This window comes from Vicia villosa, unplaced genomic scaffold, assembly GCF_029867415.1.
Source record: "Vicia villosa cultivar HV-30 ecotype Madison, WI unplaced genomic scaffold, Vvil1.0 ctg.000108F_1_1, whole genome shotgun sequence".
NCBI lineage: Eukaryota > Viridiplantae > Streptophyta > Magnoliopsida > Fabales > Fabaceae > Vicia > Vicia villosa.
The window spans coordinates 1348636-1420724 of NW_026705019.1; the positions used below are offsets into that span (position 1 = coordinate 1348636).

The 72089-nt window shown below is 35.3% G+C and overlaps 1 protein-coding gene and 1 pseudogene across 1 annotated transcript; one reads left to right on the forward strand and one right to left on the reverse strand.

Annotated features, from left to right (window-relative positions):
• Window positions 1-40859: 40859 nt before the first annotated feature.
• Window positions 40860-54411, reverse strand: LOC131624220 (uncharacterized). The gene is made up of 17 exons (XM_058895179.1): window positions 51289-54411; window positions 47982-48053; window positions 47849-47894; window positions 47661-47716; window positions 47369-47448; window positions 45067-45121; window positions 44916-44987; window positions 44783-44828; window positions 44589-44650; window positions 44440-44500; window positions 44293-44354; window positions 44095-44190; window positions 41726-41797; window positions 41594-41638; window positions 41399-41506; window positions 41103-41183; window positions 40860-41000 (listed from the first exon to the last, which is right to left on the reverse strand). Exons 1-17 carry the CDS (start codon window positions 54409-54411, stop codon window positions 40860-40862), a joined length of 4278 nt encoding a protein of 1425 aa, XP_058751162.1.
• A 17253-nt stretch (window positions 54412-71664) lies between these two features.
• Window positions 71665-72089, forward strand: part of LOC131624221 (calcium-dependent mitochondrial ATP-magnesium/phosphate carrier protein 3-like) — a 1408-nt pseudogene continuing 983 nt past the window's right edge.

A 72089-nucleotide genomic window follows, 5' to 3' on the forward strand; every position in this document is an offset into this window, starting at 1 on the left:
AGCTAGAAGATTATCAAATATATGAGAGTAACATTCCTATCTTCTGTGATAATACTTCTGCTATTTGTTTATCTAAGAATCCTATCTTACATTCCAAAGCTAAACATATTGAGATCAAACATCATTTCATTAGGGACTATGTTCAGAAGGGTGTTCTCTCTTTAAACTTTGTTGATACAGACCATCAATGGGCTGATATCTTTACAAAACTCTTTGTTGAAGATAGGTTTAAGTTCATTCTGAAGAATATCAGTATGGATTTATGCCCAGAATGAGAAGATGAGAAGTTCTAATGTATGGATTAGTTCTGAAATGATCTTGTTTTATCTTCTTATAAGAAGTTCTGATGATGATCAATTAGAAGTTTTGATTCTGTTATCACTGACGTTTCATTATCTAAGTTGATTCACAAGTTCTTTTAAAGCAAAACAGCTGTCACTAGCTTTCCAGATGTTGAACACGTGTTCACTCTATTTAGACAAGCACGCGTGCAGTTGATGAGACGCCGCCCTAGGTAACTGTGTAAATTACTTCAAATGTTACACTATCTCTCCTAACGTCATTTCTCATTAAATGCAATTGATTTTGTTTTTTCTTTAGTCATATTCATTCAAACACACATTGCATTTCATTTCAAATCCGTCCCTATATAAACTCATCTTCACAACAATTCATCTCTTTACATTCTCTCTCTTCATTCATAGTCTTTTTCGTTCATCCCTCTCTCTCTTTCTTTGTTGCATAAACCCTAGTTCTAAACCATTTCTCAGAATCTCTTCATGCTTTCATCTTCAAGTTCACAATCTGAAATGACTTCAGCACATCTTGTTCATCTCAAATTTGGGTATTGTCCTCTGAAGACCTGTTCCATTCCAAATGGAGAACTAGAAGTTTTGACTGAAACAATGGTAGACTTTGAAAGTATGATGGAACATGGTTTCAATCTTAAAGGTACAATGATGGTTCAAGGATGGACAAACTACTTTGAGAGACTGGTTGGACCAGTTTATCCTCACTTGATGTTAGATTTCTGGACACATGCAACCGTTACTCCAACTGCTATCATCTCTTTTATGCTAGGGCGTGAAGTTGTTATAACGGAGAAGTTGATTAGAAAACTATATGATCTTGATGATTCAGAAGGAATCACTTGTGCTCAACCTGGTAGATTTGCTTGGGAAAAAGTTGATGAAGAATTGTCTGCTTTCAAAGCTTCACCAAATCAAACTACATTGCTGAAGCCGTTCTACAGAGTATGGGCTGAAATTCTTCTGGAAACCTTTTGTCATAGAAAGAGATCTATTGCTTCTAAACATGTGAGTCAGGATCACAAGTATGCTCTCTTCTGCATTGGGAAAGGTACTAAGGTCTCTCTCTCAACTATTCTATTTCAACATTTGAAAATGAATATTGAAGAATCAAGAGATGAGGAGCGCAAGAAATTTCCTGATTTCAAGAAGAACACTATTCCTCTTGCTAGAATGATCTCAGATATTCTGGTAGAGAGTGAGTTGATGGATACTCTAAGAACTGTTGGCAAGCCAAAGTTCTTTACTGTCCTTCAAGGACATGTTTTGAATGCGTTTGATCTTCAAAGGATGCTTCTGATTCCGGAGGTAACTTCTGCTCCAAGAATAATTCCAAATATTTTGACCAGAAGATCTCCTGTTGAGAACTTCTCACAACTGTTCATAGAGGAGTTGCACAAGTCTGTTAAGCGCTACTTGAAGACATGTGTCATTGCTCAATCTTCTGTTGATCCTGCATGGATTCGCGGAAGAGTTCTTACTTCTCTAGCTGAGTTGAAGAAGAAGGAACAGAAGAAGAAAGAAAAGAGGTTAAAAAGAAAAGCTTCAGAAGCAGAATCAAAGGAAGCCAAGAAGCCAAAGTTGTCCTATGATCCTGTCAAGGTTAATTCCAAAGAATATCAAGAGAAGCGTATTAGGGATTCCTTCCGTGCTCTGAGAGCTGCTCATTCCTCTCAGAATAAGTCTCCATCTTTTGAACCCCATAACACCTTCTCCATCCCAACGAATTTCCAACCACCTCCTTCTACACAAGTTCTGAACCCTGAACCACTAAATATAATTCCCCCAACACCTTCTGATATTCCATCTTCCTCCACCTTAACCACAGAAAATACACCTTCTCTATCCCATCCATTACCCTCCAGAAAATCCAAACCTTATTGTCTTCTGTACCCTGACTACAAATTCACTTTCAATCCTCCTGAACCACCTATTGACATAGACTTTGAGCTTTTTAAGCTGAGCTTCAGAAAGAGGATGGAAACTCTAAGAGCTACTTTTGACTCCAAGCTGGATCAATCTTCTACTAGGAGACTTTGGAGACTCTTTAGAAGGGATTTTCAGTTAGATGCTATGAACATCCAGAGAAGATGCGTTGCTGAAGCATCTGGATCTTCTAGTTACTGCTTGGATCTTGATGATGGTAAGTACTATCATCCAATCCGGAATTGGAAATCTCTTGAGGAGAAGAAGTTTGTGGATGAGTTAGAAGATGAACCATGTCTGACCATGGTTGTTTGGAAGCCAAAATATCCTGTTCTGGCTGGAGACTTCCAGTGGTTGTTCAACTTTCTAAGGGCGTATCCTTCTGAGAAGGCCCCAAATATGGTAATTCCTGAAGTTGTTTACCCTCCAGAAGTTGCTGCTCCCATTCCTCCAAAGAATCTGGCTGAGATTCTTCAAGCTCTGGAGAATGAAGATTTTGTGATCCCTGATCCAGAATATGCTGAAGATGCTTCAGAGTCAGACTCTGATGTTGAGATGGAAGATGCTGAAGAGAATCATCCTGCTGAGACTATTCCTGTTGAGGAAAATCAAGATGATGTTCTCACTTTAGATGATTCTGTCGGACATGCTATCCCACTGAATGCTGGTGGTGAAACTTATGGTGAATCCTCTCGTCTGGAGAAGACTTTGGAGGCTCTTCAACAGAATCAAGCTGACCTAGCTTCTCGCTTGGATAAGCATGAAGACACTCATGAAGAGTTTAGGACTTTCATGAAGAAGCAAATTGAAAGCACTTCTGGGATTCACGACCTTCTGGCCAAGATTATGTCTAAGCTAGGCTAGTCGTAGTCTTTTGAGTCTTAGTTGTCTCTTGTTCTTGCATCTGTTTTCTTGCATTGTTTCTTGTATCTTCTGATAGCTTCTTATGATCAATGAAATCTTCTTTTCTCTCATATTGTCTTGTTTTTCATCTGAATCTTTTATGTTTTTTGATGTTATGACAAAAAGGGGGAGAAAATGTGATAATTGATTTGATTAACTATATCAGTTTCTGGGAATAAGTCTCCATATTTCTAACAAAATGTGCAAGTTCTATGTCTTTGAGTTTTTTGCATGATTGAAGACATTCTAAAAAGCTCAACATGAGAAGCAAAGACATGGGGAAAAGCAATTCTATATAGAAACAAGCTCATGGAAATTGAAGCAAGCTTAGTATTGTGAAGCTTCAAGATCAGAAGCAAGAAGGAAGAATGTTTTGATATTCTTGTGATAGAATATGCTCTAACACATTCTTATCCCTTATATGTTCTGATACATGTTTTTTTTTGTGCTCTGATACATACTATATGATCTGAAACATATGTTATGTTCTGATTCATTCATGCCTTGACTCTTGTTGTCTAGTTTGTTTCTGAAACATTTCAGGATGTAGAGATGCTCTGACGACGCTCTGGTACATTCAAGAATGTTCTAATACAATCAAGCATGCAATGATTCTAGAGGAAATTCAAAGCTCTGAAGCTGTCCTATGGAAGCAAGAAGCAGAAGCTCTGAATGTTCTGAAGTTCTAGGCTTATGTGAACGTCTCAACTGAAATGGAAAATACTCAGGGAAGTCCTTTATTTATAAATTTCTTCCAGTATTTATTTCAGGGGGAGATTATTCATCTCAGGGGGAGATTGTTAATCTCAGGGGGAGACATATTCACACACTATTTTTATATGCTTATGCTATAACTGTGTATTTGTCTTTAGCCATCTGATATTCTGATTGCAAATTCATATCAATTATATATGTTTTTGTCATCATCAAAAAAGGGGAGATTGTTAGAACAAGAATTGTTCTGATCAATATTCTTAGTTTTGATGATAACAATGTATATGAATTTTGTATAAGATAATGTAGTACTCTAATTCTATGCAATTTCCATTTCAGGAATCATATAAAGAGTATGCACAAAATCAGCGCAAGAAGCACTGACTCAGAAGGTTCAGCATGCAACAACAGAACATGCTCTGGCAAGACATCAGAAGATGGTCAAGCAGAATCAGAACATGATCTATTGAAGCATCAGAAGAACTTGAGATCAGAAGCAAAAGCACTGAAGTTCTCATGGTATCACGCTAGAAGCACTTCAAGGTTAGAAGACAAGAAGATGCTCTGCACCAACCTATTTGACTCTGATGAAATTCAAACGTTGTTTATACAAACATCAGATCAGAAGCAAGTACAGCATAGCAGGCCACGCTGACTGACAAAAGGAACGTTAGAAGCTATTAACGGCAAAGTCAGTAAAAGCAACAAAAGCAAGGCTCGAGGTAGTTGACAAAAGAGTGAAACATTAAATGCAATGTTGTACGGATCACGCAATGCATTAAATGCTCCCAACGGTCATCTTCTCAAACGCCTATAAATAGTGAAGTTCTGATAAGAAGCAAGGTTACCAATTTATGAACAATCTTTAAAACTTGCTGAAACTCTGCTGAAATCAAAAGCTATCAAACTTCATCTTCAACCTCACTTCATTGTAATATCTTAGTGAGATTTACATCTTAGAACTTAAGAGAAATATCACAGTTGTGATTATAGCTTATTAAGAAGCATTGTAATACTCTTGTAAGAATTTGTTTACATTCATTTGTAAAGAACTAGAGGAGATCAAGTTGTGATCGGATTCTCTAGAAAGTCTTAGAAGGTATCTAAGCATTGTGTTCCTAGAGTGATCAGGTTGTGATCAGAATACTCTAGAAGACTTAGAGGGTATCTAAGTGGAAAACTGTCATACCCCAAAATTCGCCCAACATATTTATGCATATTTCAGTCCATCTGACTTTCAAATGCTCAAAGATATACAAGAATGAAGCATGCAGTGTCTCTCCTATGCAACAGCCTCTAAATTAGGGTTTCTAATTTAATTAAGAAATTTGAACTTCTGATACCTCAAGGGGATTCTATGATCTCTCATATGATTCAAAGCATCCTCATGTCAAGTTTCAAACCCTGATTCAAAAGATTGCTCACTCAATGACCCAAATAATCAACAATCGGCTGGTTGACAAAAAAGTCAAACTATGGTCAAATCACAGTCAAAGTTCCTAATTTTTGGTCGACATCCTCATTTTGAAATGTCATTCATCATTTGATCAAACATTGATCATGATTCATCAAGAAAAGATAAAAAATCCACAAAAGTCCAAGTTTCTAATTTAGGGTTTTCACTTAAAAGTCAACCCAACTTTGACTGATCATATCTCTTTCATATTTTATCAGAAATTCCTAAATCAAAGCTCATTCTCAAGGAAATTCAATTCTCTACAACTTTGATGTTGGGTCCAAGATCTAGAAATGCCTCCGCATAAGAGATATAGGCCAAAACATTACAGGTCCTTCTAGAAGATCGCAAAAAGCTATTTTTTGTCAGGAGAAATATCATCAAGATAAAATCTCCAAATGAAAAATATGTTCCAAAGTGGCTTGTAGAAGACATCTCGGGCTTTCCAAAAAGTCCTAGAAACCTTCCATACGATAAAAATTGAAAGAGTTATGATTGATAGAAGTTAGCCAAAAATCAAGAAAAGTGTGAAGCCCTAACTGATGATTCTTGAACTTTTGAGTATTGGGCCTATATATTTGAACTTCTCACGTGGATACAAGGTCACAAGAGGCCCGTGAATCAATTTTTATGTATTTTATGATTTTTATTTCATTTATCTTTAAATTTATTCATTTAAATTTAAAATAAATCAAATTAAATCATGATTAAAAATTAAAAGATTATATATTTGATTTGCCAAATCATGATCAACTTCAAGACCAATCCAAAGGCCAAGAATCAATAGGAAAAAGGCTGAAATTAGAGTGAAGCTAAAATTGGGAAGATTCCATACAAAAATCAAGTCAAATTTTCACCATCATCAAACATGTGATTCCATTGGATTCTTTCCATATTAGTTGACCTAATGCCCCCTCCATATATATACCACAAGTCAGACACGTTAGGGCCACAAAAAACTTGCATCCAAGAACCCTAACTATTCACTTAGGAATTCCATAAACGTAGGGCACAAAAAAAAACAAAGTTTCGGGCTACTTTCAACGTTAACAAGCTCTCCCATTCAACTCTTGTGAGTGCAGAAGGTAAGTCCAGGTATCCCTGAAACGTGGATCACGCATAGAATGCTCATGCCATGATAAATAACTTTGTTCATACATCCAATTTTTGGTATTTCATGTATTAATATGTTTTAAAAGAATTTGATGATGCTAACGTACTCCTAAGGTCCTTTAGAACAGGTTTGGACTCTTACACAAGTGATTGCGTGTACCGTTTCTTAAAAGCCATGGTTAGGGCACGAGTTGTTTCTTGATTCGTATCCGTATTTGTAGCGGTTTTCAGGACCTAATAATGGCACCATTGAATCTATAGTCCCTTAATTAACAGATCTGGGCTCTTTGTATATGGTAAGTCCAGGACCTAATAATGGACCTAATAATGGACCTAATAATGGCACCATTGTTTCTTTCTCAAAGTATCATTGCATGATATGTATGTATCATGTTCGAGGGTGCTTTAGAAGGACTGACCATTCTGAGTAACTTTGTAGAACATGTTGTTAATTTCATCCTTATCTTTAGAAGTACCTATTAGGGAAGGGTAGTTACCTAGTCAGACTTCATGCAATCCATTAAACTTAAGGACACTTGTATGACTTGTGTGTTATCTAACCACTTGATTTCCTTGCAGGTTTCTTTGTAGGACTTACTTGTCCATACTACCTTATGCTTTTACATAACCTGTTGACTAACCTTTTTCAAGGATCTTAGGGATTTAGGACGCATAATTTCCAGGTACTATTATGGAAGGATTATCAAGAGCCAAAATTTCTATCAAGGGGAAAGAGGATTTATTTTCCTCTAGCCAGATGCCTTCAAACTCAAAGGTACAGTTCCTATCAATGGGTAAGAGGATTTATTTTCCTCTAGCCATATGCCTTCAAACTCAAAGGTACATTTCCTATCAAGGGGCAAGAGGATTTATTTTCCTCTAGCCAGATGCCTTCAAACTTAAAGGTACAGTTCCTATCAAGGGGTAAGAGGACTTATTTTCCTCTAGCCATATGCCTTCAAACTCAAAGGTACATTTCCTATCAAGGGGAACGAGGATTTATTTTCCTTTAGCCATATGTATTCAAACTCAAAAGTACCGTACCCCGAATCAGAGGTGTCATACCCCAAAACTTGCCCATTACATTTCAAGATAATTAAGCTCAGTTAGTCTCCACAGGCTCATATGATCCCTGACTGAAAACATGTTCATTCTCCTCCTAAGCAATGAAGGTCAGAACTAGGGTTTGAATTTTCTAAAGGTTAATCAAATTCTGAGACCCCAAATAGGATCCATGGCCTCTCATATGCCTCAAAGGACCCTCATGACAAATTTCAAGCCTTGATCCACAGGATTGCTCATTCAATCGCTTAAACGATCAACAGTCGACTATTTTGACTTAAAAGTCAACTATGGTCAAAATACAGTCAAAACTCCCGATTTTTGGGCAACAACAACATTTCTATGTTATGTTCATCATTTGATCAAAATTTGATCATGATTCATCAGGAAAAAGGTCCAAAATCATCAAAGGAAGAAGTTACTAAGTTAGGGTTTTAAGGGGAAAGTCAACTGAACTTTGACTGATCATAACTCTCACATGGTTCATCAAAAATTGCCCAACCAAAGCCTATTCTCAAATAAATTCAATTCTCTACAACTTTTATGTTGGTCCCTAGGTCAAGAAATGCTTCCGCATAAGAGATATAAGCCAAAACATTACAGGTCCTTCTAGAGACTCGCAAAAAGTAGTTTTCTCGCACAAGCCATATCATCAAGATAAAATCTCCAAATGGAAAAAAGCTTCCAAAGTAACTTGTAGAGGACATCTTGGGCTTTCCAAAAAGTCCTAGAACACTTTCATAGGTTAAAAATTGAACGAGATATGATCGTCAGAAGTTGGAGAAATTTGTGAAATGGCCTAAAAACCTAAGTGAAGAATTTTGCATTTTTAAGTAATGGGCCAATGTTTTCATGATATCCACGAAATTCCAAGCTTGTTAAAGGCCCATATGTCATTTGGATATTTATTTTATGATTTTATTTATTTATTTTTGGATTTATTCATGTAAATTCATTATAAATCAAATAAAATCAAATAAAATCCAAATAATTGCAAATAAAATCGTGGAAAAAACTCATTGATCAAAATAAGTCCAGGTTCATCCAAATTAAATCATGAAATTTGCAAAAAATAGAAATCAATCCAAAAAAAGAAAGATTTCATGTGAAAATAAAATCAAATTTTTTTGGAGTAAAAGCATGATTTCTTTCCAAAACTTTTCAACCCTAATTCCATGCCATATATATTCATAACATTGCAGCCCTCCAAGACACGAAAACCTAGCCTCCAAATACCATTCTCATACTTGAAAAAATCTTAAAAAAAGTGAAGGTCGTACAACCAAGTGCAGTTAGTTTTAGTGCCAATCATCCATCCTAATATTCTCCTGAGACATCTAAGAGTAAGAATTAATCAAGAGATATGCATTGAAACATCTGAAACGAGCATCCCATATTCATCATGTTCATTCTTTTGGTTTTTTCGTATTTTTACTATTGCCTTATTTTAATCGAAACTAGTGCTTCTAATGTGTTCATGGGATGATTAAGTGCAGGATTAACGTAAAAAATTCGAGCTTTTAGCCCTAAACCGAAACATGCCATGGTTATGGTTTTAACTTGCAAGCTTTCGTATTATATGTTACAAGCCAAATTAGCCAAAACCGACCTCACCTTTGGATTCAGGGCGTCATTTTACGTAGATCTGGGTCCTGTTTATTTTTGTTTGCATTGATTTTTGTAGGTTTTAAGCTTCGAAGGATTTTCCGCAAGAAAATCCGCAGCTGATTCCATAGAGAAATCCGCAGGAAAAAGGAAGGAGATGATGAATAGTTATCTTGACTGGTTGACCGTTGTGTGGCGCTATCCCATTCGCTGGTCAACAATCTCCTACCTCTCTCCAGCTTTGATTGGTTCGACGCAATGATAGTGGACCCCATTTTGACTTCAACCATTCAAAGCACAGGTTTATTATTTTATTTATTGATTTCCGTTTATTTTCGACTTACCTGGGTTCGATCCTAGCGGCCCTCTTTAATTTTTTTGTCCAATTTTCTTGCTGTTTTCATGCTTTTCACCACTTTTTTCTCAATAAAAAAATTAAATAAATAACCACTAACTAACCATTATCATTTAGGATTAGGGTCTTAAAATTAAGTATTTTTATTAAGTAATTTAGTTTAGTTTGGTTATATTATTTTGTTAAAATTGTCAAAAATACAAAAAACATTAAAAAAAAACAATCATTTTCTTTGTTAGATTTTAATTAATATAATTACTAGGTTTAGGAATTAAAATTAAACATTTTAATCAATTTTGGTTAATGATACAAATTTAAATTAATTAACTTAGAATTAGTTTCTTTTTAAAATAAATAATTTATTTTAGGGTGCAATTAGCTATTAAAATACCTCTTTTTTAACCTTTTTTTTTTTTACTAATCTCCAATTTTCTCCCGATTTCTTCTCTCATCTCGTAATCCCTTGTATGACGCGTGTTGTTTATTTTGTTGATTTTATTTTGTTATTAGAATGTATATAGGTAAAAAATGTAAATATTATAGTGAACCTATTTACTTTCCCGCACTTTTAATTTCCGTATTTATATTATGTTAGATGTATGCTTAAATTAGGGTATGTATGGAAAACTCGAATCAAACGCTAGTTAACTAAAAATACAAGACAAAATATAATCGAATCTAACACACTTGCACGCACTCACCCTTAGGGTACCCCTCTTGGTTGCCTTCGATATAAAGGTCGTGTCCCTCGAATATATAGGTATCTAAAGCAAATGTCCCTCGATTAAAAAATCATCACAAAGGTCATAAGTCCCTCGATGCCCCTCGATGTTGCCTACGAATATATGATCTTGTCCCTCGATTGTTGCCTACGGAAAGTGATGATCGTCTCTTTGAATATTGCTAAAGGTACCTCTACTTGTTTCCTTCAAACGACCTCGATGACCCTTCGATGACCCACACGTCCAATATAACAAGGATTTCCTACTTCTATATAGTATGGATAATCTTGGGAATCGTAAAAAGTATAGAAAAGGACCAATTAGTTACGGTAGTGCTCTAACCTGCCTAGCTCAATAAAAAATATCTTTTCACTACTTTTTCGAAAAACTAAGGCTACGCATTTACGCTAAAGTCCTTATGCCCCTTTTCAACTCAAAACAAACAAACATGAGCTAAGCAAATTAAGAGCCCGTAGAAAACTACGGATGAAAAGGGTGCTTACACCTTCCCTTTTTATAACTTACCCCCCGAGCCCGTTTTCTTTTTCAAAAGGTCTTTTTCTGTACTTTCTACCTTTCCTAAAATTCGACAAAATAAAAGTCGATGGCGACTCATGCTCACCGCAACATTGTTGCATATTAAAAATAAAAGTCAGTTCACCGAGTTACAAGAGGCTATGACCCACTAGACATGGTGAGCTTGATTCTTATAGAAGGACACTCGAAGATGAAATTCAAAGGTCTTCAGACGAAGCTGCAACCAAATTCATTTCTAATGTTGCAAGCTAGACAACGAGTTTCTCATCTTTTTCCTCAAATCCCTAAAGCTGGATACCTACGACTCTTATGTGACTTCGTCGGAATCTTATTCCTAGAAGTAATTAATCTAAAGTGTCCTGCATGTTCATACGCTAATGCTAAGTTTGTTTTCCACTCTGGGGCACTTGGCCACTCGGTTGATGATTGTCATCCATTCAGAGACAAGATTCAAGACCTAATAGATGCAAAGGTTATCACATTCACACCTACAAGCCAGATTTGAAGTTCTCCTTCGACTCAATGGATCTTCTGAAGCAATAAGTCCATACGGAGAAAATCTCCTCAACATTGACAATATCTATATCATCATGCATGTTCATGCGTAGTCTTTCTTGTTTTGATTCAACACTATTTATATGCAATACTTGTTTGTTTTTGAACTATAAAAATAATGCATTGTATATGTTGGTCTTGAAAAAATTCATTCGCTCTCGCTCTAACATGTTTTCTTTTCTTGTGATGCCAAACTCTCGGCGATAAAGCATGACAACTCCTAAGGGAAAATGACGAACATGTAATACCCATAATCTCAAATGGTGTGCTTTCGAGTAAGACCCTGTTGATGATGTACAGGCATTGTTTCAAATCCTCAAACACTGGAGATATAAGGAAGTTAATCCCTTGTTAACCCCTTTGAGCCTTGAAGTAGGAGTTTCTTTTCCATACGAAAAACCCTCATATTTAACCCAGGGGCAGGGTAGTGTTCAGTTAACCTGGTTGAGCATTCAAAATTCATCTGGAGCACGCATCTAAGGATACGACAATGGATATCCTTCAAAAGGTTGAGGAAAAGTCAATAACACAATAGTCATCCCTCGTCAATCAAAAAATGAGGCAATCACAATGTTTCCAACCGGTCGAAGACATCTCAGGGTCACATGATTTGTTCAAAAAAAATAAAAAAATGAATCAAAAAAGAAAAAAGAAAAGAAAGCCCGCTAAGTCAACAAACTTGAAAGCAAGTGACTTAGGCAAAAAATCAGGGCATCCCGCTGGACATCAAAATCAGAATTCAAAAGAATTTGTCTCGATAAAGGTTAGGGAAATAAAAAAAAGATCCTCAACAAAAGCGCAAAGTCAAGATCGTGTGATCAGACACCAAGAATAGAAGGTAAATGACTGCCATGTCCAAAAACCTCATCAATTCCTCAATCGTCTCAAACTCCTCTTGAAGGATGAATGCTCGCATCAAGTTTACTGAACTTAGGTTGGAGAACATCACGAAGAGGGTGGGCACCAACAAAATTTTGAGCCTAAATTTTTTTTAAAAAAAAAAACCGTGAATCTAGCCATGTTACAACCTTTAAAAGTCCTAATTGAGGCAGGGTTAATTCGAAAGCATACTGTAACGAGAATACGGTAAACTAACTCCTAGGAGTTTTGCTAAACGCTTGAGTTGATATCACGCCACCTTTCATAAAAAAAATCGATGTTTCGACATTCTTTCAAAAATTTCCTTTTTAAACTTCAAGACAAACATGAACTTTGCATTAGAATTATGTTTCTCATAATAAACATTCTTTGCATATGAACAAGTACTTGACACCAGGAAAGCTTCCATCATGAACTGCAGATGAAAAGTTTAATCCTCTCAAGGGGCAAGTTGTCTTCAGAACTCCGTTGAGTTCGAGCAAGAATATCTTAAATTTTGATCACCCTAAAAAAAAAGCAAGCAGTCGAAATACTCTGTTGAGTAAGCGCTCAGATATCTGGGGCAATCAGGTCAAGATTCGAAGAATCTCTCAGAAGCGTTGGGCAATCAGGGGCATTAACCCAAGCATAGTTGAAATTACTTCCAACCCTGATCAACCAGGGGCATGTTGCTTATGATAGCACGAATCTCAGAAAGTCCCACCGACAGATAAAGCTGCAGAGATGTCTCGTACGCCTGACTCAGCCAGTCAAAAGATTATATATACAAAGGGCATGAAATGTTATTATCTCATTCATCTGGGACAATCAAGTCAAGATTCAGAGAATCTATCAAAGGCACAAAACAGTCAGAGAGGCAAGCCTATCACTTGGGGCATGTTGCATTAGTCACAAATCTCGGCAAAAGCTATTTAGCTACTAGCAGCAGGATCAATATCCCCTTCGAAGTTCTAATTCCAGTAATCTCAAGAATCAAGTATACTAGGTTACCGACTCTAGGGGAAGATTGGCTTCCCCATGCAAAGGACCATATATGGTTAAAAAGTATTTCCCAACAGCAAGTACTCAAAGACATGGGGGCAATGAAAATTGAAATCTCAAGGGATCTTACCCACAAAGTTGTTTTCAAAACAATATCCCCACAGAGTAATCCTCGAGGAGTTATCTTCAAGTAATCTCTTCCCAACAGAGACTTGGCTCCCCAATACTACAGGCTCTCCGATACAATCTTCTTCTCCAACAGGGTTTATTCAAACTCACTGTTCCCAGTAAAGTTGGCACTCACAGTGGAAACTTGGTCAGTTATCCATCTCTCTTATCCCCAATCAGGGCACATCAGGATCAAATTACTCAAGCTACTTTCATCCCCAGGCGGTAATAAAAATCCCCGGCTTGATATCCTCGAACGGAAGACAGGAATTCTCAACACAATCACTTTGTCATCATTTCCATCAACATATAGAGATTTATTTTCTCAACCAGCAATTGTTATACAAAGTTACCAATATGCTTCGACTATATAGTCCATCCATGCATCATTCACAATACATACATAACATATAACATTCTCATTTATTTCGAGAACCTCATTCACAATACATACATAACATACAGCATTCTCGTTTATTTCGAGAACCTCATCACACAATACATGCATCATGACATTGCATAAAACTAATTTTGCCTTTTCTGGTCATTTCACCATCAAAAGAACATTATCATCCAGATACAGTGCAAAATCGTATCAACGATTCAATCTTAACGCTCATTCAAGACACAAATACAATTTTGATGCTTCATCTCGGGTCTTTCTTCAAAGATAATTCAGAAACAATCAAAGAACATTTCTTATCCTTTCTAGGAGCCTTTGTAGATAGTCTTTTCTAAGACATTTCTTATCCATTCTAGGAACCTTTCTAGGTAGTCTTTTCTAAGACATTTCTTATCCTTTCTAGGAGCCTTTCTAGGTAGTCTTTTCTAAGACATTTCTTATCCTTTCTAGGAACCTTACTAGGTAGTCTTTTCTAAGACATTTCTTATCCTTTCTAGGAGCCTTTCTAGGTAATCTTTTCTAAGATATTTCTTATCCTTTCTAGGAACCTTTCTAGGTAGTCTTCTTTAAGACGTTTCATATCCTTTCTAGGAGCCTTTCTAGGCAGTCTTTTCTAAGACATATCCCAACCTCTTTAGGAAATCTTCTTCAAAATATTTATCCAATCTTTTCTAATACATCTCTTGCCATTTCAAGGAGATTTTTAGTTAGCCTTCTCTAAAGACAATTCTTCTCGAGCTTCGTTTAAAGCACAGTCTTCTTTAAACCAGTTTTCTATCCTTTATAAGAACCTTTTTCAGGTTGTCTTCTTTAAGACGTCTCTTCTTGAGCTTTGTTTAAAGCACGGCCTTGTTTAAGACAATTTTCTATCTGTTATAGGAACCTTTTTAGGTAGTCTCTTTTAAGACATTTCTTCTGAGCCTTCTTCAAGACATTATTTAAACCTCTCCTTCAGATACAGTTTAGCGCACGACTCATTCTAAATACTCAAAAAGGTATTATCCATCAGATACAATCAAGATATATGATTCATCCTGAAAAGCATCTGCTTCACACAGTCATTCTGAAAAAGCGTCTGCTTTAGACAAACATCTTGTCAAACACCTGGATGGCATCTTCAAGCCCATCTCCGTTAAAAGTCCCTGCATCAGCAAGGGCAAATTTCTTGGTATTCTAGCGTTCAATCCTCTTCCACCTTCAGATTTCGACTAGCACACAAGCCAATCTACATCCTCAGATTTAAGAAGATTGAACAGGGGCAACTGTCATACCCCAAAATTTTCCCAACATATTTATGCATATTTCAGTCCATCTGACTTTCAAATGCTCAAAGATATACAAGAAGGAAGCATGCAGTCTCTCTCCTATGCAATAGCCTCTAAATTAGGGTTTCTTATTTAATCAAGGAGTTTGAACTTCTGATACCTCAAGGGGATTCTATGATCTCTCATATGATTCAAAGCATCCTCATGCCAAGTTTCAAAACCTGATTCAAAAGATTGCTCACTCAATGACCCAAATAATCAACAATCGGCTGGTTGACCTAAAAGTCAAACTATGGTCAAATCATAGTCAAAGTTCCTGATTTTTGTTCAACATCCTCATTTTGAAATGTCATTCATCATTTGATCAAACATTGATCATGAGTCATCAAGAAAAGATCAAAAATCCACAAAAGTCCAAGTTTCTAATTTAGGGTTTTCAACTAAAAGTCAACCCAACTTTGACTGATCATATCTCTTTCATATTTTATCATAAATTCCTAATTAAAATCTCATTCTCAAGGAAATTCAATTCTCTACAAATTTGATGTTGGGTCCAAGATCTAGAAATGCCTCCGCATAAGAGATATAGGCCAAAACATTATAGGTCCCTCTAGAAGATCGCAAAAAGCTGTTTTTTGTCAGGAGAAATATCATCAAGATAAAGTCTCCAAATGAAAAATATGTTCCAAAGTGGCTTGTAGAAGACATCTTGGGCTTTCCAAAAAGTCCTAGAAACCTTCCATACGATAAAAATTGAAAGAGTTATGATTGATAGAAGTTAGCCAAAAATCAAGAAAAGTGTGAAGCCCTAACTGATGATTCTTGAACTTTTGAGTATTGGGCCTATATATTTGAACTTCTCACGTGGATACAAGGTCACAAGAGGCCCATGAATCAATTTTTATGTATTTTATGATTTTTATTTCATTTATCTTTAAATTTATTCATTTAAATTTAAAATAAATCAAATTAAATCATGATTAAAAATTAAAAGATTATATATTTGATTTGCCAAATCATGATCAACTTCAAGACCAATCCAAAGGCCAAGAATCAATAGGAAAAAGGCTGAAATTAGAGTGAAGCTAAAATTGGGAAGATTCCATACAAAAATCAAGTCAAATTTTCACCATCATCAAACATGTGATTCCATTGGATTCTTTCCATATTAGTTGACCTAATGCCCCCTCCATATATATACCACAAGTCAGACACGTTAGGGCCACGAAAAACTTGCATCCAAGATCCCTAACTATTCACTTAGGAATTCCATAAACGTAGGGCACAAAAAAAAAAGTTTCGGGCCACTTTCAACGTTAACAAGCTCTCCCATTCAACTCTTGTGAGTGCAGAAGGTAAGTCCAGGTATCCCTGAAACCTGGATCACGCATAGAATGCTAATGCCATGATAAATAACTTTGTTCATACATCCAATTTTTGGTATTTTATGTATTAATGTGTTTTAAAAGAATTTGATGATGCTAACGTATTTCTAAGGTCCTTTAGAACAGGTTTGGACTCTTACACAAGTGATTGAGTGTACCGTTTCTTAAAAGCCATGGTTAGGGCACGAGTTGTTTCTTGATTCGTATCCGTATTTGTAGCGTTTTTCAGGACCTAATAATGGCACCATTGAATATATAGTCCCTTAATTAACAGATTTGGGCTCTTTGTATGTGGTTTTTGATCTTTTTTTCGCAGGTTTAAGAATCAAGACTTTAGCTTCGAACATGGGAAGAAAAACCGTAGCAGGGTCGTGGCTCTTTTGTAGCAAGGGGACGACTTCTCTACCCATCTCAAAATGTTGGGTAGTGTACTTCAGCCAATCAGAAGATCCCATTTAATTTTAACATATTTAATTAATTATAAAATAATACAATTATTTCATGTTTCCAAGACATTTTACATTGGAGGTAACTTTACCCAACTTTTTGAGTTGGGTAGATAAGAATTCACCTTGTAGCAAATATAGGCCGATTGGAGGTAGAGGATGATGAATAGTGACCATGCACAACGGACCCCACGCGCTGCTCATGTATTGGCTGGTCAACTCAGCCCAATCCCCTCTCTGTCTCTCATAGGTGTTAAATTAATTTTTAGAATTAGATAATTAATTAAATATTAGGTTTAGTTAATTATTTTGATTAATTAGGATTAACTTTAATTTAATAAATTAATTAGTAATAGGGTTTTAACTCCTAATTTCCACCCTAATTCTTAAACTCTTACTTCTATCGCGATTCTCCTCTCATCTCTAATTCCACTGAATGGCGCATGTTTGTTTAAATTCGGCCCTTTATTTAATTATTCACCTTTTTTTAAAAAAAAATTCTAGAAATCGATGTATAGGTCGCAAATGGGCATTTTTGTAATATATTAGATTTAATTTCTGCAATTTACTTTCCGCACACTATAAACTGTTGATGTTATCTGTTTAGATGTATGGATAATAGGATTGTATGGGAAGATAAAATCAACTGTTAGATCACTAATTCCAAGTATAAATAATTGAATACAACACACTCACACACACACTCACTTTTAGGGTTTCCCCTCTACGTTGCCTTTCGGAAAATAATAGTCAAGTCCCTCGAAGCGTAGGGATGCCTTAGCACATGCTGCCTTAGATTCAAAATCACCATGTCCCTCCGATTTAAAAGATCATAGTCCCTTCGATGTCGCCTTCGGTATAAATGATCTTGTCCCTCGATTAAAAGGTGATCGTCCCTTTGAATGCTAAGGTATCTCTACTGGTTGCCTTTATGACTATTCACATCTCATTGGACTTCCTACCCTCTTTATGGTATGGATAGTTCCTTTGACGATCCGATGACCCTTCGATGACCCGCACATCCAATGTATAGGACTACCTACCTTCAAATGGTATGGATAGTACTATCGCCCAAGGAAAACTTTAAAGTATGGGAAGGACCTTTCGAACTTAGGATAGGAACTCTTAAGTGCTTGCTCACAATCAATTCAAACAAAAACAGATACTTTTCACACCATGTTTTTTAACATTGTCTTTTTAGACATTTTCAAAACAAAAGTGTTTTTTCTAAACACACAATACTCTTTCAAACAAATCAAACATTTCAAACAAAAGTGAGCCAAGCAACTAAGAGCCCGAAGATAACTACGGATGAAAAGGGTGCTTACACCTTCCCTTTTCATAACCTACCCCCCGAACTCAATCTCTTTTCAAAGAAGGTCGTTCCTGTTCTTTTATGCCTTTCCTAATTGGATAAAATAAAAGTCGGTGGCGACTCTTGCTCACCGCAACATTTGTGTGCGAAATAAAATAAAAGTCATTTCTCCCACCGAGTTACAAAAACCATTGTAACCAATATTGATTAGTGGATTAAATCCTCAGGTGAGGTAAATCACTCCAAGGGGGTGGACTGGAGTAGTTTAGTTAACAACGAACCAGGATAAAAATCATTGTGCAAATTGTTTTTATCTTAAGAGTTTTAAAACTACACTTATTCAAACCCCCCTTTCTAAGTGTTTTTCTATCCTTCAACTTACTCTCTCTTCTTGTACAGGACATAAGCATTTTTATACACTGTCAGTTTTTTGCTTAGTTCTCCATTTAGTAGACACACCTTAGAGTATCCACCAGCAAGTTCATCACTAGTGAGTTTTTCAATATAAGACTCATCATCAGACTCATCCACTTCTTCTATTTGGTTCTTTGTTCTGAGAATAGGAAACTCTAACCTGATAGCTCTTTCTTGATGCTTACCCTCAATTTTTTTCTTTGGCCAGGGGACAAGTAGAGGGAAAGTTGGAGTTTTTAGGCTCTCATAGGTAACAGTTATTCTCAGATCTGACTCCCTTCATGATTTCTTCATTAGTAACAATACCCTCTTCTTTAGTGAACCTGACATAGAATCCTTCATCACATAGTTGATTGATGCTTATAAGATTTGCAGCCAGTCCTTGTACAAGTAGGACATTATTTAGATTAGGAACACCCTGTCCTTCTGTCTTGCCAACACCTTTGACTTCTCTTATTTCTCCATCACCAAGAGTCACATAGTTGTTTCCCTCCAGTTTGAGGTCTCCTAGTGAGTTCTTCCTCCCAGTCATATGGTTTGAGCAACCACTATCAAGGTACCAATCTTCTTTGGCAGGCATTCTTAGAGAAGTGTGTGCTACCAGAGCAACATTCTTAGCTACCCACTGTTGCTTTCTGTTACAGGTATCATATTCAGGTTTGACTTGATGAGTTTGGTTTGGATATCCAACTAGTCTGAAATAGAATGGATTTATGTGACCAAATCTTCCACAGTGATGACACCTCCATCTTTGGAATTTATTCTTTGAATGGTTCCTTCTTCTGTTTCCTTGATGTTATGACATTGGTGCTGGAATCTAGTTAGTTACATAAGTTTAAGGCTTTGATCTCCTGAACCCAAAGGCGAACTCATCTTTAGCCACAAGTCCTACTCCAGACATATCTCCTGTTCTTTATCCAGACTCCAGAATTTTCTCCAGAGTATCAGTTCCATTATTCAGAATTTTGAAGGATTTGGTCATTTGATCAGGTTTGCAGTTCAACATGCTTACCTCACTACTGAGAGAATATATGGTTGCAAGATGTCTATTCTTCTCTGTTTCTATCTCTCTTATGATTATCTCTTGCTCCTCCACTTGTTTGTAGACTCTAGCATTCTTGATACTCAACTTCTTGTATGAGGCAACAAGTTCATCAAAGGTTAGATCTTCATCACTGGAATCATCATCAGAGGCATAGACTCTTGTTGGAACTGTGACATGTTTTGCAGTTTCTTCTTCAGACTCAGAGTCCTCGTCAGACCAAGTGACAGACAATCCTTTCTTTTGTTCCTTGAGGTAGGTAGAAGATTCAGCTTTAATGTGTCCATATCCTTCACATCCATGACACTGGACCCCTTTTCCTTGATTGGGCTTCTCCTTAGCTCTAAATCTTCTGCTTGGATCATAGGTATTGCTGATGTCATTGGAAGTGTTCTTGACATTGGATCTGGACTTCTGATCAACCCTTTTAATAAATCTGTTGAATTGTTTTCCAAGCATGGCTATGGCTTCTGATAGATTTTCATCACTTTCACCATTGCTTTCACTTGAATTATCTTATGCGTTGGAAACAAAAGCTATGCTTTTGTTCTTCTTTTCAACAGACTCGTATATGCTTAACTCAAAGGTTTATAGAGAACCGATGAGTTCGTCCAGCTTCATGTTGCTAATGTCTTGGGCCTCTTCTATGGCAGTCACCTTCATATCAAATATCTTAGGCAGTGATCTGAGGATCTTTCTTACCAGATTTTCTTCAGACATTTTTTCTCCTAAGGCTCTTGAGTTATTTGCAATCTCAAGGACATTCATGTAAAATTCATAAATGGTTTCATCCTCTTTCATCTTGAGATTTTCAAACTTAGTGGTAAGCATTTGAAGTTTAGATATATTTACCTTGGATGTGCCTTCATGAGATGTTTTGAGAATATCCCAAACCTCTTTAGCTAGTTCACAGTGTTGCACAAGCTTGAAGATGTTCTTGCCAATTCCTTTGAACAAGGCATTTAGGGCCTTGGAATTGCCCAGAGCTAGCTCTTCTTCAGTTTTGTTCCATTGTGCTTCAGGATTTAGAGCAGTGGTTCTATCATCCATAACCTTCTCAGGATGTTTCCATCCACTTTCCACAGCTCTCCAGGCCTTTCTTTCCACAGACTTTATGACAGCTATCATACGAGGTTTCCAGTAGTCATAGTTAGAGCCATCTAGGATGGGTGGTCTATTTCCAAACACTAACCATTCTTTCTCCATAGTACCAGAATTTTGATGTCCCTAGATCTCACCCAGATGTAAACAGACAGGGTGCCTGCTCTGATGCCAATTGAAAATTCTAGTAACTCGCGCTTGATGTCGTACTGGATGTTATGACATCCATAATTAAACAGCACAATCGTTAAAACATAAACACATAAAAACAATAGAGAACACACAGAATTGTTTACCTAGTTTGATTCAAACAACCTACTATGGGGGCTACCAAGCCATGGAAGGAATCCAATATAAGCAGAATTAATTCGGAGTTAAACTCCCCCGTTTACAACTCCTCGCATAAAACCTACCCAATGAAATTCCAATCTATTCCTAGACCTGAGTATCTCCACTCACTCCCTCTCAATCACATCAGTAATTACAAACAAACATTAAACAAATTCAGAGAGAAGACACACTTCAAAAACACACCTTGATCTGCTTAAAAGCTTCAATCAAGAGACACACACTCGTGCTTAAAAGCTTAGAGTGAAAATTAACAAAACAACCTATTCCATTACAATCATCAAAAGACAATTGCTTGGAGTACAAGAGACAGCTACAAAACTACGGTTCTTCACAATTAACAAATACTCTCCCTGTGTTCCAAATTAGGATTGCATTCTTCTTATATGCAGCTCTTGGGCCTTGGGCTTTTCATGAATCAAATTAGGGTTAACCAATTTAACCTAATTTACACGCCATCTTGTTGTTACAGAATGTGTTGTCAGCGAAATCTTCTAGACAAAATATTCAGCACACAATATAAGGTTTCCTAAATTGTAGATTGAGAGAAATCAGGAAACACATTAATAAAATATAACAGCCTCTGCTGTCAGACAAGGATGTCATGACATCGGTCATGACATTCACTAACAGAACCTACATTAGCTAAACACAAATGCAACTTATATTACACAATATAAATCATGTCATGACATCAGTCAAGACATTAAACACCTAGGTATGTTTTACCACAAATGCAGCCAACATGAAAACATCTACAATAACTCTAAAATTTATGTGTTCACTATTTGGTAGTGATTATTGAAAGTAATTTGTAGAGTGAATGATAATGTTGGCTTTATGGTTTTGGCTTTCTTTGTGTGCTTCAACAATTCGGTAGTGAGAGCATAGAATGTGTCCTCTATTTATAGAGCCAAAGCTTGAGTGCAAGTACCAGAATAACCCTTGAAATTTTTGTATGAGAAGTACCCAGAATTACTTGAGTAATGTAGGGAGCTTTGTCTTATTCTGGCAGGATTTAGCCTTTATGCTAGCAAAACTTGGTCTTTATTATGAGTAATGCTAACATCTGGTAATTCTGCCCTTTGACTCTGTAATACGGTGGGAGAAATGACTTTTTAAAATGTTGCGGATAGCACGAGTCGCCACCGACTTTTATTTTATACAATATATAGAAAGGCTAAAAAACAAAAAAAAAACCTTTTTAAAAGACTTTGAGTTCGGCGGCTAAGTTATACAAAGGGAATGTGTAAGCACCCTTTGTATCCATGGTTATCCATGGATAGAAAGGCTAAAAAACAAAAAAAAAACCTTTTTAAAAGACTTTGAGTTCGGCGGCTAAGTTATACAAAGGGAATGTGTAAGCACCCTTTGTATCCATGGTTATCCATGGGCTCTTAATTGCTTAGCTCACTTTTGTTTTCAAAATGTTTGAAGTGTAGTGTGTGAATAAGAAAAAAAAAGAATTTGAATAAGAACTTTTGCTTGTAAATAAGCGTAGTTTTTTTGAAAAGATTCTTTGAAAAGAAGTGGGAAAAGATTTTGAAATTTGAATTTGAATAGAGCAAGCAATTAAGAACAATTACCCTTAAGTTTAAAATTTCTGTTCTTTTAGACTTTAATGGGAAAGGGTTATCCATACCATAAAGAGGGCATGTAGTCCTTTCATTGGATTTAAAAAGGGTCCTCGAAATTATCGTTCGCCACAAGACTGCCCATGCCATAAAGAGGGCAGGTAGTCTTAGGGAAAGATATAATAGTCATTTTAGGCAACAGGCGAGGATACCTTAGAAATTGGGACAATCATCATGTACAAGGCAACTTTGAGGGACAAAATCATTTGATGATGAACTGAGAGTAACATTTGTTTTGCTTAGGTATCCTCGGAATCGAGGGACTTGACTATTTCAGAATCGTAATTAAAAGGCAAACAGGCAACAAAGAAACAAGAGAGGTTACTCCAAAGGTGTGTGTGTGGCACAATCAAGTGATTCAGTTCGGATATTTTATCTTGTAATTAGTTATTCTAAATTAATTCAAGGTTTGCACTCCCTAGGATTACTAACCACAACAATTAATATTATACAGAAATTAAAGGCAGAAAATATAAATTCCTACGCTATTACAATAAACACCTGTGGGCAGAAAAATAAAAGCAAAAGGAAAAAAGAAAAATAATTGATTCAAACATATTTAAATAGCTTGAACCTTCAATCGAACCTTCGATCAATCCTGAAAAATTAAGAATGGAAAGGGGGAGAATTAGTGTATGAAAGATCTAAAACCCTAATTTAAAATAATTGATTTAAAAAAATTATGTAAAACAATTCATTTAATATTTTAAATAACCATTAAAAGTTAAGAAAGTCGAATGTTTGATTAAATATAATAATTAAATAATTAATGGATTAATCCTAATTAATTAATTGATTAAAAGCATATGCAAAAATTTGAATTTTTAGTATTTAAAAACAATTATCGATAGAATTATGGAAAAAGTCGAGTTTTCGATAAAAAATAAATAATTGTCAAAATATAACATTATTTAGTTAATATGAAATTTTTTGAAAGAATAATTAATAAGAAAAAATAAAAGCAAATAAATAAATAAGAGTTATGTAATTAAAACTAAAAAAAATAAAGAAAACATAGCTTTGATCAAGTGTGGCTGGCTTCTGAGGGTGTATGATGCGTCTGCGCGTTGTGGGATGTTGGATCTGCTAGGAGATTCATCCAAAGGCTGATGTGCTGAGGGAGCATCTTACCTGCGTGCGTCTTAAAGCAATGGATCCGTATGATTCAAACCAAAACGCGTGCACGCAGTCTAGCCAATAGGAGGGTGACACCTCTTCATCTTCAACCTCTGGCCGTCGTTTTAGGTCCTGCAACAACCTATACTGACGGTCTCTTCCATGGCTAAAACCTGTCCTTTACGAATCCGAGCAAATATACATATAAATTTTTCGCGAGGCCATGAGAGTGTATGTCTGGACCTCACAAATACAACCATGGCCTTAATTTGGCTCAAATGTACCTATAACAAAAAGCCCTAAAACAAAACCCTAACTTTCTACGATGGCATAATTCGATACAGGCACGCAATCAAACAATTAATCACCCAGAAACGATCCTTACATCATAATAAACCATATAATGCAATCAAAACATGTTTATATGCCATGAACCGAAGCAACCAAGTTTGAAAATTTCACGACATACCTTGGCTTAGAGGAGACAATTTTGGGGGTGTTGATGTCGTGCAGTGATCAAAATTGCTTCAAGGACCTTCAAGGGTTGTATTGCGACCTTCAGAAAGCTTTGAATCCCTTCCAAACTTTGAAACTGATTTCAAGATTTTTGTGAAAAAAATGCACTTGAATAAAGTTCTCTTTTTCCATAATTTTTCGTCCATGAGGGTTTTGTTATGTTATGCACTTATAGGAGAAGAGTTTAGGTCAACAAAATTGAAGTGAATCTTGATGAATCAAAGATTGGAGTTTTTGGAAAATTTGATTTTCAAATGTTTCTAATTTTGACCGTAATTGATCCAATCTCTTTCAATTAAATTATGCACAAAATTTGATTGGTATTGAGGTATAAATGGTGATTATATTTGATACTTATGAGATCTCTAACAAATATTTGATTTTTACTTGATTAAAATCACTTTTAAATGATTAAAAACTCATATAAAATCAAATAAATGTTAAACAATTCGTGGCAATCAGATTTGAGGCCTTGGATAACTTGAGGATAAAGCTTGGGCCAAAAGGATTAGGTTCCTTTGCAAAGAAATCCATTTTGAACCACTTTTACTTCACATATTTTCTCTCAAAATTATCCAACTTTGACAAGGCATATCTCCCTCAATTTTTAAAATATGGAGGAGTTCTATGACTTTTTGGAAATATCAAGATGTCCTCTACAAGCCACTTTGGAACCTTTTTTGCATTTGAGAATTTTATCTTGATGATATTAACTTTGACAAAAAACTGCTTTTGGTTGATTTTCAAAAAGGACCAGTAATCTTTTGGACCATAACTCTTAAATGAAGCATTTTTAGCCTTGGCATGTGAGAGACAAAGTTGTAGAGATCCAATTTCCTTCAAAATGAGCTTTGAATGGAAAATTTCTGATGTTCCATGTGAAAGTTATGGCTGGTCAAAGTTTAGTTGACTTTTAGTCCAAAAACCCTAATTTAGAAACTTTGAATTTTGTTGATTTCTGAACTTTCCTTCATGAATCATGATCAACCCTTGATCAAATGATGAATGATACATCAAAATGAGGATGTTGACTAAAAATCAGGAATTTTGACTGTACTTTGACCACAGTTGACTTTTAGGTCAAACTAGTCGACTGTTGATTATTTGAGCAATTGACTGAGCAATCTTTGGAATTGAAGCTTGAACTTTGTCATAGAGATAATTTAAACATCATAAGTCATATGAAACCCTTTGGAGGCCTTGATTCATCAATTTTCTTAAAAGAATGCAAAACCCTAGTTCAGGATGTCTCTGCTTAGGAGAGTGTGCCTTAGCTTAACCTTTGGGTCTTGCACTTATGCATGGGTTTTGCAGATGAAATGAGATGGACAAATTTTTGGGTATGACTGACTCATTCTGAGAAAGTAATTATGGGAGAGTAATTCTGGGAAGGTAACTCTAGGAGAGTAACTCTGAGATGGTAACTCTGTGAGAGTAACTCTGGGAGAGTAACACTAGGACAGAAACTCTGGGACAGTAACTCTAGGACAGTAACTCTGGGACAGAAACTCTGGGATAGTAACTCTAGACAGATGCTTAGAATTGCTCTTAGTAACTCTGAGAGAGTAACGCTTGACTTGTTCTGAGATTTATTCTTGGTAATGTTGAGAGTAACTTTATACTTGTTCTGAGATTTATTCTTGGTAATGCTGAGAGTAACTCTTGACTTTTCATAATGCTATTCTTTTAAGGATCATAGTGTCATACCCCAAAATTTTCCCCATTATTTTAAACGACCGATTATTCTAGATAAGCCATATCACTAGGTTATATATATATATATATATATATATATATAACTATTTTTCGATTTATTATATAAAAGGGGGTGTTATTAAGCTATTGGGCTTAACATTTAAATTTTTAAGCCCATCTTAAAATAAACCATTTAATTTTAAAGGTGGGGTGTATTTCCTTTTAGAAGATTATATTAGACCCAAGTTAAGATTTTGGCCCATTAGCATTTTCTTTTTAAAAAAAAAAATTGTTTGAATCTTAAAATATATATATATATATATATACATTTTCGAAAATAATTTCTATGATCAATTGTTTATTTAAGTGTTAGTTTTAGTTGATTAAAAGAAATTACTATTAATAATCGCATTTTATAAAAAAAACTAACAAAATATCTTTTAATTACTAAAATTGTATAAATGACTATATTAATTCTTGGAATGCTGCTAACTATTTTGTAAATAATGGTATTAGTTCTTAAACCTATTAAATTATTCAGTTAATTTATTAAAGAATTTTATTAATAGCATATTAAGATTTATAAAATTATTTATTTTCCTGTTATCGTTGACTAAGTCAACTAGGTTTAGAAACTGTTCATCTTCTTCTTCCCTTGGAGCTACGACCGCCACCTTCACCAATCTCACAAACCCTAATTTCTAATCAAGCCCAAATCCATAGAATCAAAACAAAATGTACACAAAATCAGATCTTTTATTCAAATTGTGAATCATTAACACACAAATGCCCAAATACATTAACTTACAATCAAGAACAAATCAGAATCCCTGATTCCTAAAACGAATCAAATCATAACTTAAAACTAAATCAAATTTACATTTAATCTGAATCAAGACTAATAACCTATTTCCTAATCTATAATCCTAAACCTAACTATAAATTAAAGCCCTAAAATCTACAGAAAGGGAAGAGAAAAATTGGAAAACCCTTGCTTCAGCGTGCTGCGAATCCCAATCCCCACTCATAGCTCCTTGACCAAAGAGAATTAGGGTTTATCATTAGAACCCTAATTTCCCTGAGCTTAGCCTTTCCAATCAGTACCTGCGAAGAGAAGAGGAGAAAGGGATCAAAAACGGAATCGAGGAGATCAGAGAGGAAGTAAAGCGAAAGAGGTAAACACTTGAACACTTAGCTTAAGACTCAACCGATTGCATGCATCTTGTTTTAATTGTGTTATGATTATGTTTTTCTGGAAATTTATAAGGTTAGGGTTCATAAATTGTAGGGTTAGGTTTAGGGTTCGTGGGGTTAGGGTTTAAATTATTAGGGTTCTGGAGGTTGAAGATGAAGATTCATCTTCATTTGGGATTTTAAGGGGTTTCTGGGATCGTGGGTTGAATTTCTGGTTAAGCTTCAACCGGAAATTGGGTTCTACGGTGGTCTTAGGGGGTTTAACGGCGGTCCACGGTGGTGGACGGTGGTTCCTGGGTTTCGTTTGAAAGGGGAAGAGAGAGAGAGAGAGAGAGAGAGGTGAAAAATGAAATGGAAAATTGATAAGATTTAAGATAATCCCCATCGCTAGCCGTTAGATCGTCGCCATGTGGCCTCATGATGGCCACATTGATTGCATACAGTCCTTGATCTGATGCATTCTCCTTACCGTAATCCCTCATCCAAAACGCATGCAGGTCGTGGGATCATCCTATTCCAAATCCATGCTCCAGATCATTATTCAAAGAGCCATTGGATCTGGATTAACAATCCTGATCAATGCACTCCACTGTAACTTCGTGCGTACGCCCACACAGAGTCTATTGGGTCCTGAATACAATTGGGTTGGGCTTCCTCGCTATTAACACCCCCTTTTAATTGCTGTCAAACGTAAAATACACGCCCGACTTTTTTTTAATTAGTATTAATTGAGTTACTTAATTGATTTTAGCGATTTAACTATTTAATAATTACAATAATAATTTATATTTTTATTCTTTCTTATATTTAGGGTTTAAATTAATTTTTATTATAATATTAATTTAAGTTGATTAATAAAAATCTTTAGAACTAATTAAGTTAAATCTTTATCATAAGTAATTTTAGCTTTTTAGGACATCTTTATTTTCTCTTCTCTTATAAATTTACTAATACTTATAAAACACTTAGGATTTATTTTAACCTTGAAAATATTTACTTACTAAAATATTTAATTCATTCTAACTTATTTAACGCATTTATTTAATTTATTAAAACATAAAAAATACAAAAAAACAAGGATTATATGCCATATTAAAAAATATATTTTACTACGAATATACGCGAACTACGCTATTTACTAAAAAAACATTAACAAATTTAATACTTTGCATATAATCCCATAAAAAACACCAACAGATACTACGAACTACATTGACTCTGATCCTCCGTCAAGGGGGTACGTAGGCATCTGGGCAACCAGAACGAGCCCCTTTTCCCCAAACCTAAATAGGTTTAAGGTCTTATCCTTTACCTAATTTTGAATAAACCATAAACCTTACCGTAATACTCTTACAAACCTTAGAGACATGAAAACCTTAAGGAAGGGTTAAGGGTGCCTAATACCTTTCCTTAACCCTAATTTCTCGACTTACCTAGAATCATCTCTGTTTAGGTTTTTCCCCATTTTTACCCTTTATATCCTTAGGATAGAATAAATATATTTGGCGACTCTGTTGTTTAGGTTATCTAACTTAAAATTTAAAGTTGGTCGTAACACATAGTATAATATCTTAAGTGAGAATGAATGAATCTGTCTTATTTATTTCCACTAAAGAGCACACGTCAAATAACAAGTAAGATCATAATCTTAATTATATTTACATAAGAGTTTGTTATATTCAAAACTTCAAAAAGGATTTTTCCTCAACAAGTTTATCCATCAGCTTACACTTCAGCAAGTCTAAAGCGCCAAATATGGATTCCTGATTATTCACCATGGTGATATGCTCCTGGGAATCGATTTTCCTATCGAAAGGTGGCAAGTGCGGAGGTTTGAAGTTCTTTTGTACCATATCCTCCCAAACTCATCTACTAGAGGTTGAAGTTCTAGTGAATCCTCAAGAGACTCATCTTCCCCCATCGTCTAGGATTGTAAGATTTGAATGCTATCCTTGAGAGATTCGTTGTGTTGCTTCAGAGCTCCAACCATGGCCGGGAGTTGGGCCATGTCAGGCGGAGTTCCATTGTTGCTAGGTGATGGTGGGGACATCACCGTATTGAAATGGTGTAAATTTTTGTGTGTGGTTTGGGAAAGTTTTACCTAGGCCCCATAGTGCGTGCCAAATGTTCCTTTATAACACTTTTGATTATCTTTTGGAAGAGGATTCTGGCAAAGTCACACAGGAGTTTGTGATTTGTAGCTATAGGTATTTGAGCAGCACAGATGATTCGAGCTCAAGTTAAAATGTGTCTTGCTTATCCCTCAGTTGGGAGCCCTAATTATAGCTGTTGAAGCCATAATTACCTTCATTGATGGAGGGACTTTGGATTCCCTCCATAATGGTTGAATCTTCATAACTCCCTCCGTTTTGGTTCTTTAAGGAATTGTAACTTTCGTAACGATGAAGGCGGCTATGACCGACCTGGGTGGAATACCGAGAGTATTTGTAACGTTTGAACACTGACTTGGGGAACCCGACCCACGACCCGATGAGGTATTGCTATCCGGGTTGACATATTATCCCGAAAACTTAAACCATGTCGAGTTGGTCTGACAGACTCCCTTAGCTTCAGATTAGCCATTTCGTTCCTCTTTTATCATGTACTGGATTGCTGGGCCGGTCCAAATATCCCAAATATATACACTTTTCTATCAAAACTGTAACAATAGTATTTTGTTTTTTTTTCCTTTTTTTATTTAAAAAACACATATTTTGCATCTTTCTATTTTTTTTTTAATACATCTTGCATCAACAACACAAAAAAAGCACTTGTTGTTGCTAAATTTTTTCTTTACAAAAAATAAATATTAACAAACTTGTTACTACCATGCTTTTGCTAATTTACTACCATAGTACTGTCATCTAGCGCAACTGGTTGATTATGTGTGAGTGAGGAAAATCTATAACTACTAATTTACTAATTGACTGAAAAAACATGTTAATAAGGGACATAAAGTGAATTTGAAGAGTAATTATGGTAAGTACAATGAACAAAGGAGAGTTGTTTTTGTGATAATGATGATGAGAACCGAGGAGATGATGAATGAAGGGGTCAAAGATAATTGAGAAAATAAAAGGAGGAGACGGTGTGTATATTCTATGCAGTGAGTGCATTTTTCTAAGGTTGTGTAGTTAGATAGTGAAACAATACATTATACAATAAAATATAAAAATAAAATGATCAACTAATGCATTAATATTTTTATGTAATATTATATAATATATAAAATATAACGTTTAATAATATGTTCGGAGTCGGGGAATCCACGGGGCGGAGGGTACTTTCCCAATTCCCGCCCCAAAGTATCATCGGGGGAACTTTCTCTCTAATAAAATTATTGGCCTTTAGGACTTACACCAACATTTGGAATCAATAAGGCTTTCACCTGAAAGGGTCAGGTTGATGTGCATAAGGTATATCCTTATACACGGTGCATAAGTCTCGTACGAGTAATATTTAAATTGTTCCGAGTAACATTTTAGTTACAAACGAGTAATAATATGATAATCCATGAATAATATATGCATTATTTATACACATCTATTAATTATGAGTAATTATTAATTGTGAGTAACGAGTACACTATTCTGAGTAATATTTACACAATTCTGAGTAATATCGAGTTTGACTATTTTGAGTAATATATTTATTGTTCTGAATAATATTTATACTATTTTGAATAATCTGTATATTATTTTGAATAATAAATATAATACTTTGAGTAATATAAACAATATTTAAATATTTATGTATCGTGGATAAGAATATACATTATATGCACTTCAACACATCCCCACCTGAAATATACTTCCTTTGGCATATGTAAATGTCTTGCTTGTAATGAGAAAACTTAAAGCCTATCAAGTATTTTAATTGACCAAGTTCTTGATCTGAAACATTATGGAGAAGTGCTGGTTTGACGTTGTTAAATTAAGCCATGTAATTTTCTACAATAAATATATCATCTACATAGATCAATAGCAGTAAGTGACTCGTGAGTTTTCTTGATGAAGAAGGAACAATATACATGTCCTAGATGGTAATTGGGTGCAACTAAAAGTGACGTGAGCATGTCATACAACTTTATAATGGCTAGACTATATAATGATTTTGCATTTGTAGACTTAATTGGGGTTTGAAAGAGTGACGGTAGATAGAATTTTCATTTAAATATCTCATTGTAACCACCATCTAGAAAAGCACTATTTATACCCAATTGATGGATAAACCAATTATTTATTGGAGTGAATGCTGAGAATTTTAATAAAAGAACAAAATAGACAATTCATCTTAAAATGCAGAGAAAACAGGAAGTGGTTTTTACTAGCCTGTAATAATCAGATTGAATTTTTTTTATATATTTAAGTTGTTATTTTCTTGTTTGATGTAAATAAATTATGTAATTTGTACTTCACAAAATTACAAATTTCTTTTACCAACCGATTAAGTTAGGAAAAATTAAAAGAAGTGGGGTTGTGCCTTTTTAGAAATTATTAATCAATAAATATTGAAAATAGCAGTTATACTTTTGAGTTATTGTAGTTTTTGATAAGTTTATTATCAAAACAATTAGGTAAAATATTTTATACTAAAAGGAAAAGAACACTAATAGCTAAGTGAATTAAAATTAAAGATAAAATAAACTTTGATTTCATTTAATAGATCCCTTTCAATGTCTCACCGAGACTACATGTCGACCTCAGTTTTTTACCATACCTCTCGTAGAGAGATACGCGAACTGACACTCTTTTCTTTCTGCTTTTGTGTTTTTGGAAAATCAGAGAGTCGCCACCGACTTTTATTTTATCCAATTAAGGAAAGGTTTATAAAAGAAACAGAAAAAGGCCTTTAAGAAATTCTGGGTAAGGGGGTAGGTTATACAAAGGGAAGGTGTTAGCACCCTTTGTATCCATGGTTATCCATGGGCTCTTTAATTTGCTTAGCTCACTTGTTTTCAATCACTTTTCTATTGCCTTGAAATGCTCGTATGTGGTTTCAAATACCTTTGTAAATTGACTTTGTAATGATCCTTGTGCGGATGTATACAGAGTGTTTTTATCTTTCAAAAGATGTTTTTGAAAAAAGAACGTTAACTTCGTAATGATCCTCGTTTGGATATATACAAAGTATTGTCTTTTTTGAAAGTTTTATTTTGAAAAACAATGATATATGAGAGACTTGTTTGTTTTGATTTGAGCAAGCAAATTAGGAGGTCTACCCTAAGTTATAAGCTCTTTTCCTATTTCCTTTAGAAAATTCTCCTTTTATCGGATATAAACAAAAGTTCGATTTTGTGTTTAAAACAATAGAATTTGACTTTGATTTTGGAAAAGAATAAAAGAGGGATTACCCTAAGAGGTGCAAGTGTGATTTGTGTTTTGATTCAGATATTTTATCTTTGAAGTTAGTGATCTAACGATTCAATTTTTATCTTTGGCATACACGCAGTTTTATATGTGCTGGAATTTAAATGCGGAAATGTAAAATGCGGAAGGTAAATCTACGCTATTACATCGATTGTGCGGGAAATGTAAACTACGCTATTTACATGAATTTGACAACCTATACACTTGATCTAGGAATTTAAATTGCAAGAAAATAAAAGAAATATTTTTGGATTTTTTTGATGGTTGATTTTAATTAGAATTAATGCATGATTAATTTAATTAAAATGAGAAAAAGATGGAAATAAAATTTAAACCTAAAAATTAAGTTTAAAATATGTTCAAAATGCTTATTAATTAATTTTAAAACAAAACTAATTTTTTTGGAATTTTTGAAATTGTTTTGAAATTATTAAGTTAAATAATAATATAATTATACAAATAATTATACAAATAATTAAAACTTAAAGAGAAAAATATTCTAAATATGTACAAAATTATCCTATAATATATAAACTATATTTAATATGAAGAACAATTTTTTTATGATTTTTTGATTGGTTAAAATAATTAAAAGATAAATATATACATATTATCTAATTAATTATACAAAATATTTAAATTATGAAGAAAAATAAAATATTTTTATATCAGAAAATAAAATATTATTTTATCAACTTAAAAATATTTTTTGTGTATTTTTTGGATTTTTAAAACTATTTTAAAATAATTTTACAAAGAAAATTAAATAAAATAGAAAATATATAAACAATGATCATGTGTGATTGGCTTAAAGTCTATATCATGGACTGGTGTGTCTTAGTACGTTGGATAAACAACTGGCATGATCTGATGGTTCAGATTTTGAGGAACACGAGGTGTACAAAACCTGCAAAACACAGATTCACAAGTTATTTTAAAAAAAAACACGCGCGCGCTCTGTCCAATGAGGTGAGGACACCTCATCATCTTCAACCTCTCGCCAACACATTTAACAGCGTTTTTATGAGAAAAGCGTTGTAATAGATGAGTTCTAAACCTGCAAAATAGCGAATAGGGGTAAACATGAATAGAAATTTGGCGCGACATGTCCATTTGATTTGGCTTGATTCACTGAGTTCGAATATGCCATTAATTTTGCTTAATTTTTCTTCTAACGAAAAACCCTAAAATTGAGTTCACAAACCCTAGAATGGTATCTTCGTGTATATGCAACCAAACTGCAATTAACTATCCAGAAATGATCAGCACACCAAACTAAACTTAAATATGAGTCTACATCTTGTTAAATATGCATGTGTGATGAGATTTTTGTAAGTTTTAGTTCGAGCAAACCGTGAGGTCTAGTGGACGATTCTGAGTGTTTCAAGGCTTGAAACTGATTGGAATATATTCAATGATGCTTGAGGATTGTATTCGAGTGTTTAGTTTGAACTGAAACAAGCTAGAAATTAAAATTCGAATTTTAAATTTCTTTGAAAAATTCAAGTTGATACAAGTATGTTACAAGCAAGACTTGGGCTCTGATTTCGTGTCTCTCCTATTACTGAAGTGTGCTAGCCCTTATATAAGCAAGGAAGTGCTTAGAAACTAAGCTAAAAGCATTAAGTGCTTTTGTTGAATTTTTTAATTTTTTAATATATGTAGCTTTGAATTCCAGCCACCATAGCTTGAATTTTCCACACCTCTTCTGCTGTACTTCCTTGGCTGCAGAATATTGAATGATCTTTTATGAGTCATGCTTAGAAACCAAGCTACATATTATCCTTCCATTTCCTTTTTTAATTTAATCTTAAATATGATAAAATTAAACCAAAAAAGGAACAAAAATGATGTGGGCTTTGTTTTGGTCGTGGGAGGCCCTTCTCATTATGGGAAACATGTTTGGATTATGGAAATTAGGCCCCATTTGGAAAAAACACATTTTTGATCAATGTTGATTTCATGCATTTTCCCAAAATTTAGCCAACTTCAACAAGGTGTAAATCCCTCAATTTTTATCATATGAAGGAGTTCTTGAACTTTTTGGAAACCTCAAAGAGTCCTCTAACCAATGTCTTTGGTCTCATGTCAAAATGATTTTCCATGCTCCTTGTGTGTCCTTTTGAAAAAAGTGACTTTTTGTTGACTTTGAAAATGACCTGTAATGTCTTGATTCATATTTTTCAAATGGTGAGTCTAATGACCATGGGACAAATTGCATTTGAAATATAATTGAATTTCCTTCAAAATGAGCTTTGGTTTAAATTTTTTGGATGAAGGATGAGAGAGTTATGTCCAATCAAAGTTCAGTTGACTTTTTAGGAGAAAACCCTAATTTTGAAACTTAGGGTTTTGTTGATTTTTGATCTTTCCTTGATGAATCATGATCAACCAATGAAAAAATGATGAATCCTTTGACAAAATATGGATGTTGACAAAAAATTTCATTTTTGACTGTCTGTTGACTTTTTTGGTCAAACGGGTCGTATGTTGACTGTTTGAGCTGCTGACTGTGCGTCTGAGCGAATTGAAGTTTGAAAATTTGTATGGTGGTACTTTGAGATATATGGAAGTCCATGAAATCCATTTGAGATCTCAAAAACTTGTTCTCCTGAAAAAACAATAAACCCTAGTTAGGGACTGTTTGTGTAGGAGACATTTAAGCGTACCTGATTTTTGTGCAGTGCTGAGTCTCTGCTAATAATGTGATATTCAGAAGACTTATAGGACAAAAATCTTGGAATTTTGAAATGCAAAAGTTTTATTTGATTGATGGTACAAAACACGGAGAATTGCACTGTCAGCGGTTTGACTGTCAACTGACTATTCAGGTAGTAATGTTGCAGTTAGAGTGAAAATTCAACAGTCAAAGTTAATATTTTTTTTTTTGTTTTTTTGATTGTTTTTGATTATGTTAATGGTGAAAATTTATTTACATGACTTGTTAGAAAAAACACAGACATAGTAAATAATAAATACTGTATGCGAGCAAAATTACCGATAATAACCCTGAAAATCATTTAATGCACAGAAAAATAAATATTTAACTGGCAGAAAACACACAAAATATTATCTGGATAATTAAACAACAGTATGACAAATAGTACGACATTTAATACTGACAGTACAAATATTACATACTGTAATGAACAGTACGATGAGTGAACGGTACATTAGGAAATAAGAGATACGACAAACTTTAAGAATGACGATTAATAACCCATGCTAGAAACAATAACATGTAGATGATTGGGAGTGTCAACATCCCAAGTCCACATTTTTCAGGACTATGCAGACAGAAGAAGGACATGATTACCACCATGACGGTGATGACCATGAGAAAACACGTTTCCATTCGCTTCGCCATTTACTCCGGGGAAGAAGAGAGAATGAATATGAAGTAGAAATTTGAGAGATGAGTTAGAATTTGATGTGAGATTTTATGAAAAAAATGAGAGGTATTTATAGAATGAAAAGAAAGATAGAGACGTTGGGGAATGAAGTGATTCCGTACAAAAGGAAAATTTAAGTGGAAGTAGGATTTGAAAGAAAGTGTATGATAGTGTTGGAAAAAAGAGAGATGTATAGAATAAAGTTAGGATTTGATTTTTGAAAGAAAGGAAAAGATTTTTGAAAAGAAAGGAAAAGATTTTGAAAATAATGGAATATAGTACAAAAATTAGTGGGAAACAAAAAATCAATAATAATTTACTTGTTACCAGTACAGTCTGAATCCCCGGACTTTGCGCCTGCAAAAGATTTAACTCTGTACCAATTGCGTCAGTACTACTTATCTGTAAATAAATTTCAAATAAATAGCGTGTGTGAAGTGATAAACAGTAATTGGCGTTTGCGTAAGAATAAACTCAACAGCGAGCCAAAATACCGTAGAAGAAAAATTCTCAAAACCAAGTATTCATATTTCAGGATATAAAAATCCAAGATTATATGAAACTCTTAATTCTTATATTGAAGTTTCCTTGAAAAAAATGATGCGGGCAAATTTTGGGGTATAACACTACATATATAATAGTCACAAAGAAATTTCTTTAGAGACCCTCTATTAGGAGAACCTCCAGCGAAAATCCAAAAATACCCCTACATTGGAAATATATTTCCAAATTAAATTATTTTTTTCAGTTTTTTCAAGAATTCGAAAATGGATCTTCGAAAACATCAAATGGATGTGTTTTCGGAGATGCATTTCCGAAAACATCAAATGGGAGGTGTTTTCGAAGATGCATTTCCGAAAATACTTTTTTCACATTTTTTAGTGTTTTCAGATATACATTTCCGAAATATTCCATTTTTTGGTCTTTTGGATATTAATTAATTTAGACATCATACAATTAATATAATTTATAAATTTTGAATAGTAATAATAATAATTATATAATTGATATTTCTTTTTTAATTCTGATTATAAATTTAAAAAAAAAAAACTGATAAAAATTTAATTATTTTCTGATAAATTTTATATTAATAATTACTAAAATTATAATTAATGCAATATAATTATAATTATATAAAAAATAAATATATTAATAATTATTCAATAAAAATTTAAATTAAAATAAATTTAGAAAGAATAAAATTATTTACTACTTTATTCTTATTTTAATATAAATTGTGAATTACATTAATTTTTTAAATAATTTATTTTTGTATCATAAAAATGATAATAAATAAGGTATTAATTTAAATATTTATTAGGTTAATATTGTTATTATATCTTGATTATAATGATATATATTTAATATATTTTTAATTAATACAATTAATTATACTATTATTTGTATTGATTCACCTTGATTTTAATTTTTTAATAATTATTGAATTTTTTCGGAAATGCATATCCGTAATATTCGAAGACAAAAAATTGAAATATTTCGGATATGTATCTCCGAAGACACCCCTCCTAAAAAAATTTGATTTCAAAAATGTATCTCCAAAAATACCTTCTTTTTTTTTGTTTTCGGAAGTGCACTTCCGAAATCAACTTTTTTTCAAAAAAAAAAAGATTTCGCAGATGCATCTCTGAAATATAAGGGCATTTTTGGGATTTCGCCGCGGATTTTCTGAAAGGTTAGGTGTCTATCAAGAAATTTTCTAGTCACAATGGATAATAAACTTAAAAGTCCAAATACTAAAGGAGCCAATCACACTAAAAATAAAAGAGTTACTAAATTAATATTCTAACTTAATTTAATCTCTAACTCATTTGATTAACCATAATTTTACTCTCTATCATTCCTCCCTCTTTCAAATCAACCTTATCCTCATGATTGTAACACTAATGTCACCATTTTTTTTTCAGATCCCACTGCATGAACCAAAAAGAAGCTAAAATTTGTGCAAATTTCAATAATAGCATAATTTTCATTGTCACTGAAAGCATGAAAATGATTGAATTTATGTATTGATTCTTGAAAAACCCAGCCAGCCAAAAGAACTTCTTGCCATATATATGCATCACTGTTTTTTCTACATATTAAGCTTGCGGTTTGTGTAAGCTCCATCTTATAAACACAATTTGAATGAAGACCTCCAAGTTTGATGTTTCCACAAAATTGAACCGGTGTATATCTTTCCATCTCATCTTTTTGTCTAAAGTTATTATGGCATTCTTGAAGATATAACCACAATATTGGTTTTGCTTCACTAAGAAAAATCATCATATATATGGAAAGGCAAGGCAAGAAAAGATCTTGTATGTAGAAACATGTGAGCATTAAGCCACTATTTTGGAACATAATAATAAAACTTATTGCAGCATCACTAGTCTCATGTGATATGGAAAAGTTGTTTTCAACTTCAAACAATAAACAAACCTTCCATGAAATAACATAAACTCCAATGTAAAAAACTCCAAGCATTCCTACCAACAAAGCAAAGTGTAAAATTATATTTGAATATTTTCTAAACACTACCTCACCAATTACAGATATGCAAATAATATTGAGTTCAAAGTTGTGGAATTGAAGCATTATTCTACCAATAGTCTCAAAAATATACACAATTACTTTCCCATAAGTGTGAACTATGGAAATTCTACCAAAGCATGGGGCAGGAAGTAATTTTCTTATAGGAAAGGTTGTCATGTTTACTCCAATTTTTGTAGTTGAAAAATCCCAAAGATTCAAAGAATAAATATTTCCACCATCTAATAAAATGATGTCCAATGAGAATATTTGTGAATCTAAATAAGAACTCATAAACATCGTGGACATAGTAAGCTGAGCAGACAAGGCTTCAAATGGGATATCATTGTCAATACATATCACATATTTCACGAAGTCAAGCTATCAGAAATTATGCAGAAGCGATATCAATTCTTTGCGCCTATAAATCACAGTTGTAACCTCTATCTTCCATGTGTGATGATGAATGGATGGTTCTGACCAACACATTACAAACTGTGACATCTTTGGTGGAGGATATGCGTTTTGGGTTATTTTACACTTCAAATAACGCTTCCACACTTTCAGCAACAACAATTTGAATTTTTCAGTTTCTTTTATGTAGCACTCTTTAACTAAATGTTGCAAGGATTTTGAATTTGTCTTGTGAGGGAGAATTGCATCAATGTTATGTAAAGACAACCATGAATGTAATGGATGGGTAGCTGATAGGTCCAATATATTTTTCCTCAAATCAAAATTTTGAAAATAGGATTCAATGGTTAATCTCTCACCTAGCTAAGGGAAATGGTAAAGATAAGGAAAATCACAACCAAATGAGTAAAAAGAAGTTTCTTATCAAAAACTACCAAATTAAAATTTTCCACACTAAAACAGAAAGAATACTAAACAGATTTTCCAGGTGAAAAGAAAATGAAATAGGAGACACTTTGAATTTTGAGTCAATGAAGTCTTCTTTACAAAAAATGAAATAACAGTGAATTTTGAGTCAATGAAGTCTTCTTTACAAAAAATGAAATAACAGTGAATTTTGAGTCAATGAAGTCTTCTTTACAAAAAATAAAATAACAGATGTATCAGAACAAGACAACAATTAAACAACAATTCCAATGTCAAAAAAATTACAAAAAAATCATTTAAAACTCTAACAAAACAACAACCCTTTTCCCTCAGCTCCTACACTAAAACCGAAAGAATACTAAACAGATTTGCCTGGTGAACAGAAAATGAAATAGGAGACACTTTGAATTTTGAGTCAATGAAGTCTTCTTTACAAAAAATGAAATAACAGTGAATTTTGAGTCAATGAAGTCTTCTTTACAAAAAATGAAATAACAGATGTATCAGAACAAGACAACAATTAAACAACAATTCCAACGTCAAAAAAATTACCAAAAAATCATTTAAAACTCTAACAAAACAACAACCCTTTTCCCTCAGCTCCTACACTAAAACAGAAAGAAAACTAAACAGATTTGCCTGGTGAACAGAAAATGAAATAGGAGACACTTTGAATTTTGAATCAATGAAGTCTTCTTTACAAAAAATGAAATAACAGTGAATTTTGAGTCAATGAAGTCTTCTTTACAAAAAATGAAATAACAGATGTATCAAAACAAGACAACAATTAAACAACAATTCCAATGTCAAAAAAATTACAAAAAAATCATTTAAAACTCAAACAAAACAACAACCCTTTTCCCTCAGCTCCTACACTAAAACACAAAGAATACTAAACAGATTTGCCTAGTGAACAGAAAATGAAATAGGAGACACTTTGAATTTTGAGTCAATGAAGTTTTCTTGACAAAAAAATGAAATAACAGTAAATTTTGAGTCAATGAAGTCTTCTTTACGAAAAATGAAATAACAGATGTATCAGAACAAGACAACAATTAAACAACAATTCCAATGTCAAAAAATTACAAAAAAATCATTTAAAACTCTAACAAAACAACAACCCTTTTCCCTCAGCTCCTCCACTTCGCTTTTCCTTTGTTCTTTCCCTCAGCTCCTCCACTTTGCTTTTCCTTTGTTCTTTCCCTTCCCTTTTCCTTGTATCCTATCCCCTAACTCTTTAGCTCCTCCACTTCGCTTTTCCTTTGTTCTTTCCCTTCCCTTTTCCTTGTATCCTAGCCATCAACTCTTCACCTTTCATTTTCACCTCCTATTCCCTCAATTCTTTATTGCCCTGTGCAAAAGCACACACCTCTCCGTACTTACAATTCTTGAACTTTTCAAAGCTAAAACAGAGTTCAGTTTTATACCCCTTCACACGCAACTCATGGTTCCCGTGGGCATAGAAGCATCCTTTTCCAAAGTCACATTTCCGTTGCTTGAAAAGCAGACACGGCTGAGTCTTAAATTTTCTTTTGTTCTGAAGAAATACAAAAATTGCAGTTAGAACCATTTCAAATGTAAATTATTGGAATATCAAAACAATTAATCAGGTCATACCAATGGTGCTTCAGAAGGAGGAGTTGGGAGAGAAGAAGGGGTTGGGAGAGAAGGAGGGGTGGGAGAGTAGCAGGAGGGGATTTGGGAGGAGATGCCTACATAATATACTGCAGTTAGAACCATTTCAACAGCAAATTACATCAACATAATATATAACAGTTAAACAACTTTGAAACAAGTAATATAAATAGACATACCATTTTTCCACTGCGAACTACTTCCGAAAACAACATATACTCAGTTGATGAACTAGGTAAAACTTTGTATTCACCACCATACTAAAACAAACATAACATACAGACAGTAAATATATCTTTCATAATCAATAAATAAAAAAATCTCACATGAAAAACATCTAACATCATCAAAAAAATCAATACAATGTGACCAAAATACAATAAACATCTAACATAAATGAATTCGCAGAACAAAAACATAATCTAATATCATCAAAAAATTAAAACAGCAATAAATAGTATGATCAAACTACAACCTTTTCTGATGGTTCTTGAAAAGATCCATCACCACCAACACCTTCTCCACCTTCTCCACCTTCTAGTACAAAAACAATCAAAAATAAATTCACATGTAAAAACAGAATCTAAAATCATCAAAAAATAAAAACTACATTTTCTGATGGTTCTTGGAAAATCTAACATAATCAAAAAAATAAAAACAAAAATGGAACCTTTTTTGGTAAAGATCCAGAACCACCAACACCGTATCCGCAAGGCTAATACAAACACAATTACATAAATAAATAATTTCGCAGAACAAAAAAAGAATTTAGATTTGAATAGTAAGAAACAATAAAAGGTACCATTTTGCGTGAAAAGTAGGTAAAAGGAACAACGGAAGTTCTACCACGGCTTGATCTTGAATCAGGGGAATCCTAAAAACAAAATATATTTCTTAGGTACATAAATCAAAGGATTAAACCCTAGAAGAATCGAATCACACCGAACACTAACCATTTTCACTATTGCACAGTTGTTGGAAAGAGATGGAAAGAGAGCGATTGTTGCACTGTTGTTGGAAAGAGATGGAAAGAGAGCGATTAATGTGTTTATAGGAGAAAGACGGTTGAGTTGATTAATGTGAATATAAGATAATAGTAGTAAACATATGAATATAACAAATGTATCAGAACAAGACAACAATTAAACAACAATTCCAATAGGGATGTCAACTTGCCTCCGTTAGCGGGGATCTCCGTGGGGATTCTCCGTTTGGGGCCCCAAAGATGGGGAATTTTCCCCCCGCGGGGATGGGGATGGGGATCAAAGTCTCCCCGAAGGCACTTCGGGGACGGGGGTGGCGTAAATATCCTCCGCCCCGTGGAGTCCCCGTCCCGAATAAAATAGCATAATGTCCTTAATTTATATATAATTTTAAATTATTATGTAAGTTTATTTGACATTTTATATAATTAATCTTATGCACAAATTTAAAATATATATGTATTGTTAATAAAAGAGTGATATAAATGATTTTTTCATTTTTTTTTAGTTTGAAAATTTTGTTCGATATTATAGATTAAATATTGTAAAAACAATATATTTATTGGTTAGTTTTTGAAGCTTTTAATTTAAAATTATATATAAAAAAATCATGTTTATAGATCTCCGCATGAACCGTGGGGATCCGTGGGGACCCGCGGGGACGGGGATGGGGGACAAAATCCCCCCGAAGCGGGGATACGAAGTGGGGATGGGGAATAGATTCAATGGCGGGGATTGTGATGGGAATGTCTCCCCCGTCCCCGCCCCGCCCCATTGACATCCCTAAATTCCAATGTCAAAAAAATTACAAAAAAATCATTTAAAACTCAAACAAAACAACAACCCTTTTCCCTCAGGTCCTACACTAAAACAGAAAGAATACTAAATAGATTTGCCTGGTGAACATAAAATGAAATAGGAGACACTTTGAATTTTGAGTCACTGAAGTCTTCTTTACAAAAAATGAAATAAAAGTGAATTTTGAGTCAATGAAGTCTTCTTTACAAAAAATGAAATAACAGTGAATTTTGAGTCAATGAAGTCTTCTTTACAAAAAATGAAATAACAGATGTATCAGAACAAGACAACAATTAAACAACAATTCCAATGTCAAAAAAATTACAAAAAAATCATTTAAAACTCTAACGAAACAACAACCCTTTTCCCTCAGCTCCTACACTAAAATAGAAAGAATACTAAACAGATTTGCCTGGTGAACAGAAAATGAAATAGGAGACACTTTGAATTTTGAGTCAATGAAGTCTTGTTTACAAAAAATGAAATAAAAGTGAATTTTGAGTCAATGAAGTCTTCTTTACAAAAAATGAAATAACAGATGTATCAGAACAAGACAACAATTAAACAACAATTCCAATGTCAAAAAAATTACAAAAAAATCATTTAAAACTCTAACAAAACAACATCCCTTTTCCCTCAGCTCCTACACTAAAACAGAAAGAATACTAAACAGATTTGCTTGGTGAACAGAAAATGAAATAGGAGACACTTTGAATTTTGAGTCAATGAAGTCTTCTTTACAAAAAATGAAATAATAGTGAATTTTGAGTCAATGAAGTCTTCTTTACAAAAAATGAAATAACAGATGTATCAGAACAAGGCAACAATTAAACAACAATTCCAATGTCAAAAAAATTACAAAAAAATCATTTAAAACTCTAACAAAACAACAATCCTTTTCCCTCAGCTCCTCCACTTCGCTTTTCCTTTGTTCTTTCCCTCAGCTCCTCCACTTCGCTTTTCCTTTGTTCTTTCCCTTCCCTTTTCCTTGTATCCTATCCCCCAACTCTTCAGCTCCTCCACTTCGCTTTTCCTTTGTTCTTTCCCTTCCCTTTTCCTTGTATCCTAGCCCTCAACTCTTCACCTTTCACTTTCACCTCCTATTCCCTCAATTCTTTATTGCCCTGCGCAAAAGCACACACCTCTCCGTACTTACAATTCTTGAACTTTTCAAAGCTAAAACAGAGTTCAGTTTTATACCCCTTCACACGCAACTCATGGTTCCCGTGGGCATAGAAGCATCCTTTTCCAAAGTCACATTTCCGTTGCTTGAAAAGCAGACACGGTTGAGTCTTAAACTTTCTTTTGTTCTGAAGAAATACAAAAATTGCAGTTAGAACCATTTCAAATGCAAATTATTGGAATATCAAAACAATTAATCAGGTCATACCAATTGTGCTTCAGAAGGAGGAGTTGGGAGAGAAGAAGGGGTTGGGAGAGAAGGAGGGGGTGGGGGAGTAGAAGGAGGGGATTTGGGAGGAGATGCCTACATAATATACTGCAGTTAGAACCATTTCAACAGCAAATTACATTAACATAATATATAACAGTTAAACAACTTTGAAACAAGTAATATAAATAGACATACCATTTTTCCACTGCGAACTACTTCCGAAAACAACCTATACTCAGTTGATGAACTAGGTAAAACTTTGTATTCACCACCATACAAAAACAAACATAACATACAAACATTAAATATTTCTTTCGTAATCAATAAATAAAAAAATCTCACATGAAAAACATCTAACATCATCAAAAAAATCAATACAATGTGACCAAAATACAATAAACATCTAACATAAATGAATTCGCAGAACAAAAACATAATCTAATATCATCAAAAAATTAAAACAGCAATAAATAGTATGATCAAACTACAACCTTTTCTGATGGTTCATGAAAAGATCCATCACCACCAACACCTTCTCCACCTTCTCCACCTTCTAGTACAAAAACAATCAAAAATAAATTCACATGTAAAAACAGAATCTAAAATCATCAAAAAATAAAAACTACATTTTCTGATGGTTCTTGGAAAATCTAACATAATCAAAAAAATAAAAACAAAAACGGACCCTTTTCTGGTAAAGATCCAGAACCACCAACACCGTCTCCGCAAGGCTAATACAAACACAGTTACATAAATAAATAATTTCGCGGAACAAAAAAAGAATTTAGATTTGAATAGTAAGAAACAATAAAAGGTACCATTTTGCTTGAAAAGTAGGTAAAAGGAACAACAGAAGTTCTACCACGGCTTGATCTTGAATCAGGGGAATCCTTAAAACAAAATATATTTCTTAGGTACATAAATCAAAGGATTAAACCCTAGAAGAATCGAATCACACTGAACACTAACCATTTTCACTATTGCAATGTTGTTGGAAAGAGATGGAAAGAGAGCGATTGTTGCACTGTTGTTGGAAAGAGATGGAAAGAGAGCGATTAATGTGTTTATAGGAGAAAGACGGTTGAGTAAATTAATGTGAATATAAGATAATAGTAGTAAACATATGAATATAACAGATGTATCAGAACAAGACAACAATTAAACAACAATTCCAATGTCAAAAAAATTACAAAAAAATCATTTAAAACTCTAACAAAACAACAACCCTTTTCCCTCAGCTCCTACACTAAAACAGAAAGAAGACTAAATAGATTTGCCTGGTGAACATAAAATGAAATAGGAGACACTTTGAATTTTGAGTCAATGAAGTCTTCTTTACAAAAAATGAAATAAAAGTGAATTTTGAGTCAACGAAGTCTTCTTTACAAAAAAATGAAATAACAGATGTATCAGAACAAGACAACAATTAAACAACAATTCCAATGTCAAAACAATTACAAAAAAATCATTTAAAACTCTAACAAAACAACAACCCTTTTCCCTCAGCTCCTACACTAAAATAGAAAGAATACTAAACAGATTTGCCTGGTGAACAGAAAATGAAATAGGAGACACTTTGAATTTTGAGTCAATGAAGTCTTCTTTACAAAAAATGAAATAACAGTGAATTTTGAGTCAATGAAGTCATCTTTACAAAAAATGAAATAACAGATGTATCAGAACAAGACAACAATTAAACAACAATTCCAATGTCAAAAAAATTACAAAAAAATCATTTAAAACTCTAACAAAACAACAACCCTTTTCCCTCAGCTCCTACACTAAAACAGAAAGAATACTGAACAGATTTGCCTGGTGAACAGAAAATGAAATAGGAGACACTTTGAATTTTGAGTCAATGAAGTCTTCTTTACAAAAAATGAAATACCAGTGAATTTTTAGTCAATGAAGTCTTCTTTACAGAAAATGAAATAGCAGATGTATAAGAACAAGACAACAAATAAACAACAATTCCAATGTCAAAAAAATTACAAAAAAAACATTTAAAACTCTAACAAAACAACAACCCTTTTCCCTCAGCTCCTACACTAAAACAGAAAGAATACTAAAAAGATTTGCCTGGTGAACAGAAAATGAAATAGGAGACACTTTGAATTTTGAGTCAAAGAAGTCTTCTTTACAAAAAAATGAAATAACAGTGAATTTTGATTCAATGAAGTCTTCTTTACAAAAAATGAAATAACAGATGTATCAGAACAAGTCAACAATTAAACAACAATTCCAATGTCAAAAAAATTACAAAAAAATCATTTAAAACACTAACGAAACAACAACCCTTTTCCCTCAGCTCCAACACTAAAACAGAAAGAATACTAAACAGATTTGCATGGTGAACAGAAAATGAAATAGGAGACACTTTGAATTTTGAGTCAATGACGTCTTCTTTACAAAAAATGAAATAACAGTGAATTTTGAGTCAATGAAGTCTTCTTTACAAAAAATGAAATAACAGATGTATCAGAATAAGACAACAATTAAACAACAATTCCAATGTCAAAAGAATTACATAAAAATCATTTAAAACTCTAACAAAACAACAACCCTTTTCCCTCAGCACCTCCACTTCGCTTTTCCTTTGTTCTTTCCCTCAGCTCCTCCACTTCGCTTTTCCTTTGTTCTTTCCCTCAGCTCCTCCACTTCGCTTTTCCTTTGTTCTTTCCCTTCCCTTTTCCTTGTATCCTAGCCCTTAACTCTTCAGCCCCTCCACTTTGCTTTTCCTTTGTTCTTTCCCTTCCCTTTTCCTTGTATCCTAGCCCTCAATACTTCACCTTTTACTTTCACCTCCTATTCCCTCAATTCTTTATTGCCCTACGCAAAAGCACACACCTCTCCGTACTTACAATTCTTGAACTTTTCAAAGCTAAAACAGAGTTCAGTTTTATACCCCTTCACACGCAACTCATGGTTCCCGTGGGCATAGAAGCATCCTTTTCCAAAGTCACATTTCCGTTGCTTGAAAAGCAGACACGGCTGAGTCTTAAATTATCTTTTGTTCTGAAGAAATAAAATTGCAGTTAGAACCATTTCAAATGCAAATTATTGGAATATCAAAACAATTAATCAGGTCATACCAATTGTGCTTCAGAAGGAGGAGTTGGGAGAGAAGGAGGGGTGGGAGAGTAGAAGGAGGGGATTTGGGAGGAGATGCCTACATAATATACTGCAGTTAGAACCATTTCAACAGCAAATTACATCAACATAATATATAACAGTTAAACAACTTTGAAACAAGTAATATAAATAGACATACCATTTTCCACTGCGAACTACTTCCGAAAACAACCTATACTCAGTTGATGAACTAGGTAAAACTTTGTATTCACCACCAGACTAAAACAAACATAACATACAAACAGTAAATATATCTTTCATAATCAATAAATAAAAAAATCTCACATGAAAAACATCTAACATCATCAAAAAAATCAATACAATGTGACCAAAATACAATAAACATCTAACATAAATGAATTCGCAGAACAAAAACATAATCTAATATCATCAAAAAATTAAAACAGCAATAAATAGTATGATCAAACTACATCCTTTTCTGATGGTTCTTGAAAAGATCCATCACCACCAACACCTTCTCCACCTTCTAGTACAAAAACAATCAAAAATAAATTCACAAGTAAAAACAGAATCTAAAATCATCAAAAAATAAAAATTACATTTTCTGATGGTTCTTGGAAAATCTAACATAATAAAAAAAGTAAAAATAAAAATGGACCCTTTTCTGGTAAAGATCCAGAACCACCAACACCGTCTCCGCAAGGCTAATACAAACACAGTTACATAAATAAATAATTTCGCAGAACAAAAAAATAATTTAGATTTGAATAGTAAGAAACAATAAAAGGTACCATTTTGCGTGAAAAGTAGGTAAAAGGAACAACGGAAGTTCTACCACGGCTTGATCTTGAATCAGGGGAATCCTAAAAACAAAATATATTTCTTAGGTACATAAATCAAAGGATTAAACCCTAGAAGAAACGAATCACACCGAACACTAACCATTTTCACTATTGCACTATTGCTGGAAAGAGATGGAAAGAGAGCGATTGTTGCACTATTGTTGGAAAAAGATGGAAAGAGAGCGATTAATGTGTTTATTGGAGAAAGACGGTTGAGTAGATTAATGTGAATATAAGATAATAGTAGTAAACATATGAATATAACAGATGTATCAGAATAAGATAACAATTAAACAACAATTCCAATGTCAAAAAAATTACAAAAAAATCATTTAAAACTCTAACAAAACAACAACCCTTTTCCCTCAGCTCCTACACTAAAACAGAAAGAACACTCAATAGATTTTCCTGGTGAACATAAAATGAAATAGGAGACACATTGAATTTTGAGTCAATGAAGTCTTCTTTACAAAAAATGAAATAAAAGTGAATTTTGAGTCAATGAAGTCTTCTTTACAAAAAATGAAATAACAGATGTATCAGAACAAGACAACAATTAAACAACAATTCCAATGTCAAAAAAATTACAAAAAAAAATCATTTAAAACTCTAACAAAACAACAACCTTTTCCCTCAGCTCCTACACTAAAATAGAAAGAATACTAAACAGATTTGCCTGGTGAACAGAAAATGAAATAGGAGACACTTTGAATTTTGAGTCAATGAAGTCTTCTTTACAAAAAATGAAATAACAGTGAATTTTGAGTCAATGAAGTCTTCTTTACAAAAAATGAAATAACAGATGTATCAGAACAAGACAACAATTAAACAACAATTCCAATGTCAAAAAAGTTACAAAAAAATCATTTAAAACTCTAACAAAACAACAACCCTTTTCCCTCAGCTTCTCCACTTCGCTTTTCCTTTGTTCTTTCCCTCAGCTCCTCCACTTCGCTTTTCCTTTGTTCTTTCCCTTCCCTTTTCCTTGTATCCTAGCCCTCAACTCTTCAGCTCCTCCACTTCGCTTTTCCTTTGTTCTTTCCCTTCCCTTTTCCTTGTATCCTAGCCCTCAACTCTTCACCTTTCACTTTCACCTCCTATTCCCTCAATTCTTTATTGCCCTGCGCAAAAGCACACACCTCTCCGTACTTACAATTCTTGAACTTTTCAAAGCTAAAACAGAGTTCAGTTTTATACCCCTTCACACGCAACAGAGTTCAGTTTTATACCCCTTAAAACGAGACAGTTAAGTTCAATGTATCTCCGAAAGTTCTAGAAACGAGATGATTAAGTTCAATAAGTCTAAGAAAGGTCTATGAGTGTGAGTATGTGTGTAGAGTATAAGTTAGAAAGTTTGTGTGATCCTTAGAAGGCGGAAAGATTGGAGGAACCTACGTTTTTAAAATTAGCAGTACGAGTGATACCTGCATGGGAAAGGAGAACTACAAACTCACGCGCCTGCATGGATGGTCATATATCACGCGCCTGCATAGTGCCCATTTCCAAATTGAATTTATATATATATATATATATATATATATATATATATATATATATATATATATATATATATATTTGTGGGAGCATATCAAGTGAGAGCATTTTTAAATGAGAGATGAGAGGAAGAAATATCAACCATTGGATTCATCAAGAAAGAGAATGTTACTACATTAATGAGGCTTTTAATTTCTCTCTCTTGATGAATCTAATGGTTGATATTTCTTCCTCTCATCTCTTATTTAAAAATACTCTCACTTGATATGCTCCCATATATATATATATATATATATTAAAAGCAGAAACGACAAAAAATGTACAAATTGAAATAAAAATCGGAAAGATTCAAGCCAGATCTCAGCTCGGGGTCGGAAATTTGATGGTCCATCTCCGGATTTGAAAGTTTCACATTTCGGATCTAAAAGCAGAGTAGAACTCAGATCGAGAACTTATAGAACTCAAATCGGGAGAAAAAAAGTAGAGAGCATGATAAGAGGAGGGTAATCCGAATACTGAAACACTGAAGTAGACGAGAATAAAACTAGGATTCATGACATGAGAAAAAACAATGTAGACAAGAATAAAACCAGGATTCATGAGATGAGAGAAATCACTGAAATAGACGGGAATAAAACCAGGATTCATGACAAGGGAGAAAACAATACAATGAAATAGATGAGAATAAAACTAGGGTTCATGACACGAGAGAAAACGGCCGCTAAGGAGAAAAATGGATCTAACATTACAAATGAAATGAGTCAGAAAACCTACTAGGTTGGTTTAAGTATTGTAAGGTTGGACATATTGAGCGGGATCTGACCCGACCCATAGTGCAATATTTAGCGGGTTTTAACCTTGCACTAATAATTAAATGGTTTAAAATATATTATTTAAAAAAACATACATATATATTAATCAAATAAAATAATTACATTGCCGACTAATCAATATTATATATTTTACTAAGTCACACAAATTTGTTTAAATTAGTTGTGTGTCGTTTTGAAGATAAAGAAAAATAAAGATAGATGAAGCATAATTGAAACAAGAGAAAGTACATTTAAATGGATTTAAATATATACATTTAAATAAGGAGCGTGAGTAAAGTTTTTTTTTTTAAAATAGGCAATGATATATTAATGGGAGTATAAGGGATACTCCGCCCGATTACAATAGACGAGACTCGCGCGTCCAAACCAACTGGAGCCACAAGATGCAATACAAGAACAAGCCTAAAAACTGCAAAAGCAAAAGAATAACTATGCTGCACTTAGCGAACAGGGAGCAAAAGAAAGCACCAAAAAACTCCCTCTAACCAACAGCACCCCAACCACAAGAAGACTGTACCAACTGGCAGCCAACACAGTTGAACGACCGCGGCGATAAAACAAAGACAAGCAGCTGCCTCTGAACGCTACAGAACTGCTCTCTCCAGACCAAATCAACAACAGCGAAAGAGAACTCTGGAAAAACACCGCAGCGGGAACAAGACTCCAGCAGGAGAAAAACAACAGACTTAGGTGAATCCGGAAAAATTCAACCTCATCCACACGACGCCGATAATCAACAAACAGCAATCAACAGAGCTAAAGATGTCTCCCTACCAAATGAAAGCATTGCCCGACCACCAAAAAAACTCCAATCGAACACATTACTAATCCGGAAAACAATTAATTGGTAGCTTGTACCACTCGTAAAAAGAAGAGGAGGGATACTTCAAATGAGATCTAGATAGCCAACTCCACGAAAAAAACATAACATTGTAGACCACCGTATCAAAACAGTAGGATGCTTGATCGAAGATAATGGAATTGCGCATTATCCAAACACTCCAAATCAAAGCCATCCAAATCGAATTGATCTTCGACTTGGAGGCAACCCCCTTCGTCTTCTCTTGGATTGCATCAAACGACATGAACTCTTCAAAGTTGAACAAAACATCTTCCCCTAGCCACCCATAGATCTTCTCCCACGCTTTCAGTGAAACATTACAGGAAAAGAAAATATGGGACAATGATTCTGGTTCATTCCCGCAAAAAACACACGACAAGCTAGAGATATTATCCACTCCTCTATAAATCAATGCATCAATAGTGGGAATCCTTGAAGTAAAGAATCTCCACGCAAAAATTTGAATCCTTAAAGGGAACGACAAACTCCACACAATCTTCAACCTTTCAATCACTTCAGGCTGCCATGCATTGTTCTTCCGCGCAGCAGTCAAGCACGCCACTGAGGCCACCGAAAACAGCCCGTCTAGATTTGGAATCCATTCGAAACTGTCCTCAGTGCTATTGCTGAACCGGACAGACGCCAGCAGCGAAATGAGCTGCTGCCACTGAGCACCCAACTCAGTGCTGGAAGTGACTAAGAGAGCCTTTTCCTCCGATCCAAAAATGACGATCGGGCACCAAACAGCATCACCATCCAGCCTATTAACAGCAGCAAAAACAGTGACAAAAGTATTTGTGGATACAGTGAACAAATCCGGAAATAACACTTGGAAGGAATTGTCCCCCCACCACTTGCTAGTCCAAAATAAAACATTCTTTCCGTTGTCCGCAATGCAACAAATATGACACGGGAAGCCCTCGTCCCCTAACCCCGACTGTATGTCGTTTGCTAGAATGTCCCTCCACCACTTAGATTCTTTATGTTTCCGTCCTCCTTCGACATAACCTTGCACCTTCAACTTTGGAACGCCATATCTTGCCTCCAAGAATTTACGCCAAATTGCACTATCCTCCGTAAGTATTCTCCACTTCCACTTAAGGAGAAGAGCGTTGTTGATTTCACCGACGTCTCTAATACCGAGGCCTCCTTTGTCCTTTGGTTTGCAAACCTTTTTCCAATCGACCCAATGGATACACCTAGAATTCTTGTTGCCTCCCCAAAGAAACTTACTAATGATCCCTCTAATTTCCTTCAAGACCACACCCAGAGCTTTGTAGAAAGATAATAAGAATGTGGGAATAGCATTAAGGACCGCATTGATAAGCGTCACTCTACCTCCGACGGAGATGAATTTCCTTTTCCACAAAGAGAGTCTACTTTTGATTTTGTTCACAACTCTCGTCCAAACTTTCCTCCTACTATGATTGTCACCCACGCTTATTCCAAGGAAAGTGAAGGGGATCTCTCCCCTTTTACAACCAAGGAAGTGAGTAGCTGTATTCAAGAACCACTCTCCTACATTAACCCCATACACGTTACTTTTAGAGAAGTTGATTTTCAAACCCGATACCAATTCGAAACCTCTTAACACAACTTTCAAACTCCAAAGGTTGTCGCTAGTAGGCTCTCCGATGATAATGGTATCGTCCATGAATTGTAGAATATCCACACACTCCTCTTCCCCAAACTTAAACGGATGATAGTCCCCCATAATCGCCGATTTCCTTACAAGAGCCGTTAGACCTTCCATGGCTAAAACAAAGAGAAACGGGGAGATAGGATCACCTTGTCTCAATCCCTTATGGACCAGAAATTCTTTAGAAGGGATACCATTCACAAGCACGGACATAAAGCTATCGAACACACAAGCTTCCATCCACAATTGCCACTTCTCCCCGAATCCCATGGACCTTAACACAAGTCTAAGATAGTCCCAAGAAACGGAATCGCAGGCCTTTTCAAAATCCATCTTTAGGAAAAAACAACTCTTCTTGAATCTTCTAGACCAATCAATTATTTCGTTCACCAACACCACGCCGTCCATCATGTTTCTTCCTGGCACAAAAGCGGTTTGGTTAGGGGACACCAAATTACCGATCACCAACTTTAATCTAGCGGCCATCACTTTAGAGACAATCTTATAGAGACTCCCGACCAAGCAAATGGGGCGGTACTCGCTTAAGTCTTGGGGATTGTTTGATTTTGGTATAAGAGCAATAAAAGAAGATTTGATGGACTTCACTAACTTTCCTTTGGAGTGGAAATCCAAGAAGAATCTCATTAAGTCTTCCTTAAGCAAGCTCCAAAAAGACTTGAAGAACTCCAACGTGAAACCATTCGGCCCCGGACTCTTATTCCCATCACACGCCCATATAGCCTCCTTCACCTCCGTCTCAAGGAACGGAGCTTCCAACAACTCCCTATCCATAGTGGACAACTTGCCGGTACCTAGATCAAGGGGAACCGGTCTCTCTCCCACTCCCTCTTTGAAGAAACCGCAAAAATTATCGAAAACGCAACTTTTAATGTTGTCCACATCGTCCAATCTCCCCCTATCGGACTCTAGGGAACACAAAGAGTTCCTCCCCTTCCTACATCTCAACGATCTATGGAAGAATCGAGAATTGCTATCCCCTTCCAACAACCAAGTTTGCCTAGATTTTAGCCGAAGCAAACCTTCCTTCTTGTTGAGATTCTCCCAAAAGACTTCCACCTCTTTGGCCCTTTTTTGGACCACATCATCCGGTACGTTACCTGCAAAAAAAACAAACTCGTTATCTAAATCGTGGATCTCCTTGCTAGCGTTGTTGATTTTAAGATCTATCCATCCGTACACCACTTTATTCCACCAAGAAAGCCTTCCTTTCAACACTTTCAACTTTTCCACCAAGCAAAAATCGCCTCTCCCTTTCACTTTAATAGTACTCCACTCCTTCTCCACAAAGTTATTAAAATCTTTATATCTCAACCAATTATTGTTGAACTTGAAAGGTTTAGGCCCCCAGTCTTTCCTATTGTCCTTTATCCATATAGGGGCGTGATCGGACAAATCTCTCCCTCCTATGACTTGAGCTCCCACTTTCCAATCCACCATTAGACTTTTCGAAAGCAAGATCCTGTCAATTCTACTCATGGCTTTTCCGTTGCTATTAAACCAAGTAAACTTTCCGCCGATAGTTGGTGGATCCACCAACTCCATATCCTCCATGAAACTCCTAAAAAGATTTATCTCACTCCTATGGTTCCTTGAAGAGGTCCCTATCCTTTCTTCGATATGAGAGATGGAATTGAAATCCCCCCACACACCATGCACCTGGAATATTGTTGTTTTAGCCTCGATAATGTGACGCCAAGTCCTTCTTCAAGAAGAAGCATCGCAAGCCGCATACACATTCACCAAATAAACTAAACTGCCATCCAAATTCACACACAAACCCAAGAAACCCTCCCCCCTAAAACTGAATAGCGGATTAAAAAAATCCTTTCTCCACATTATAATGATGCCTCCCGAAGCTCCTACTGCGTCCGATGAAGACCAATCCACCATATCGTCACCCCACAACTCCTTAATAGACCCTACCTCCACCTTCCTCAGCTTGGATTCCTGTATGAAACACACATCAGCTCCTATGTTTCTAATAAGGTAACCGACCCTCTTTCTCTTTATGCTGCTCCCCCCACCTCTAATATTGTAGGAAACCAAGATCATGGATACCTACTAGCAGCCCCCTTAAAAGCAGAAATGCCTCCATCCTTCTGCTCCAATTCCTTTAATCTAACAACTGGGTCGCACTTCTTCCCCACAACAGATAAACCCAGAATTGACATAGATTTCCACATCCCTTCAGAAATGTTACCCAGCTCCCCATTAACAATCCTAGCATTGCAGTTTCTAATATCCGAATGAGCGACAGACTCACACAACAGAGGGACCCCTCCAGACAAAAGATTGATATTAGGAGAAGACTGCAACAAACCTGAAGAACAACGCGGTGGCTCATGGTACAGACAAGTCCGATTACCCACCGGGAAAACGAAATTATCAACCTTGGCGCCCAAATTCATCGTTTCTCTAATCTTCTTCCTCACCGCTTTGGAGTTGGATATTTTTTTGCACTGTTCGTCAAAGGAAAGTGCTGCAGCTTGACCCTCCACTGAAACTTGTTCTCTCCTAACCAAACACGGAGGCCCCTTTAGTTTGAGAGACGAATACGTTGCAATTTCTTCAGGCTTTAGATTGCTAACTGAGTTTGGCCTAGGAGAGATAATAGGCCCATTTCCATTTTTCATACCCGTGAAATTAAAATCCTCTTTACCAAAACTATTAGAACTATTGATCAAAAAGCCACCCGGTCCCACAAACTTTGCCACCTCATCCGTAGCACAAAGACCAAGTTTGTCTTCAGTGGGGCGTTCCACCTTTTTAGGAGAAAGGGGTGAAAAGCTATCTGAACAGCTAATAGATGAACTTTTCAAAACAAATTTTTCCAAAACCATGCAATTGCAATTAATGCACGCTGCACTCCCCCTGCAAACCCCTGTCCCTTTCATAACCTCGGTTGGAAAGAAGGAAGAGTCACCATCATCCTTTGCCGTCGTTTGAGAGGTCGTGCCACAGAAAGACCTTTTCATCTTCTCGGCCGCCACCGGTGCAAAGCTACTTTCCGACGACCAAGAGTGCATCTCGGAATCACCATAAAGACTTTCAACTCCTGAGGATGCATCGTCCCTATCCACCTTATTCGTTGATTCTTCTATTATGAGCAGTTTTGACCAAGAGCCGTCCAAACACACCTTCACCTTGTTTCTGATAATATCCTTAGAATTAGTAAACACCAGAAGGAGATAACATCAAGCCTGCTTGGGACAGAATCTAAGAAATCCCAGTTTGCTACAAAACCGATATCAGTAATAAGTGCCTCGATGAATCTAGCGTTCAATACATGACTAGGAATGCCAAACACAGATAACCAGGTAGCTCTGAAACATTCTACGTCCGTTGGCCTCCATTCCCTTATTTCCTTAAACCACCTTCCAACCCAAACTTCACCTTCCTTCAGCAACACCTCCAGATCACCGGGGACCAACTCCTCGAGCAAACAGAGATTCGGCCCTAGGGGAGTTGCACGAATGGAGAATAAACCTTCCTCCACCAGACTTTTTCTCACACCGAAAGCGAGACCCGGCTTTCTAACAACTCCAACCTTAGCCTTCTCGAACTTCTTCAAATCTGTCTCCTCCGACTTAAAGAAGAATGCTTTACAAGCCTCCTTGCCGGCAGTTTGAACACCTGAGGAGCAACCTTTGACAGTATCCGCAAAGCTCTTAGAAGAGGTGATGCCTACGTTGTTGATTCCACCATGTGCAGTCTTCGAATTCCCTCCCATGAGATTACCCCCCGGCATCCTAAGACCAACACCAGGATTAACCTTCAACACAGTAGGCTTTCTTTTGAACTTTGAAAGGTTTGCACTAATCTTCCTCCCTTCAAGCAGAATGTTATCAAGCTTAATCTCCAACTTCCTCTCATCAGTAACACCCACGAATCTCACGAAGCAGAATCTGTGTCCCCTCCAATCAAGCTTCGGAGGAATGACTATCTCTTCGATCTCTCCTAACTCTTTGAATTCGAAGAAGAGGTCCTTGGCTCTCCAACGAACTCCGAAGTCAGTGACGAAGAACGTGCATTTAACACCTCCATGCACAGCGCTTCCGTTATTCTTCCAAATATCCCATCTAGAGGGGCGAGAAACAGAACCGGGCTTCCCTTTCTTCCTCCCTACGTCCTGCCACTCTCTTGTGTTAGATTCCATGGAAAACCAACACAGCAACGATGAAAAAAGTTAGCGGCAGTTAAAAAAAAGAGTGGATAAGGTTAGAGAGGGTTATATAAAACGTGAGGTTATCTTTATTTTTTCATTTTATTATTAATATTTTATTTAATTATCTCAAGCTTATTTTAATCTTATCTTAATCTTAATTTTAATCTTAGTCTTAATAGTTTAATCTTAATCTTACAAGTATTAAAACATTCAGTTGTATAATTTTTGTTAATCTTCTAATCTAATTATTTTTTATAATTTTTTATTTGTTGATGTGAATATAACTTTTTTCCCATGTGAATCTGAAAAGATGTTGATAAAACTCTATTACGCTATTGCTAATGAGGAAGTATAATATTTGTTTAGGTAAGTACCTGTCTATAGTCATTTTATTATTCTGAATTTTTATTGATATCTTTTTTTATAAGTTATTTATTCTACCTTTCTTTCTCATTTTGGTATTGATTTACATAAACATAACCTTTTTTTTTTCACGTGAACCAGGATTACAACATATGTGCGGTGGCGGATCTAGAAAACTTTTATAATGGGGGCAAAAAATCTATAATGGGTTTCATTGGTGAAATTTTTTTATATAATATATACAATTTTATGAAAAATATATTATAAAATAGTTTATAATTTAGATAGATTTTCATTTTTAAATATAAATAATTTATAATATAATTAGAATTACTATTCTAGAGGTCTATGAGATTGTTATCGACATAAATACATCTATTTTTAGTCATAATATTTTCTCATTTCTACGATATTACTATTGTTAGTGTTATATTTATTTGTTCTAGAGTTATTTAAAAAAGAATAGTTTCACTACAACTATAATACTCAGTAAAAATGTATTTATATATACTCTTATAACATTGGTATTTAAGAAATTAAATTCGCAAATGTTTCTCTCACACACAATCTCTCCTTGAAGAAATTAAATTACACAAAAACTTAAATTTAAAATAAAACAATAAATACAAAACATTTTATGATCGATAACCGCGCATCACACAGGTCACATTCTAGCTTAATTTAAATCTAAGGTTGTGATGGTGGCAACCTTGAAGACAACATTAACCATAATGCTTATGTGTCATGATTTTAACAACTTTGAACATAGTTCTTCAAACCATAATGCTTATGTGGCATAATTTTACAATTTAAAATAAAATTTTTAAATTTTATTATTTCTTTGTGGCTTTGTGCATTATTATTTACTAAATTTGTATTTTTTTTATCTTAAATTGAAATTCTTGATATTTATAAAATATATACTCATAGAAATAAAAATAAAAAGTAAATCTAAAATTTTGGTCTTTTAATATTATTATTATTATTTTTGTTAAACAATTTTTTACATTAAGATATTGAAAAAATTAAAACTCAAAGAAATAATTTTTCAGTTTTTTTAATAAATTTATAAAAGTATATGCTCATAGAAATAGAAATAAAAATAAAATAAAAATTTAAACCTATCATTTTTCCATCTTAACATGACCGAAAACTTTTTTCATAAACGAACGGTATTTTATCCATTCCAACGCGACAAACAAGCCAATGAATGCTTTATTTCACCCATATGCGACAAGTAGTGTGAAAACAGGGTGGGTCGTGTTAGACTTTGTCAAGCCTAAGCATGGTCTGTCAAAAAAACTAAAGCTTAAGTTTGGTTTGTAGCCTGTCGTAGGCTTATTTTTTAGACTTGAGTCTGGCCTTTTCGAATGTCTGGTTAGCATGTTAGCCTACATAAAAGCCTATTTAATTTATACATATGTAAATAAGCAATTAAAATAATGTTTAAATAGACTAACTAACTAAAAGAACTTATGAGAACAATTTTTATGAGGTGTTTTCATCTTATTTTCACAGGTTCTTCAAAATAACCAAGTTTTATTAATGTATTTTAATTCAAAGTACAAAACATAACATGATAATAAAAAAGTATACATATCTATGATATAAGAAAATTTACTGTTATGGATTTCACGAAAATACCATTTGGTTATCTTAGTTTAAATTAATAATTTTGGGACAAAAGATGTCTTTTGTCAACCATATAAAAATTTTAGTTGGCCCAAAACAACATAAAGTAAATAAATATATGTTTCTTTTTCGTTGCAAATTATATTGATTAATTTTTTTCCCTGACCACTTGTTTACCCAGAAATATGGTAAACAAGCGCTAGTTTCCTTTTTAAAGGTTACTTTTGCGGAATCAACTAGAATATTCCAGGACTAATTGCTTTTATTTTTCTATTATGTGTATCTGGTTTGTATTAAGTGCAATAATAACTTTAAAGTAAAAGTACACAGTGAAGCTTAAGACTTTAAAGTAAATGAAAGCAATAAAAAGCAGTAAATGTGCACTGAAAGTAATGCGTAACGTAAAATAATTGCATAAATTAAACTGGTACGCATACATACATTCCAAAGTTGCACTCGTCACTCATTTTTGCACAGAGATTTGAGTTTACTTGTGTTTTGTAGAAAATGCGGACCTTAAACTGTTCATCTGGAACTTGCTTAAATAGTAAAAATAAAATAACTCCTACTAACGGTCGACTGATTACTAGCCAACACGTGTCCTCGACATGCAGCATCTTTGTCTGTGAGGCTTCCACGCGTCCTTTAGAATGTGCTGAAAACTGTCTGAAACTGCATCCTTTGACTTCTGATGTCTTCCGACTTCAAAACTATACTTGGCAAAACACCTAAGTTTTCTGCATACTTTAGTCGACCATACATGACAAATTCGCCAGTTTTAGTCGAACCACCCCTGGCAATAATGGCATTTTTAGTCGAACAGTAGTCTTGACTAAGAAAGCCTCTTAATCAGACTGCTTTGACTTAGACTTTTTAATAATCTCATATATCTTAGAGATTATTTACCATTATTAGCAAGTCGAAATCCTAGGGTAACAAATTGCCCCCCAAGCGACTTCTTTCGACTGATTTTACAAAAGAGAAAGATGGTGTTTCATTTTCTTCGTAGGTTTCGACTTTTGTTATCTTTTAACGCCATAATTAATTTATGCATCCCTAGACACTAATTATTACCTAAATCCTAGGTAGTGGGCTATAACTGCTCCCCACTTTCTCGTACTAGTTTCCAAAGTGTTTTTGACGTGACCTTTGATTCAACAACTTCCTTTCCACACGATTTTTCTGACGTCATTTACAACCCATATATATATATGGATTCCTCTTCCTTTCTTTCTTTCTTCTCGTTTTCCTGTTCTTCACAAGCATTTTAAGAGCTCTCTTCTTCTCTAACCTTTAAGCACTTATTTTCTTCTTTTCTTCAGTACATTAACAATGGCTGCGAACACCACCACCAACACAAACACGACAGTCTATGCCACAGGCTCTAACCCTTTAGGAGCCATTATCTCTCGTGAAGAGGAAGAGAAAGGGTTGGATTTTGTCCCTCAACCCAAACTTACAGAAGCCAAAGCCATTATCTGGAAAAATCAAATGTTGATTCCTTTCCAGATTACTGATAAATTAGTAGCTTTCTCAGGGCCTCTCCCAGATCATCGTTCTCACCCAGCACAAACCACTGGTTTTTCCCCGCATTTCAAACTACAATGCCTGTAGCATTTGATAAACCACGCCCTCTCGACCTGAAGTTCATGGATCTTTCAGTGAGGGTATTTCATTCGACCCCAGCTCCTGGCAACAAAGAGTATCTGGCTTGGCTTAACAAAGTTCAAGCGAAGAAACAACAAAGATGGGAGGAATTGGGTATCTTCGACGCCATACAATTGTCCAGAACTGGTCATAGGGTTTGTCCCCCTATGCTGCTTGCTTTGTTGTTCTTCTGGGATGGTTCAACAAACACTTTTCATCTTCCTTGTGGAATGATGACTCCCACTCTCTTCGATGTGGCTGCCATCACAAGTCTTTCGCCCTTGGGTGAGATCTTCGACCCAACTCTTCCGACGGAGATAAACTTCAACTTCACCAACGCTACTATCACTAAATACATGCAGGATCATTATGACAAGTCCACAGACGAAGTCTCTGACGAAGAGCATGTTGCTTTCCTCACTTACTGGTTTCATATTACCTGTTTTGTCCAGGGTCGGTTCAAATAGCTAAAGCTTACATACCCCTGGCTATCCAGATTCATGAAGGTCGAAAGGTTTCTTTAGGTAAGCTTCTACTTGCTTATCTTTACCATAACTTGGATATAGCATCTTTAAGGATCAAATGCCTCCATGAAACCCCAAAACAGTTATCTTTGTCAGGACCCTACTGGCTTCTGCAACATTGGTTGAATGCTACCTTCAAGTCACAAATTGGTTACATTGTTTCTCGATCTGTTTTGGAAGTCATGTATAACCGGAGAGTCGAAGGTGTCAAGCTTGCTTTTCAAACACCTCAAGACAAATCTAACAGGCCCAACCTTATCAAATATGTGAAGGTGTTTTCTAAATGTAAAACATTCATAGCTTCCATGGCTCCTTTCTCCAATCGATGCTTTTGGCCAACTTGGTTTAAAGCTATTTTCCCTAGGAACACTCCAACCCTTCGAGCTCAATTGAATGCCATTTGGGCTGCTTTTCTGACCCCAACACTCCTTTCTCATCGCATTGAGTCGACCGGTAAGTGTTATGGGTTTGTGGGTTATCAACCAAACCTGGTCTCTCGACAATTTGGTTTGAGCCAAATGCTGCCCAAAAGCCTGTACTCCCATGCTGGTGACATTTGTTACTCTGGTCAACCGTTCACAGCTCGTCAACATCTCGACTGCTTAAAACTTCACAACAAACAATCCTTCGAACACCCCATCTTTACTTTTCAAAATTCTTACTTCACAACCAAAGAGTTTAGTGAGTGGTGGTCTGAATATTACCAACTGTATGATGGAGACTCATTTGTCAAGAAACTGAATACTGCGTTCGACGTGCTGAAGGATCAATTTACTATAAGTAAGTATTTTATATCTAACTTCGTTTTCTTATTACAATTTGCAATGTTCTAATTTCATTCTTAGACCTTTCAGGGCCTGATCCCACCAATCAAGTCGAAATCCCTGCTCCTAAACCAGGTCGAAAGCGTCCCAGTACGTCGAACACCACCACAACCAAGAAAAACAAAGTTGTAAGAAAGGTATTACCTTAACCTTTATTCTCTTATCAATACTCATTCATTAATTGTTTATTCTCTCTTTAGATGGCAGTTCCTGTTGATTCAGACGAAACTACGTCTCCACCAAATCAAGAAAGTGAAATTTTCTCACGACCTCCGCTTCCGACTCCAACGAAGAAACGGAAGGTTGTTAAAAACATTCCTAAAGTGGTTGTCCAGCCCCAAACAGTTCCAACAATAATCCCTTCTTCGTCTCAAGTTCTTCCTGAGGTAACTTAGCATTATCTTTTGATGTATTTCTTTCAACAAATTATATTCTAATATGTTTCCTCTAAAATAGAGTGTATCAACTGTCGACCGTACTCAAGAGAAAATCGTCGAAGTTGCTGAAAAGATTTCTGAGGCTGCTTCTGATTCCAGCCTTCTTAGTCCCCAAAAGACTGACGCTTTTGGAAGCACTACAGATTCAGCTAATACCCTAGGTCGAAGTCGAACGGAACCCCAAGACAATCCCAACGTCGACCAAGCTCAACCTGCAATTAAAAATGTTGAAGCTGCTGACCATGCCTCTCGTCCAGAGCACAATACCATTTCTCAGTCAAAACAACATCATACTGTTGATGACACTAATTCCAACAGTTCTCTTAGTCAGGAGGAGATTCTGGACTTGAAGAAGACTAATCCTCTAGAGTCTCTCCTTCGACTTCAAAAACCGAGGCCAAGTTCTCTTGACATTCCTGTTCAGTCGACTAATCCTGATGCTGAAATCGATGCTTCCCTTGTCGAAGCTATGTGCCAACTGCGAGCCCACTTGAATGAACCTGAGTTTCTTACTGTCCTTGAGAGTTCTGAACATCTTGGTGGGGAAATTCGCAAGTTGTTGGACTCACTCATTAAAGCTTCTCTTCCAGCAGTTGTTGCTCAATTCTTCTTTGATTTTGAGGCATACTTCGACCAGCTCGAGAGAGACCTCATCACAAAGAAAAACATTAATCAACAGGCAAAGAACAAAGAGCGCGAAATGGAGAGGGAGTGGGATGCCAGTGCAGCCTCGACTAAGAAGGTTGAAGAGTTTCAGGAAAAAACTTTAAAGTTTTCTGACAAGGAAGGAGAAATCAACAACAAGATTGCTGACTATAAGGCCCAAATTGATGCTCTCAACAAGAAAATTCAAGATCTTGAACAAGAGAAAATCACTTTGGCTCAAACTGAGAAGATCCCTTCGCCTAAAACTGTTAATCAAGAGATTTTGAAGGGTCTTGGTCATGGTGAAAATGCTCTCAAACTGGAAAGTAGCGTTCGACAACATAGACAAAACTTGTCTCGACTTGACTCTAAGATTGACTTTGAGTCGGCCAAGCTAGCCTATTTTAGGAATAACTTTCCTACTTTGTAATTTTTGTTTTCGACTGACTGTCCACGTACTTTCTAATGATCTTTTTGTAATGACTGGCTCAGTTTTCAGCCATTTTTAATATAATCTTTTGGTTTTATTCTATGATGCGAATTTCCTGAAGTATAGGTTTATATTTTTTCAAATATTTACCATTTATCCTCAAGATTCGACCATCTGAATTCAGTTCTTCAATTTCATATGCGTTGTTTGAAAACACTTGCAAAATTTTAAACGGCTCTTCCCAACTTGGGGACCATTTACCCAATAATTTATTCCTTTGAACCATGGGTAGAATAACTTTCCACACATAATCACCTACCACAAATGTTTTCTCATTTACTTTCTTGTTGTAAGCTTTCGCCACTTTTTGCTTTTGTCTTATTAACCTATCCAACGCTATTAGTCGTTCTTCGTCTAACTCTACTAATTCATCTAACATCATACTCCAGTACTCCTCTGTCGAAAGATTGCTTTGTCGTTGAACTCTAGCCGACTGTAGATGAATTTCTGCAGGCAACACGACGTCATTCCCAAAGGTCAAACGAAATGGGGTAGTGTTTATTGCTTCTTTTGGTGATGTTCGACAAGCCCAAAGGATTTGGTCGAGTGTTTGATGCCAGTTTCTTGGCTTCCTCCCTACATTCATTTTTATCAAGTTTATAATAACTTTATTAGCAGCTTCGACATGACCATTAGCCTGAGCATAATAAGGAGTGGATGTTAGCAATTTAAATCCTGTCTCTGCTGCAAAAGCTTGCATCTTTCAACCAATAAAGAATGATCCCTGATCAGTGGTAATAGTCTCTGGAATCCCATATCTGTAAATAATATTTTTTTGTATGAAACTAATCACTGCTTCTTGATCAGCACTAACCAATGGAATTGCTTCTATCCATTTAGTAAAATAATTTATTCCTACTAAAATGAATTTTTGTTGTTTAGAAGATGCAGGTTTGATTTCTCCTATTAAATCCAAAGCCCATCCTCTAAAAGGCCAAGGTTTGACAATGGCATGCAACTCACTAGCTGGAACATGTTGAATACCTGAGAATTTATGGCATTCTTGGCACCCTCTTGCGTATTTAATACAATCTTTTAGCATTGTCGGCCAATATAAACCTTGTCTAAACAACAACCACTTCATTTTATGGCCTGACTGATGAGCTCCACAAACACCACTATGAACCTCTGACACGGCCAAATATGCTTCGGCTTCACTTAAGCATTTCAAAAATACACCTTCAGTCGTTTTCTTGTATAATTCATTTCCCAATATCACATAGTTTAGAGCTCTGTATTTGATCTTTCGATCAGTTCCTCCGACTGGATTATTTAGGTACTGGACTAATGGGTTTCTCCAATCAGAAACTGTCATATTGTCGATGGCAAAAATTTCCAAGGCATGCAAATCTTCACTTTTAATTTTGTTTTCTACCCCCCCCCCAAGTTTTGACGTTGACAATTGTCCCAACTTGTCTAACACTTCATGAGTTTCCTTCTCTTTGATATCGACCATATCTTCTAACTTACTTTTGGAAACTCTATACCCAGAAGCAATCTGTGCCAATTCATTGGCAATATAATTATCAGATCTTGGTACATGCAAGATCTCAACATGTTCAGATTTCTCTAACAAGCGTACCACTATTTCATAGTACACTATTAGATTTTCTTTGATGCATTTATACTCTTTCTTGATTTGTCGAATCACAAGCTCAGAATCACCTCGAATTTCAACTCGCTTTGCTCCCAAATCTATTAGGGCTTTCAAACCAGTTATCAAAGCTTCGTATTCGACTTCGTTATTAGAACATACATCCTGCATTTTATAGTGGAACTTGGTTGGAAGTCCTTGAGGAGAAATAATCAGGACTCTAATGCCTGATCCATTTTTATGACTAGAACCGTCAAAAAATAACTTCCAGTTAGTTTGATCGACCAGATTTACTGATAGTTCAACTAACCCATGTTCGACTATAAAATCGGCCACGATTTGTCCTTTCATAGCTTTTAAAGGAACATATGTTAAGGAGAGTTCAGTTAGCGCCAAGGCCCATTTACCAATTCGACAATGCAAAATTGGTTTAGACAACATATGTTTAACAACATCAAAATGAGAGGACACATACACATCAACATGCTTTATATATTGCTTAAGTTTATTACATGAGAAGTACAAGCATAAACATAATTTTTCAATATCATTATATCTAGTTTCAGCATCCACTAAGGTTCGACTTAGATAATATATAGCTCTTTCGACGCCATTATCATCCTCTTGGGCTAACATACTCCTAATTGTCGAACCTGATAAAGCTATGTACAACTTCATACTCTTTGTCCTATTGGGGGGTAACAGAATAGGAGGCTTAGTTAAATAAGCTTTTATTTGGTCGAATGCCTGTTGATGTTCTTGCTCCCATTTGAGTTGATCTTGATTCTTGAGCTTCACAAGTGGTGAAAAGATCTTCGTTTTGCCACTTAGATTTGAGATAAATCTCCTCAAGAAATTAATCTTCCCCAATAATGACTGGAGTTGTTTCTTTGTTTCTGGCGCCTTCAGCTCCAAGATTGCTTTCGTCTTGTTCTGGTTTATCTCAATACCTTTCTTGTGAACCACGAAACCCAGGAAATCCCCTGCATGTACACCAAAAGCACATTTTAAAGGATTCATTTTGAGTCCATATTTCCTCATTCGTTCAAAAGACTGTCGAAGATGGTCTAAGTGACCATTCTCAGAATTAGATTTTATTACAATATCATCAATATAAACCTGCATAAATTTGTCAATAAAATCATGAAACATGGAATTCATAGCTCGTTGGTACATAGCTCCAGCATTTTTTAAACTAAAAGGCATTACTACCCATTCATAAGTACCTAAAGCACCTGGGCATCGAAACGCCGTCTTAGGTACATCTTCGTCAGCTATAAAAATTTGGTTATAACCTGAATATCCATCTAATAAGCTGAGATATTCAAATCCTGCTACGGAATCGACTAACATCTCAGCAACAGGCATGGGATATTCATCTTTAGGGGTAACACTATTTAAATCTCTGAAATCTATGCATATACGAAGGCTACCATTTTTCTTTATGACAGGCACTATATTAGCTAACCATTCGACATACCTCGCAGTTCGAATAAACTTGCTTCTCAGCAATCTTTCAATTTCTACTTTGATTTTTTCCATAACCTCCGGCTCAAATCTTCTAGGAAGTTGCTTGATAGGTTTCTTTCCTGGTTTTAAAGGTAATTGATGTTCTACCACAGTTCGACTTAAACCAGGCATTTCATTGCAATCCCATGCAAAACAATCTTTATATTCTTTCAAAAGTCGAATCAACTTGGTCTTTAGATCACTTGTAAGTTATGTACTTACATATGTAGGTCTTTTAGTGACTCCATCACCTAAGTCAATTTCTTCAATAGGATCTTGAGCCTGCATTCTTTTTACGGATCCCGACAGATCCATCTCGAAGCTTAAAGGTTCGTCATCGTATATCCCATCAAATCTTTCGACCTGGTGATCGACTTCCTGATTGTTTTCACTTTTTACCATCATGGCCTCAATAGCCATGTTTTTCTCTAGTTCGGCTTCTAAAGCCGTTTTTCTCTTGTTTTCGGCCAAATAAGCCGTTATTCGAGCCAGGTATTCTGACTCAGTGGTCATCATCTTTGACTGTTGTCCTCTGCTCTGGAGGACTTTCATGATTCAATGGTTCATTGGGATCTTCCTTATTCCAAATGAAACCATAATTTGGGTCCAAGTTCAGATACTTAGACACACTTTCATCAGAAGAATACATCTCTTCTGCTTTGTAGCAAGGGGCTACATTTGCTAGATGTTGGTCGAAATGCCTACGACCACTCTCAGTTTTATAATAGCTTTGGTCAGCCTCAACATTTTCGACTATACCATCTGGCCTCCAAATAGCCACACGCTGATGCAAAGCAGAAGGAACTGCCCCTATGCCATGGATCCATTCTCGACCTAGGAGTAACTTAAAATTAGCTTGAGATGCAATCACCATAAAGATGGTTGACCTGACAGTCAAACCTACAGCCAATTTTACCTGAATCACTCCAAGTATTCCACTTGTCTTGCCCTTATAATTAGACAACACCATATTATGGGGCCTTAAATCTTTGTCAGACTTACCCACTTTCTGAAGTGAAGAATAGGGCATTAAGTTCACAGCAACTCCACCATCAACAAACACTTTGTTTTTGGAACACCATCTACCTTTTCCCTTATGAATAAAGGCTTCAAATGATACATCATTCCTCGACCTGGCTTTTCAAACATTGCCTTTTGTTCTTCCACTACTCCTTTTCCCATTACATAATAACAAACAGGTGTTTCTTCCACATTTTCGTCTGGGACAAAATCATATTCAATCTCAGACACCTCAGATATTCTGTCAAACTCTGCTGGAAGTACAGATACAATTCCACAGTCAATTAACAACACATCTGATTCTATGTTAAAGTTGTCGTCGACCTCTTCGTCCGACAATGGAGAATACTCAGCCTCTTTTCCTGTATTGAGAGTCGGAGTATCATCGTCGACTAATTCTTTGATGAGCTTCTTTCCCAGGATCATTCCTGCAGCTAGTCTCTCATTTGCCACTTTGGCTTGTTCTTCAGTCAACTTCCTCTGAAAAGGTTTTGGCTGATAATGAGAAAAACCTGCTTGCATCATCTTTGAGCTTTCTTGCCCATTCTTATGGCTTCTCTGATAACGCCTCCATTGCGTTCGAGTCATAGGATTCTTTCCTTTGTAGTTTGGAGATATGAAATCTTTCCTCTTAGATCCACTATCTGTCTAAGAGCCTTCAGCATTTGCTCCAACACCTTGGATCTTCCATTCTGGACGTTTGCCTCCTCTGAAGTTAATGGGTTTCACCCACTTATCCTCAGGGACATCCGTCTTGGGGCGAAAATTCTTTGGCTTTTCGAATAGCTTCATGTATTCTCCAGCCCTTCGACCACTGTTTTCTCCTGTATACATGAACTGACGATTCTTGCCTCGACGAGGGTCGAACCTCACTCTGTTTGCAGCATCAACGTTGAAAACAGCATCACATCTTGGACATAATCCAACTTGAGAGGAGTTGTTGTGACATCTCTCAAGGAATTTCAGAAGGCTCTCTCTTGGTTCAGGATACACCATGTTCAAGACTTTGCCATCAGTAGCACCATCTTTCTTTTCGCCGAAACCATCAGTAGTCTCGACCATCATCACATCAGCAAGCTCAGTATAGTGAGCTTCTTCGACCTGCAAGGGATCAATATCAACTTGCATTGATGACTTTGGTTTTTCTCCAAACTGTAGCCTTCCTTCTTTCAAAGCCTTCTGCACCAAATCCCTGAAAAGGACACATTGAGAAGTCTTATGACCCAATAAATTATGAAATTTACAAAATCCTCTTTTTTTCTTTTGTTCAAGAGGAGGATTTTTAAGTCCTGGGGGTACTATGATTTGCCCATCAGTAACCAGCAAATCAAGTATCTCATCACATTTTGTTATATCAAATGAATATGTTTTACTAGAAAATTTTTCATTTTTACTTTCGATCGGATTTTTATCTTTTGAGGGCTTGAGTAATTTACAGATATATGGTGGTCCTGGCTTCAATTCAGCCACATTAAGCTCTCCTTCTTCATATTCACTATCACTATCAGAGTCGAACTCATTTGTAGTAACATAAGCTATCTTCTCCTTTTTATGATATTTACTAACTCTGGCTTTTTCGGCTTTTAACCTTTCGAATTGACGCACCCTGTCTGCCAGTTGTGCCATATCCCTTAAATGTTGGGTATCTAATTTCTTCCTTATGGAATAATCTAACCCACCTGCAGCCATTTCGACTAACTCATGTTCAGGGATTTGTGTGAAACATCTGGCTTTCAATAACCTAAAATGTTTTAGATAGTCATCGACCGCTTCTGTACCCTTTCGCCTAACTCCGGCTAATTCTTTCAAACTGATCTTCGACTGTCCCATATAAAACTGCTCATGGAACAATCGTTCTAACTGATTCCATGAAAACAAAGATTGTGGAGGTAAGGTCGTAAACCAAGTAAAGGCATTTTTTGTTAGAGAACTTGGGAAATATTTCATCTTTAAATTTTTGTTGTTTGCTAATTCCCCCGCCTCTGTCTGAAATCTAGCAATATGTTCGACTGTCGATTCGCTAGTCTCACCAGCAAATTTGGTAAATTTTGGGATTTTCCAACCCCTAGGCAATTTTGTTTGCCTTACATACTTTGACAATGGGGAAACAAAATTAGGTCTATCCAAACCTACATTTATTCCATTCTGAACTAAAATTTGTTCGACTACATTAGAGATATTATTGTGTCCAACATTGACATCTTGCTGGATATTTCTAATAACCTGATCAGCATCTTGATGCCTTTGTACTACTCTAGGGATCTCTTGCTCAAGTTGGTCTCCATGTCTCGTAGTTTCGACTACTCTTACGTTCGACCCTTGTGGAGTCGAAAGGTTCGGTTGTGGGGACGCTCCAAAGAAATCTGCTATTCTGGCCATTTGTCCGGCCAATATTTCATAACTTTTGTTCGTATTGTTTATCATGGGAGTAAAAAACAGTTCCCATTTGTTGAGTAAGGGCATTCACCATTTCATGGTTGCTTTCGTCTATTTGTTGTCGGATTGACAACATTGACGTAGTACTCAGAGATGGCAATGTTTGGTTAATGTAACCCATATAAAAATTTTAGTTGGCCCAAAACAACATAAAGTAAATAAATATATGTTTCTTTTTCTTTGCAAATTATATTGATTAATTTTTTTCCCTGACCACTTGTTTACCCAGAAATATGGTAAACAAGCGCTAGTTTCCTTTTTAAAGGTTACTTTTGCGGAATCAACTAGAATATTCCAGGACTAATTACTTTTATTTGTCTATTATGTGTATCTGGTTTGTATTAAATGCAGTAATAACTTTAAAGTAAAAGTACACACTGAAGCTTAAGACTTTAAAGTAAATGAAAGCAATAAAAAGCAGTAAATGTGCACTGAAAGTAATGCGTAACGTAAAATGATTGCATAAATTAAACTGGTACGCATACATACATTCCAAAGTTGCACTCGTCACTCATTTTTGCACAGAGATTTGAGTTTACTTATGTTTTGTAGAAAATGCAGACCTTAAACTGTTCATCTGGAACTTGCTTAAATAGTAAAAATAAAATAACTACTACTAACGGTCGACTGATTACTAGCCAACACGTGTCCTCGACATGCAGCATCTTCGTCTGTGAGGCTTCCACGCGTCCTTTAGAAACTGCTGAAAACTGTCTAAAACTGCTTCCTTTGACTTCTGATGTCTTCCGACTTCAGAACTATACTTGGAAAACGCCTAAGTTTTTTGCATACTTTAGTCGACCATACATGACAAATTCGCCAGTTTTAGTCGAACCACCCCTGGCAATAATGGCATTTTTAGTCGAACAGTAGTCTTGACTAAGAAAGCCTCTTAATCAGACTTCTTTTCCTTAGACTATTTAATAATCTCATATATCTTAGAGATTATTTACCATTATTATCAAGTCGAAGTCCTAGGGTAACACCACTTTACTTTTTCCAAGACCACTTTACTTTTTCGGAGACCACTTTATAGTTTATACCTCTTCACAAGAAATCAACTCCAAATTATCTCACTTACTGCTACCCCTTTCTATTCTCTTCCTTAATATTTCTTGAAACTCTAATTAATTCTGCCAAAGCCTGCTCTTCTTCTCCAAACATGAAGAGCTTCACACGCTATCCTCACTTATCATATCTTCCTTCACACAAAATCCTACCATCTCTCTCATTAGGTTTTATACTTCTCCATCTCTTTTTCCAACCAACAACAAATACATATTCCAACAATCTTTTGTTCTCATTTCGCAAGTTCGCAATGACAAGATCTTTTGAGAAATGGAAGGAAAACTCTGAAAAATTGCCAATAAGAATCCATCAAAAGTAGCAATTCGCATTCTGGTTGATAAAGAGGTTTGTTGTCTTTTGGATTTCACTTGAATTTTAGGGTTTCCTTTCATATTCTATTCTGGTGTTGGTGTTTGTTTCGCAAAAATTATATTTAGGGTTTCAGATAATATGATAGGATGTATCTCTTTCAACTTTTTAAAGCAGATATATTTATTTTCGTTTGATGTTTAAAACAAGTTTCTTCTTTACTTCTACTTCCTTTGTTATTATTTTGAATGTTTGTTCTTCTTCGATTCCTGTTTTTCTGTTTTTGCTTTAATTTTTAAGGTTTCGTTTCATAGTCTACAGAAGAGTTTGATTCACATTTCTTTTATTTAGGGTTTCATAGTCTGCAGAAGAGTTTGATTCACATTCTTGTCATTCCTGAAGACATTAGTAAACACACTCACCGAAAAAAATATTTTATTGTTGGATGAATAGCAGGAGTTGTGTCACGTACAACTACTTCTCCTATCGATCTTCTGAAGGTGGTTTTGCAAGTCTAGACTACGCGTTCTTCCACCATATCAGCAGTTACAACAATATGGAAGCAA

Bases quoted from the DNA above. Each gene is read 5' to 3' on its own strand.
- LOC131624220 (XM_058895179.1), bottom strand. From the start codon at position 54,411: ATGGAGGATATGGAGTTGGTGGATCCACCAACTATCGGCGGAAAGTTT. The intron at 44,191-44,292 runs GTATGTCTATTT...TATATTATGTAG, and splicing joins TAGTTCGCAGTGGAAAAATG to GCATCTCCTCCCAAATCCCC. The intron at 41,507-41,593 runs GTTCCATTTTTG...TGATGATTTTAG, and splicing joins CTGGATCTTTACCAAAAAAG to ATTCTGTTTTTACATGTGAA.